We start from the raw sequence: 71,997 nt of genomic DNA on the forward strand, positions 1-71,997 counted from the left end.
AGCACAGAGTGTGATGATATGGGCCTGCATGAGTGCAAAAGAGATGCCATTTATACACAGCCTCATTAATGCCTCTTTATATATTAAAATACTGGCTGACAAGATGACTCACGGGCAGAATCTTGGTTGAAGAGTAATATTCCAGCAAGCTAGCAATTCAAACCAGATTGTCAAAATAGGAAGAGTTTGTCAAAGAGAAGAGTGAAAACTACAACCCGAGTATGTTGCCTGACTTGAATAAAACAGACCTTTAAAAGGGGAAGGCAGAACAACCCTTCCAGCAAAGAGCTACTGCAAAAAAGTCTCTTTAGAAGTTTGTGCAGCACTGGTACCCTAGATCCCACAGATGACTGAGTCAGTCATAAAACATTAAGATGGGCATATGAAATAGTGAAAAACTAGGATTTGAATCTTAGTAATGAAAGGTGTTCTGACTCCTGGTGCACTGAATTCATACTATGGTGCCAACATTTTTATTCTAACAGATCTGTTAGTTTTTAATTTTACATAACAAATGCCTGATGGTAAAAATAGGGATAATGCACTGCTGCATACTCTCACTTGTTTTTAAATTTGATCAATTCTTATTTTTTCTAGACACTTTGCATTCTGTATTTCTACTTTACTACAAACCTCTGTGCAATTGTGCATATTCCACTAACCTTTGTTTATTTTATTGTACTCTGGCAAAAACATTTCCTCCAGGATAAATAAAGTAGATCTTATCTTAAACTTGCATTAAAAACAGTTTGCGCCATGCTTTATGTACAAGCCAACAATCTGACAATAAGACATGTTGGTAACTTCGCAAAAAAATAAACAAATAACTTGTGACCATGATTCAAACAGCAGTCACACTTAAATTATAGGCTTTTATTAATAAATGAGAGGACGACATGAAGTGGCATGCGATAAACATGAAATGCATGATTACATAATACTCAGCACTGGAATGGATAGAAATGTTTTTGTCATATAATTTGACTAATTACTAATACCATAAAAGGCTTACGAAACAGTTAGTGTATTATGTTAGTGTTCTACTCCACTGTTAAGGCACCAGTGGGTGAGATAAACCACAAATACTGTGCATGGAGCATATCGGTACGACAAATGGGCGCTAAAATACTCTTGTTTTCAGCATTTACTTGTCTCTTTTCTTTTCAGATGACCAATAACCTGAAAGAAAATAAGAGAAACAGGTGGATTGAGATGGGTTACACTGTGATTCAGACAATCTTTGTAGTTTTCATGCTGTACATCAGAGAGGACACGTCGCAATCACATTCTCAGTCATGCAGTCTCTCCACATGGATCTTGAGCTGCACCTCCTCCTACACACCTGAGTCAGGAGGAGGTCAGGAGAGCCCCAGTTCAGAGTTTAGCAGATTTAGAGGAGGTTATACCCAGCAGCATGGAGACGTCATTGGCGGAAGTCAGCCACGAGCCGCCATCCGCCACCAGGATGGCTCCAGTCACGAAAGAAGACGCACGGCTGGCCAAGAAAAGAGTGCAGTGGGCCATCTCTGTCTTGTTGCCAGCTCGCTGCAAAGGGATGGACTGGAAGATGCCAGCAGCTTCGCTTCGAGGGCCACCTGAGAGGTTTAAAAGGAAAAGTTAGATAAAATTACTTTCAATTATGCTGTGCATGAGTGGTTCCGATGTTTTCTGTCTGACAAAACCCAACAGCTCTGTCAGAGGAACTCAAGAAAGCCCATCACTGGCACCACCTGTTATGCTGTAAACCTGCTGTATTAACCAGTGGACGTTATTCATCTATTAACGTGTTATCAGCATCAAATGGAGAGTAACATTTTTTGGGTACGATGTGCTAAAAGTAAGATGATATAATTATGGCAAACGCTATTAGACTAAAGACCAGAAGAAAAACATATGTACTCAAAACATAATGGTGTCACCTTAAGGTATTATAACTTTGAACATGTATAAGAATAACGTGCATGAAAAAGAAGACGTAACAATAACTTAATGTCTTCTGTAAATTGATCTAAGGGTGAAATATGATAACCTGATGTCATGATCTGACCAATAGATTTTTAAAAATTATAATGGTATAAAAACTGTCACTCCTATCGTATGCCCTATAGGCGTGGAAAAATGACTCACAGCATAAAAGACTGCACAGCTCAGTATCTTCAGTTCTTCTCAGGGTGTTTTCACAGCTAAGAATGACTCCTGGATTTTTGTGGACAATAAATCCTGCTGCCCTCTGAATGCTGACTTCTCCTGGTGATTTTCTGAAGATCTGAACACGGTCAAGTCACAGACTCTGGCCTTGATTTGTAGCTTAATTTACACTTCATCACAAACTGATGTTTCAAGGAGTTTGAAGGCAAACTGTGTGATAAAAATGTACTTAATTTGCTTTGGTGCACCTTAACATGCATTGCTTTTTTTTATTTTGGGGTAGCAGTCTCAGTGGCACAGTAAAGGCAAAAGACAAAGTGCACAAACCAATAATAATTCTGAGCTATAAAATGAATATGCAAATTAAATATCATTAGCCAATGACTGCTGCTCCCAAGAGCCAGTTTCTACATCATGGGTGGCATATTAAATTGATGCACACTGGATGAGATCAAATGCATCACTGTTAAAGGAGTAGTTTAGTCAACATAGCGTGAAATCTTTACCTAGTCTGCGGTAACCCTCTGTACCAGAGATCGGACCTGGAGCCACAGTATTGACTCTCACCCCACTGGGCCCCCACTCCACAGCCAGGTGCTTGGTCATGGCATCTGGGGACAAGACAGGCAACATGGAGCCATTAGATACTCGTGTTAATATCTTAACATAACACCACCTTGCAGTTGTATACCAATCAGTGATGGTGCCGCTTACATCCACTGCTCACATATAAGAATAAAGAGTTCCCATACATTTTGGGCCGTGTATCTGTAGTAACGACTTGGAAGGAATTCAATACCCAAGATAAGTGCCACTAAATCAGTATCTGACCAGCTCTGAAAAACGATCACAATTTTCCCCTTCTGCCTCACGTCATCATTCTGTCCTATTAGACGTTTATCATAATTTTATCCTAATTAGTGCATCCGTTATTAAGTTATAGCCTTGATCTTTGACCACAAAGACACAAAAATCTCACCATTTGCTGCCTTTGCAGAGCCAGCGTGCACCTGGAGGGCCTGCCCCTTGTATCCAACCGTTGCAGAAATATTCACAATGTTTCCACCATGATCCTTCAAACAGAAATAATTGGAGACTCATAACTGAGTTAATATATATATATATATATATATATATATATATATATATATATATATATATATATATATATATATATATAAAATCAGCTTTGAGACCCAGGGAAAAGTTTGAATTCCATTAAGACGAGGCAATTTGTGATCATTACTGCCCTCTTTTGGTGAACAGAGCAAACTGCAGGGAATGAATCTTATTGAAATATATGGATCAATAACCCAATTAGGTTCCTGCAGATACGGAATTTATCAGCAATTTACTTCCAGCTCCTTAATCAGGAATGGAGAATATTGTGTCATGCAAACAGAAGACGTACTGTACCTTGAACCACTTCTCATAAACCACCTTGCTGGTGTTAAATGTTCCCATGGTGTCTATCTCCAGAACGGTTTTGAAGGCGCTGAAGGACAGCGACGCGGCAGGGCAGAGGAAGTTTCCAGCAGCATCTGTCCACGAAAGAATTGTGATTATGACCAAGGACAAAACCATAACCCACGGCTGAACAACAACTCCAGTCAAATGCTTCATTAAAGCCATAAACTGCATTCATTACAAGGCTCATTAATGACGGAAAGATCACCTTGATCTGCAAAACTGCTAATCTTGTAGTGATGTAATAGTTTGTAAAGGGGACGAGGGTGTAAAGATAGAAGGTAAATGTAGATAAAGGTCAGTGAAGTTGACGATTAAACCAAAACCTTTCGCATCTGACCTCTGTACCTACTCGGCTCACAGACACCTTAAAATGTATTCCAACAAGTGATAGCTGGGTGGCACTAACTTAGCCAGCTCAACAGAACAATTACAAGACACACAAACAAGCGACACGTACACAAGACGTCACGTACTGTTAATAAGGATGTCTATACGGCCCATCTCCTTCAGCGTGTCGTCCACGGCAGCAGCGATGCTCTCAGGCTGCCTCACATCGATGCGCAAAGGAAGACAGCGGCGTCCTGTCACAGCAGACAGCTTGCTGGCCGCCTACGGAGAAATGTTCACATTATGTGAGACCAAAACATTGATCATTTAGCCGTCGTTTAGTGAGTCTTGTAGGATTGTGGAAACAATTAGAAGAAACGACCTCTTTGAGCTTATCTAAGTTCCTGCTGGCAATCGCTGTGTGACAGCCATGCCTGAAAGAAAGAGAAGAACAAGACGTGTTGTTTTAGAGAGACAAAGAAACAAGAAGAATGTCCACATGCTGTATTTTGTTGATTAGGACACGAAAATGTAATCCTTGTATATATAAAGCTGAGATGCAGGAGTAGCTTAATGTGAAGCAGGACAGAGAGTGAGGGAATGCAAGGTCATCCATGCTACAAATGGTGTGGTAACGAATGAAACAAAATGAGAGATTTGATCCTGAAATCCACAAATTAATTTATCTGTGCAAGACGCGCACTTAGCCTTTGCAGCTTTGATGCACAAGTTAAATACTGAAACTCTGACTGTCTAACTCTGCTAGAAGCTTTAAAGCACCAACTCAGTCACACATTACCGTTTTGGACTATAAGTAATGATGTAATGCTGACAGTGTATTGATTCTCAGGGGTTTTCCTGGCTAAGAATGGGCCTTTGGGGAGTGACTACGCTCAACAGTTACCATGATCAGTCTGCATGCAATAGAGGCAATAAGTTTGCTACATTGTTTGATGGAAAGCTATGTATTTTCCTGTCATTTCTTACCATTTCCTAAACAAAAATGTATATCATACCTTTATGCATGCATCATTAACATCTGTGAATGTATGAGGAGTGATTAAATATTGACATTTCTGCAATATCTTCGCATGTCCGAGGAAAACAAGCATGCATTACTGCTTTACCTCATGAAGATTTCAGCTATACGGAGTCCAATCCCAGATCCCCCACCAGTGATGAAAGCAACCTGATCCCTGAAAAATAAGAGCACAACTCATGCAATTACAAAAGCAACCAGCAGTGTGAAATGCACCGAAACAAATGGGAAGCACGTCTAAAAGTGCATATTTGCATGCTTACTTTAGCAGATCTGGACTGTAGATGTGTGTGTATGAAGTCAGGCAGTCATCTGAACCAACATCTTCAGGCTGCTGCTCTCCTTTTCCTTTTGGCTCAGCCATGCTGACAAACAATGACATGGATGCAAGCACATTAGTATTACCATAATCCAATGCAATAACTGAGATGACAAAGAATGGAGGAGTTGCACAAAATAAAATCAGAACAGAGCTGCTTTCCCCTGTGCTGCAGTTTAGTATAAGGTTTCTTTAGGTGATTTTTCTTAGCACATTGAAGATTACAGTTGTTTTTTTCTTGCGAGGTTTAATTACCTTTATAAAATACAGTCTAAGTTACAAATATCTTCAACAACAAAGTCCATATTTGACATTAAACTTCAAACATTTCAGCTCTGACTGTAGTTGTTAGCTTGTTGCTGTTGCTTTACCTGCTGCAGAAAAGCTCGTTCTTTGAAGCGCTGAAAAAAACAACAAAAGTTCAAGTTCCTTCTGATGAAACACGACGTGAACACGAGGAATTTATCTAAATGTGACCGAAAATATCTACAGTCACTGACAGTGGTCACCGTTTTCTCATTAGACGTTCTTTTGGGAGGAACGAATCGTACTTTGGACAGAAACTTTTTCGCCGTCCTTCAGCGGTGCATTGTGGGCAATGAAGTCTGTGAGGAGTGCGTTCAAGATCGCAAATAATTCACAACGGTTCACAACAGTATGCTTTGACGTGATATCGTTCAAAGAATATTGCCAACATTTAAAAAACTCCCACTCCAAAATAAATAACTGAAAAAATAAAATAAAACTAAATAAATTATAATAAAAAATATCTCGTTGTCAAAATATGTTCTCATTGGTAGAACATGTAATAATACCAATAATATTTAACTAAAGAGAGAGGAAATGCAAAAAAAAGGGGGGGGGGGGGGGGGAGCTGTGGAGCTGTAACATAATGCAATAATCTTCTGAAAATGTAGTAGAGTTTGTGCTTAACCTCATCAAAAAAATATATATAATAAAACTTGACAACGTAAGGTAAACCTGGGTAACAAGTCCTTCTTAAGAAATATTTTATTTTCTTTAAAAGAAAAAAATATATAAATAAATTCACAGATAAATTAATCAATTACATAATTAAAAATATACAATACTAATACATAATATTATAAATATATCATCACTTAAATATAAAGAGAGAAAATATGAATCTATTGTATACACAAGAAATATGCTTAAGTCAGCTCATTTAGATGGTGTTTCAATCCAAACACACTTCAAGAACTTTTTGTTTTTATAAAAACTAATTTCATTCTTGTAAAAGGCTTTCTTGACTTTAACTGAGAGAGGACGCCCCCCTCTGGGCATAAGATTGCATAAGATTTGTGTTTTCAAATTTTATATGTTTTATCACAAAGGTAAAATAATACATTAAAAAAACATTTAAAATTTTTTTAAACAGTTTGATTCTGCAACAATTAACTGATTAATCACCTTATAAATTTATCAACAAATATTTCAATGGTTGATTAGTCAGAACAGTCATTTTAAGGAAAAAAAGTAAAAGAAATGTCCGATTGCAGCATTTTTGATTTGAATCTTTTCCCATTTCTGTTTTTCTCTATGGGAGCACATTGAACATCTTTTGAGTTGTGGACAACACAAGACATCTTACATCATGTCAGGTTTTGGTAAGCACTGAATGACAAACTACTATCACTAGTTATCCTTGTTTTTATTCGTTACTTTTTGTTCAAACAAATGGATGTCTTGTCACATAACTCTCATGCTAACAGTATAGTAAAATTAATCATATACATACCAATATATGAAATTGCAGAGGTTTATTTTGTACTGCCATAATGTTACACCAGCATCCATCATAACTACACTCAACAAAAATACACATGCAGCACTTTTGTTTTTGCTCCCATTTTTTATGAGATGAACTCAACTTCTTATTGTGGGCAGTCTAAGGCACACCTGTGCACTAATCATGGTGTCTAATCAGCATCTTGATATGGCACACCTGTGAGGTGGGATGGATTATCTCAGCAAAGGAGAAGTGCTCACTATCACAGATTTAGACAGATTTGTGAACAATATTTGAGAGAAATGGTGATATTGTGTATGTGGAAAAAGTTTTAGATCTTTGAGTTCATCTCATAAAAAATGGGAGCGAAAACAAAAGTGTTGCGTTTATATTTTTATTGAGTGTATTTCCTTCCACTTCCAGTAAAATGCCTCAATACTATTTAAAGGTTAGCAAGGCCACTATCATCTAAGACCTTACATGATAATGATCATACTATATCTACTGTTCAGGAACGGAATTATGGGTTTAAGGGTAATGTACCAGTAATGTAATAAATGTCTGAAATTATGTCAGTCTGACATTTAAAAATGAATATTTTCTCAAAGGTCAGGTGTCATGTAGCACATCTGTAGGTGTTATGAAGTGCTCCACATCAGTCATTATTATTACATATTTGAGTTAAATGCAAATTTTATTCCAGTTTCAGTAAACTATTACGTCATTGGGTGCTCCATGCAGCAAACTTTAGAGGTCAGGATTGATCTGGAGAGCTTGTGAGCAAAGGAAAACCCAGAGATTCACTTCAGCAGTAACCATGAGCTTCTAAAATGGCACCAGCGAGGGTCTCCACCTGTAAACCGACACTGAATTAAACGATCCAGGGTCTAAAGTTTCTGTATTGATGTTGATCAGTGCCCATTAGAGCAGAGAGGTACGTATTGATCTGTACTTTGGGAATTACTGGTGGAAAAAGCTGTATGCAATGGATCCCTCAAATACTTCTGGGATGGATATTTTTCTTTGCACTTAAGCCGCTTGTCTGAGAGAATCAGAAATGTAAGATGAGTGCTTTTGTAATTCGATTTGTTTTTTTGGGAGGCATTAGAAAACAAGAGCAAAAACAGGAGTGCATGTAAAAGTGCGCAATAAAATAAATGATAATGGATGCTGGCGGCTCTCTAAACCTCAGATGGTTTTATCAGTGTTGATTTACCTCCAAAGCACCACAAACCACCTCTTTCACTTTGTCCTTTAAACTTTCTTTCTAATTGTGTCCATTCATTTTAATACTATATGGAAATTTCTCCAGCTTAGTATGGAACTCCATATTCAGTGTCTTTTTAATGCAATCAGAGCTAAAAGGTTGTAGCGTCCTTGCGTCGTGGAGCTGGTGTCAGAGTAGATTGATTTGCAGTGCAGTCTGCATCAGGTTACTGCAAAACAATAACACAGCTGACGAAGAAGAGGTAATGTTTCTTCAGAAATGGATTGTCGGACAACAAGCCCTCTAAATGGAAGTAAGACACCCAGACTGAGATTCAAGAACACAAAAGGACCAGAAAGAAAAACAAAACAACCTCAAAATGACCAAGGTGAGACGCAAAACTTCTCCTGCATGTTTTTGTGCTCATTTTGAGGTCATTTTGTCTGTCTTTCATTGTTACATGTCTCTTTGGAGTTATTTTGTGCTTCTTTGCAGCTGTTTTCTGTCTCTTGGTTATCTTATATTATTTTACTGTTTTGTGTTTTGCTCATTTTACCTCTTTGTTGTTCTTTTGTTTCTCCTTGTGGTGATTTTCTGCATATTTGTAGTCTTTTCCATCCCTTTGTTGGTATTTTGTGTCTCTGTGTTACGTTTCTCTTTGTGGTCATTTTGTGCATCTTTATAGCTGTTTTGTGATATTTGGTTGGCGTTTTGTGTGTTTTTGTTAATTTTTTGTCTGTGGTCACTTTGAGCTTTTTAATTTTGTGTTCCTTTATTGTCATTTTTGCTTCTCTGTAGTTGTTTTGTATATCTTTACGATTGTTCTTCCTCAGTTTGCAAATCATTTTGTATTTCTATGTATTTGTTTTGTTTCTTTGTGGTTGTTCTTCAATTTATCTGTCACTTTTTAGACATTCTGTCATTTTGTACCTTTTTATGGTCATTTTATATCCTTGTAAGTATTCAGTCTGAATTTCTCGGTAGCACCGTCTCTTTGTCCAAGATCAGAGGGACATATCCATGCGATTCTGTGATGGACAATAAAGGGCAAAAATCAATGAATTCTAGGATTAGTAACATATTCAAAAACCTAAATCACAACTCTACACCAGTGGAAACCATCAGCAATAATGTATACGTGGTCTGCAGAAAAAAAAAAGCGGAAACACATTAAATCTACTTCCGTTTAAAAAGTTTCATGATTTGCTTCCAAGCACCTGCTTTGCTAAGTTCAGCAGGCAGGTGGCGCTATATGCCAACATTCTCTTTATGAAGCCCCAAAGACAAAACAATTTGCATAACTATAAAGCCTGAAAACCTACAGTAAGACTGCATGAGAATGCCTCTATCTGTAAATACGTCTACTCTTCTCATGATTGAGGTTTGATTTACTCGCCTTCCTGCTGTTGAATGCTGTCTCCTTCTGTGTGATGTCATTTTACAGGTAAATACTTCCACATGCAGTCACACAAACGAGGTGACTAAACTGTAAACAGTCAGTTTCGATATGAAAACGTCAAAATATTCACGTTTATGGTTACAAATTTTAATTTCAGCAGTATTTTAGAATCCTCTTTTTGCTTCTGTTTTGTTCATGATGAGCTGGACGCCCACGTCCCTTCCTATACATCTCAAATTTGTTATCGATCGCACTGCACATTTGTCATTTTTCTTATGGTCTTCGCCACTCAATATGAAACACAAGCAGTCTTAAACTCAACAAAACAAGCAAACTGAATAAGAATTCTCCTGTATTATCATAAAGTTTGCTGACATTAGCGAGCAAGAGCCACCATTGGCTATTTTCAAGACCATGTGAGGCTTCATCAGTACAATCTCTGAGTGCACTGAGGTGATCGTGGTATGTTTTTATTGATTCATTTAGTTTTGAAACTGATTTGTGAATTAAATTACATTGTCTCTTGAAAATCCTGATGCAGGAATACAGAGTTGTACAAAAGAATGTCATTATGCAGGCAACCAGAAACCAAGTCTCAGGCAGTGAATTGTTCTTATGAGCCTGGTACAGCTCACGTCATAAAGGTCTATTATTCTCGGCTACCCAAGAGGCCAGAGTGAACCTACAGTCCCTCCGTACTGACAGCTGGTTCTGGGTTCTGTCCGACTGTCTTCACTGAGTCTCTCTGTGCAGCTTTGTTCTGTTCTTCTGCTGCTGGGTTTGATTTGCTGGACTGTCCTTCCTCCTCCAGACCCACCAGCTTACTGCTGACCTCCCACAGCCTGCAAGCTGTCTCCTCGTCCAGGGCCTGGGGTGCTGGTTCCTTTTCGGTCATCACATCGTAGTACTGCCCCGTCACCCCTTCCATCTCCTCGGACACGGCCAGGTAGACGCTAGGCTGGGCCCCCAGCTCTGGATTCTTCACCAGCAGGGAGAAAAAGGGACCTGTGGAGGAGGGTCTGCCTTAAACTCAACAGCAAACACTTTTCTCCCCAGAGTGGAGGATGTTTATTACCTCTGAGTTTTGTGGTATTAAAAAATAATCACTGCAGATTGCATAAACATGTACCCACCAATTCCCTGAATGAAGACTGGTGTGCTTTGAATTCAGAAGGTTTACATGAACCGTTACATAATGTTTCTGGGAGGTAGCTGAGCACTGTGGCTGTGGAGGGAAACCCTTGCACAACTAAGTTTGGTAATTTCAATTTAAAATTCAGGTAATGGATTACATGCTCCAATACTAGCTACAAATTTGCAGGCACTTTGTTTTTCATTTCAATCGGCCACAACATTAAGACAACTGACAGGTGAAGTGACTAAGACTAATTTACTCGCTACATTGGCAGCTGCCAGGCGGTGGGATACAATAGACGGCAAATAAACACTCAGTTATTGGAGTTGATGTGTTGGAAGCAGGAAAATGTCTAAGTGTAATAATCCTAGTGACCATGGCAAGCATCCAGCTGTGATAGCTTCATGATTGGGTCAAATGATCAAAAACATCAGGTCTTTTGAGGTGCTCTAGGTATGAAATGGTTAGTAGCTGTCGAAAGTGGTCAAAGTAGGGACAACTGGTGAACCAGCGACAGAGTCATGGGTGGCAAAGTCTCAGTTAGGCCTTTTCGACCGAGGTTGTTCCGGTTCGAAGTTGGAGTCAGTGCCCGATTTGGCCCCGGCTTTTTGTTTTTCGACATGCGGTGGTCTGCCTCTGGGCTCCAAAAACTGGGACTCTTCCCGGCCCCAGCTCATTGCTGGGCCAGAGGTGGGCCGAGGTGAGAGCCCAGTACATCAGGGGCTGGGGGCGGGGTTACGGTGACCGACCGTCAACAGCAGAAACAGAAGCGCCATTTTTTAAAAAAAGAACAGCAGCGCAGCAGCAGCTCGTTTTGGACTGATTTAAAATCACGAGTGAAGAAGGTTATGCTGTTCATGGATCGCAAGAAAGATTAGAAAAGCCAGAAACACCGCTCCTCCAAAGACGTCCTCCATTGTTCTTGTGTGGGCTTCTGTACAGCGCGAACGTTGTTGAACGGCTACGTATGCAGTGACGTACTGATGTCTTGCGGTGACACAAATGACGCCACCGCACCTTGGCTCCTAGCCGATGGAAAAGCAAACGTGTTTTTCGGAGGAACGAGATTTGAACCAAAATCACGTCGGCCCTTACCTTGAACCAAGGTTCTCACCTGGTTCTCTTGGTGGAAATGAAGCTAGTGATGTACATAGGCAGTGAAGATTGGTACATGTGGTCTGATAAAACTGCAAAAACCATAATGTTGACTATGAAAGAAGGGTGTCACAACACAGAGTGCCCTGAGCTTGCTGTGTATGTAGCTACACAGCGGCAGACTGGTCACTGTGTCCATGCTGAACGAAAATGAGCGTGTGAGCCTCAGAATTGGATCACGGAGCAATGGAAGTAAGTGGCCTGGTCTGATGAATCACATGGGATGCATGTGTGTCTTCTGAGGAAGAGATGGCAGCTATGGGAAAAAGGCAAGCTAGTAGGGACAACATGAGGCTCTGGTCGATGTTCTGCTGGAAATTTTGGGTTCTAGAATTCATGTGGATGTTACTTTGACCTAAATATTGTTGGAGATCATACAGACTCCATCACAGTGGCCTCTTTCAGCAGGACAACGCTTTCTTCCATACTGCACAAACTTTCCAGGAATGATTTGAAGAGCATGAAAGTTCAAGATTATGAACCTTTATTTTTGGACTTTGAATGTTCTCCTTGTGTTTGCATAGTTCCCCTCTGGGTGCTCTGGCTTCCTCCCACAGTCCAAAGACAAGCATGTCATGTTAACTGATGATGATGGTTGTCTGTCTCTGTGTAGTCATGGTACTGGTGTATGGTTCATTTTGACCAACATTTGTGACCCTACTCAGGATAAAGCGGGTACAGAAACTGGATGGATAGTTGAATAGCTAGAGAGCTAGAGAAGCAAGTCTGATCCATGGAGACACCACCTCAGAATTATTCAGTCTTACAGCAGTAAATGACTCAGCAGATCAGAGCTGTTTTTAGTGTCACACAGGGAACCTACGCAATAATAGACCAGGGGTTTTAATGTTGTGGCTGCTCAGCATAGAGTGCATTGTTATGAATAAATCATCTCAATGATGCAATCAAAATTAGTTCCACAACAACCAGCTGCAACAGCAAAATGCTTTTTACTCACTTTGCATTATTGATAACGCTAATTTTAGAATAAACAGTGGGGCAATCCACTTTTCTATCCAGGTTGTGAAATGGTGATCCCAAAATAGATTTTGCTAATACTTACAGACTTCTTATTAAGTATCATTTTCAGTCTTATTTCTACCAAAAGAGCTTCGAGTTCAACTCCTTTGTTCATCGAGATGACAGAAAAAGTTAAAATACCACAGTTGCAAAGCCAAAAATCAGTGTTTTTTTCTTTTCATAGTTGTCAAGTTGAAACTTTGTGAATCAGAACTTTTCATAACAGAAACGTGGCCAATTATTGTTGAATCTCTGACTATTAATGAAAACAGGAATAGAGCGTTCACTGAGAAACCTGCAGCCTATGCTAACTGTTGCATATGCATTAGGTAAGCATTTATGGATCTTTCTAAATTCAGAATCCAATCAGGACGCGGGATACTCACTGAGCACGGAGCTCGAGAACTGTGATTGGTGCATCCCGGTGTGTCTCCCGAGCTCCGTGGCAACAACTCCTGGGTGCACAGCATTCACAGTGACTCCTGAGCCTGTTAAGCACACACAAAAACACATGCACACAGCATTGTTTTAAAAATATATATCCAATGGCCAATTACAAACAAGCGCATAAGCTGTACTCCCTCCCACACATGCCCACATATGCAACAACCAGTAGACTTGCCTTGTAATCGCTTGGCGAGCTCTCTGGTGAACAGAACATTGGCAAGCTTGCTCTGACAGTACGCCTGCTTGGTATCAAACTTCTTCTTCTCCCAGTTCAAGTCCTCAAAGTCAATCTTTCCAACAATGTGGGCGAGTGAGGCCAGGTTGATCACTCTGCTGGGGGCGGACTCTTTCAACTTATCCAGCAGAAGATTCGTCAACAAGAAGTGGCCTGGAGGAAGACAGAAACTCGGAATCAGTTAATGATGGAGCAAGGGAGCTGCCACTGGGATGGAAAGAGAGTTTAGGCTCTGGTAGAGAGTTTACAAAAACAGGTATTTCTCTCTTTTCACTGGTTAAAGTGTCCCGTGTGTTTCCTCAGTCAGCTAAAGTAAGTACCTAAGTGATTCACTCCAAACTGCATGTCGAAGCCGTCTTCCGTCTTCCATGCCGGACACCTCATGACCCCTGCGTTGTTTATCAGTATGTCCACATGCTTCTCCTCTGCAGCAAATATCAGAGACACCGTTACTAAGTAAGTGTGGTTTATTTCTAGAACCGAACCCACAACAATCTATTTTTGCCACCTCGTTTGATCCTCTCCGCAAACTCTCGGACAGATTTCGTGGAGGCCAGGTCGAGGTGACACGCGTAAACGTGAGGATTCAGGGTTTTCCCACGTATTTCCTTTGCAGCTGCCTCACACTTCTCCATATCACGACATCCCATAATGACCCGACCCCCTAAAGGCGTAGGAGAAGAAGTGTGTCGGTGAGAGCAAAATAAGACTTTAGAAGTTGTGCCTTTTTCACACTAAAATCATTGTTTCATCACACCTCTCTTGGCCAGTTCTCTTGCAGTTTCTTTCCCGATGCCTGTGTTGGCTCCTGTGATCACCACAGTCTTTCCATTAATGGTAGCTTTACTAGGACACCGGCCTCCGGTCACATGGTTTCTATGAGGAGAATAAAAATAAACTTAATGTTATTCAAACACTTGAGACTGTAACACCTCCTATTTCAACATCAAAACCTCTTGTCATGGATTTTTCTTAATCTAATGCGACTAATGAATCAGATATGTCTCTCTTGCTTCTCTTTGTCCTATCTTCTCCACTTTGTACTGCAAACAGCTGGAGTTACCTGTGAGCATTATATAACAGCCCGCAGCCCACAAGCTTATCAGTCTGAAGCAGGAATTCTGAAAGATGTTAGCTGTGCCTTACGGAGCTCCTTTTATAAATCCGCATCGCTATCAGGAAGATATTTACGAGCACTGTAAGCATTACTACAGTCAAAGCTGAATTACTAACTTACAAGAGAGACAGAAACTGTAACAAGGCTCTAGTTTTCTAGGAGTCCCACAAGTTCAAGTGTTACTGTGGGCTTTTTGTTCCTTACTATGCTCCTTTTCAGCAAATTAATTAAAGTCTCACATGTCCCCAGAATGTGTCTTTCAAATACTGCAAAGATGGTTCATTTCACCATGACTGTTTAACTCCCGGTGTTAGTCCCGTTTTAAGCATTCAGCTGAGTGGCTGCTGTCCACACCCCCTTCAGGAAGAAGACTCTCTCTGCATCTGTGATTCAGAGTTGAGCCAATGGACGTGAAAGGTGTGCGAGATCAGAACTTCTGACTTTGTTACTGGGAGATCACCGAAACCATAGCACAGCTGTTTTGTGAGATAAAAATGTGGTTTTCAAATCAGTATTGTAATGGGGCAGAGCAGCAGTTTGGAAATGGCTCTGAAGTTCCAGCTGGTCAACATGTAGTCTTGTAATCTCTTGATGTAAACTGAAAAAAAGTTTTGTAGAGAATTTGACAGTAACTGACCCAATCCTTGTTTAAGCGTCTCAAATTGATTTTAAAGTTCTCAGCATCCCTGCAGTTGAAATCAGACTTGTACAGTCAAAGCTAAAGGTAACGGTAGCCGCTTTAGTTGCAATAACACTAGGAATTTTCCCTCTGATGTGGTGACATTGTGATCAAAAATAAAATTAATCCGCTGCGTTTTCAGTTCCTCAAATACTGGGAGTGCATGAATAAAACTGTGTTCACTCTTCTAGCCCAAATAAATAAACCAAATGGACCACTAGAGAGTTTCTAATTCTGAATGGCTCACCTTAGATTTATTGAGACGACAAGATGATGCATATTTTTAGCTGGACAGCCATTGTTCGACTGAACTAAATTCTGACTGGCCTGTAAAGCTGGGAGGCCATCTATATGAGGTGCAGCTAGTGGAATAGCTGTAGTAAGGATCTTCATATTCTCACAGCTTTTACTTTACACCTTCAAGCTGTGAAGACGTCCAAATATGTGCTGAGGTTAATTGATTATTCTAAATTTGCCCGTAGGTGTGAGTGCGAGTGTTTGTCCTGTTTTAAGTTACTGCATTGCTTTTAAGTTATTCTCTTGTTTTTTCCCTGTAAAGCACTTTGGTCACCCTTTGGACTGCTGTAAAGGGCAATGTAAATAAACTTAGACTGATTGAAGATATACAAAGCACAATGAAAAATGGAGTTCACCAAATAGGACCCTTTTAATCATATTTAGGCACACATCTCTGAAGAAGAATATCAACTGATAAAGGCCCTGCCCATGTTTTCAGTAACTCCAACTGATTAGACTTCTGGTCAGGCTGTATCTGGATGGAACATACTGTTTAAAAAAACATGATGTTAACAAACTCTTCACAGACCCACACAGTCCTGAGAAGAGCTCATCAGCAGCATAAATGGAAACACCTGCTGATGGACTGTGACTGTGTAAAAGCTTTAGAGTGGGTCATGCTTAATTAACATAATTGCTTTGAAGAGGGTACCTTTGTCAACATCTAGTTTTAAAATGCTCATTAGTCTAGTTTAGTATATGTGGAATCAAATAATCAACTCTTCCGGTACTCCTCTTTTAGCTGGTTCCCAAAACAAAGCAGAAACATCTGAGGCCCATTTCATTTCTCCACTCTGAGCCTCCTCTGTCCTTTCCTGACCCAGAAAGCGACCTCAGAGCACCAGCATGACGGATGTCTCAATTCCAATAATGTACCTCGAGGAGAGACCCACTCTTTTCTTTGCCTCTTTCGTGCTTCACAGTACATGAATGTGTTCAAAAATAAAAAGGCAAAAATGTATGTCATTAGTGTATCCGTATATATATGGGACACTTTGCCATGATGTGAATTGTAAGTGCATGCAGCGAGTTATCATGAACACGGCTCTGCTCATGTGACAGACATCATAAACCACAGCAGTAGGCTGGAACACAACAATGGACAGATCATGCAGCTGTGCCACACGTCATGCTTAACTGACATCGTTCTGAAACGGCAGCACCGAGGCAGGGATGTGGCAATTTGTTAACGGCCTGCTGCCTCGACTCCTCCGCTCACATCTCTGGAGGAAAGACATGAGGAGAGGAGGCAAGGATTTATAAACTGAGAAAATAGAAGAGTGTCAGCCTTCAGAAGGACACGAGAGGAGCTGAAAATAACTAAAAACCATCTATTTAGTCTGGCTTTTATTAGCGTTTTACGGTCTTATGGTTTTAGTATTGATACCTTGTTTACCACTGTGTATTTTAGCCTATTTTATATGAATAATATTTTACTGTTAAGCTATTATCAGTTTTTTTAGTAATAGGTTTATTTTATTGCTTGCAGTATCTTTTCTTTATCTTAACTGCCTGTCACTGAAGTTGTCTTATTTAATGTCGTCACTCTGAGTTGTCTTTAAACCTATTTCTAACAGCCAATGTTTTGTCTGTCACTTGTAAAGCACTTTGAATTGCAATAGATTGATTTGAAAAATACTAGAAATAAAGTTTGATTGATTGAAAGAAGTGGAGGGACTGAGTGTTAATGATGGAATGGCACAGAAAACTACATAAAACGGGGAATTTGCTTCTTTTCATGTGGTTGTATGAATTTCAACTTGGAAATGATCTTCACATTTTAGTTCTGGACTTCACTTGAAGACAACAGAAGTGGCTCATCATGTCACACTGTTCTGTCTAACAGAACATCTAAGAATGTCCTAACTTCACACTATCCTTAACAGTAAATGGGCAAACAGAATATCATTCACACCTCACACCTACAGTCTGTTTAATCAGTTAGAAAAGCTGCCTGTGAGACGCATAACGACACAGTTGATGAGCCGAGTCTCTACCTGGTCTGGATTGTTGAGTCACTGAGGATCCATGTCTAGAATTAAACAAACACTCTCACACACTGAAGTAGAAAAAGTTACTCAGTCTCAAAACTTCTCCAGGCTTGACTACTGTGATTTCATGCTCTCTGGCATAAATCAAACTCTTGTCTCCAACTACTTCAGACTGTAACAGCTCGGCTTTTTACTTGTTTTATCAGTCGACTTCACATCACTCCAGTCCTGGCTTCTCTCCACTGGCTTCCTGTTTGTTTTAGAGTTGATTTCATGATTTTACTGATCACTATTGAACCATATCTGCATCTGGCCTCAACTTACATCGCAGAAATGCAGATCCCATTTGAGCCTCTCATATAAAATCCCTAATTGGAGCCCTTGTGGCTGTTCCATGGTAGATGTTTAAATATAAAGGAGCTCCCAGAATCTGTGATTTCTTTTAAATCATTTCTGAAAATAAATTTTTCCTAAACTAGTTTGTATGTCATGGGCTCTGTCTTTATCGATAAAGTTTCTTCATGCTTATGTTGTTTTATTTGCATGTATTGATGCTTACATAATTATACTTTTTGTATCTTTTCCCCTCTTGTTTTAAATGTTTCTTAATTTCAGCTTAACTTTGCCTGGTTTTGCTTGGCCTTACCGTTAATATATTGTCTTCTGTGTGGCCTGCATTTTCTTTGTCTGTCAAACCACAATGTACACAGTTGTAAGCAACTCAAATGGAGTTAATATTAGTAGTGGTGTTAAGTGTTCTCTCGTTATGCAAATACATTATTTCTTCATAACGTGACATAACTGAGTAGCTTCTCATTTAGAGCTTCTAACTCGTCCTCAACTTAAACTATATTTTATGTGCCTCTTGTCTTCAGCAAATGTGACAGAAACAGTGTAAAATACAGCAGACAGTACATCACATTATGATATGATGAGTTACTCACTTCAGCAAAACAGCGCCTCCAAACACTGTCCCAAAAACAGAAATTGGCAAAATGTATTTACTCATTACTCCGCAAAGCTTATGACAACAAAATACACCTTAAAAAATGTTTAAACACATCTGGTTTAGCAGCACTGCTGAGCAGCAGCACAAGGTTACAGGCGCGGAGTTTAAACGTCATCAGCCGGTCCTGACCAACCGCAACGAGCCAAACAGTGGCATTCTGGGAAATATAGTTCTGCCATTGAAACATTTTACACATTGTTGCACGGAAATAATTAATTAAATAAACATTTTTATGTATGTGTGCGTGTCACTCTGTCAAAAAAAAAAAACAATTCGATAAATAGAACTGGGATAACTGCTTTTACTTTACGTGTGGGAAAGTGTTATTAGTTCAAGAAATCAACTCTATGAAGATTTCTTAACACATTTTGCCCATATGTTTACTTTATAACATTTTAAAGTGCATTATAAAATTGTAGTTCTATGCCAGCCTAATCTCATATTTCCCATTTTTATTATATTTGCAGTTTTAAGAATGCCTGCAGCATATAACACAGTATAACATGAAAGAAAAATATAGCAAATATTCATCTAATATTATTTTAAGAAATATTTAACATTTATTAAAATGGTACCTCATCATATATACAGGCTATTTTAAATGTTTTTCTAGCAAAAAAAATAGGAAAAATAAGAATAAAAGTGTTATCATAAATCATAATTTTAAATAAACTATATTTTAAAAAGTACAGGCAGATGTAGCAAATGTATATGACAAATTTAAGTCAGAATTTAAAATGTGACAAATAAAGGTACAGAAAAGTTGAAAATTTGAATTTTAAATAAAATAAAAAAAATACCACATACATATTTAATTAACAATGTCAGCAAGGTTGAATCAGGATTTAAAATTAAATGAACAGAAATGTAGAAAAGAAAGTAAACAGATTAATTTAAATCAGAATTTGAAGTAAAACAAATTTTGAAAAGTAAAGGCAGATGAAGAAAAAGTATCTAATTCAGAATTAAAAACATATAAAACAATAAAAAATACAGATGAATTTAATTTAGAATTAAAAACTAACTAAAGGAGAGGTAAAGATTTAATTAGAATTTATAGAATAATAAATGTGGCATAAAAATGGATTTAAAGCTGACAGCAGCAAATTAAGAAAAGTCTGTATTTTGTGTTAAAATCTTAGTTGCAGGGGGGGTTGATCCCAGCAGTGTGCAGCGTAACAGCTGAAAGTCATTTAACTATGTTTAGCTTCAACTCTGGCTACCAGTAGCTGACTAGTCCCTGTAGATCTGACACCCACCAGGTTTCTACTTTGCAAGCACATCTCTGATATATTTAAACTCTGAGCATTTAGAGACTTACTGACCATAAGTAGGGCCTTAAACTCTACATTGAACTGGCAGCCATTGCAGGGATCTCAGAAGTGGAATAATGTGTTCTCTCTTCTCGGTGCTTCTCTGTATTCTAGCTGCAGCATTTTGAACGAGATCCAAATGTCTAACGGTCTTAATGGGAGGCCCTGTCAGGAGTGCATTAAGAGTTCACCCTGTACGAATTAAAAGCATGAATGAGCTTTTCTAAATCTTGCCTGGGCACCAAGTTTCTCATTTTATCTGCCAGAAATGATGATTTTGTTACAGCTTTGATCTAACCAGTGAAATTTAGGTCCTCATCAGCGATTACACCAAGATTTTTAACGTGGGCGTTGGTTTTTTAGTGCCCTAGATTCTTAGCAGTGAGCGCCAGGCTTCCTTTTATATTGCCAAAAGGAATTATTTTTGGCTATGAAAGATGTGGCAGAGAATTACCTTTTTTTCTGTTTATGGATTGTTAAAAGAGCTGTGAAAAAAGCTGTTGTGACTGCAGTCAAAAAGGTCTTCTACCATAAGCGAATGAGGTGAAAGCACAGCAGAGGAGAGCTGAAGGATGAAGGTGAATGTTGCAGCTGTGGAGGGTCAGAGGAAGCCCAGAGGGGTGAGGGCTGGGCAGAGCTTTGTAGTGGCAGCAGCATAAGTTTGAATTCACTGCTTTTCCTTTCCTCTCTGGCAGAATATTACTCAACATGTTCTCGAAACGGACAACAAAATCTTCCTACTGTACCTGCTGTTCAAAGCAAATGTTGCAAAAGTTTCCAGAGATTTGGTTGGATTGTTGACAGGGAAAAGTTGTCCAAGTTATATAAGTCTGTGTGCTGACAGAATTATGTGCTGCATCTGCAAGATGACCTCATCTGGATCTCTTTCTACTTTCATCCCACATCCTTCACCTTTTCAGATGACAAAATGTATGATTAATTCAACCTAGATTTTGCTAGATTCATATCTTAATCAGAAAACAAACACATAATTTGGCATGAAGACTTTGCTGCGTACTCTCATAGTTGTCCAGGAGGAAAACGCTTTTTCTTGTTGTTCCTGTCATTGACAACAGAAAACAGCAGTTTCAAATTTTATTCTTTTTGTGTGTTTTGTAACCGTGCTTTAAATACGGAGCAAGATGAAATGAAAGTCTAATCTGAGAGGAATTTCTTAGTGCAGATTGATTTATTATTAATAAATGAACAGACACGTCATTTGGAAGACTTTGTTACACACTCTTACACTGGATCATGAGAAAAATATATGCACCTTTTCTCTTTTTCCTTCTTGTTGATCACAGAAATTACACAATTTTGGAGTCTTATTACCTCCGCCAAGGAGGTTATGTGACACCCGGCGTCTGTCTGTCCGTCTGTCCATCTGTCTGTCCGTCCATCTGTCTGTTAGCAAGATAACTCAAAAACACCTGGGCAGATTCAAATTTTGAGGGGATGTAGACTATGGTAAGAGGAAGAGCTGATTTAATTTTGGTGGCAATCCGGGAAGGATCCTGGATTCTGGATCACTTTGAATTTTTCACTATGTGGTTTAGTATGTGGTCCAAAATATGACAAAAACATCATAGGTTAGTATGTTGTCCAACAAATTGGAACAAGATAGCTCAACTGGTTAAGAAGGTGATTCATAAACAGAACTGTGTCAGAGATGCAGGTTTGATTCCAGCTCATGATCCTTTACTGCATGGGTTTCCTGTTTTCCTCTATCCTTGGCGGAGGTCTGCACTCTCTGAGTGCTTTTCTAGTTCATTTTCTGTAGCTTTTGTAACTCTGCTCTAAAACCAGAGCAGGTTAAAATGAAAGGTTAATCTGAGTGCAGTTTCTTATAGACTAATTTTTTCATCAATTAGCAGACACATCATTTGGCATTAAGATTTTATTGCATACTGTCATAGTTGTCCAAGAGAAAAATACATACCCGTTTTCTCTTTTACTTCTCATTGATAACAGAAAACACAGAGTTTCTGAGCCTGATTACTTCCTAATTTTATTTTTTTTCCTGTTTTGTAACACTGCTCTAAATACAGAGCAAGATGAAATGAAAATGTAATTTGAGAGCAGTTTGTTTGTGCATATTCAGCTATTAATCAATTAACAAACATAATTTGGCATTAACGATTTGTTGCACACTCACGTGAACGGCCACGAGAAGAATACATCAATTTTTTTTTCTCATTTTTCCTCTTATTGATCCTAGAAAACACACAGTTTCTGAGTCTCATGCCTTCATAATTGTATGTATTCTGTAGATTGTATAACCCTGCTCTAAAACAAGAGCAGGTTCAAAAAAAAAAGTCTAATCTAAATGCAGTTTCTTATTGCAGAAAATGACCCGCCTCAGCTCAAGGCCCCACTATGACACTGCAGCTTGTAATTCTGCCAGGAAACAAAAGCAAACTCTACACGATTTGAGAACACAGAGGGGAAAAAAAAAAACAAGGCCAATCCCTTGCAACAAGAGGTAGAAAACTTTAGGTGACACATTAAAAGTGAAAACTAGGACGTGAGTCTGCTGTCTGAGAAAGTAGTGAGAAAGGAGGAGGAGCAGAGTCCTGCTCTATTTGTTTTATCAGCTCTGAGGTGTGCCCCCCCGGTGTGTTTGACCCTTCCTGCTCTCCGCTGTCAGCCCACAGTGCCTGACCTTCACTGTGATTTATGACAGCTCTGTTCCCACGATGACCTGGAGGAAACTCTTACAGCCTGCTGGCCTGACTTTGCAGCGAGAGACACCTGAATATCTCAAAGAGGTGCTGAAGATGCAGCTGTTCAATATCCACTTACTCCAGAACACGGATTAAAAAACACCCTGGGTCAAATTATCTTGTTTCAGGAAACTGAAATATCATATTCCCTTGCACTACTTTCTTCTTCGAGCCTCCATTCTTCTTCTCCTCCTGACCTTGTACAGCTTATCTTTCACTGAGATACATTTTCAGCCCAAGTATGAGTCTGACCTGCATTTATTGGCTGCTCGGATAGCGAATAGAGAAAAAACTGTCAAATTCTATGTGTGCAAAAATCTAATATGTACTCCTATCCACACTTTTTAGCCTTGCACCTGAATTTGTAAGTACTGGGAAGATGCATTAAAACCTCTCTCAAAGGTATTTAAGATCCCTCACAATCAATCATTGCTGCGAACAACATTTGGAGTGGTTATATAAATTAAATGCAATTGCCTTTACATCTCTGATTTCAAGATGAATAATTCCTTAAAAGCAGAAAGATGAAACACCGCCCACACATTCTGACTGGATTAGAGATCTTATGCAGCTTTTTTTTCAACTAAGTTAGATTGACTCTGATGTGATATATAATGATAACTTCTATAAGGCCTGGAAAGACAGGAACTGCAAACTGGATATCACATCTTGAGGATGATTCAGTCTGGATCAGAGTGGTGCTAAAATGTTCAGCAAGTCTGATAGTGGCATATCTTTTGAAAGTGACTGGTACTGGAATCTTTTTCAATTTACTTTACTAATTAATTTTATTAACGCATTCATTTTTGTCCCAATTTTTAAACTTGATTGTATTCAACTTAATTACTCACTTGTTTTCTCTTGTGGGACACGATCAGTGTTACATCAGCTGTTCAAACTAGAGAGATAAATTGGATTTTGGTCCTATATTTTTTTTTGGAACAGTGTCCAAACAGAGCAGACAGAGAAAGTCCACTCAAATAGGTAACTCAAGGGACCTTTTCTCACGATTGAATTAAACGCATAGTTGCAAGACAAAAAGCAATCTAATTCACTGATTGACATGAACCTTGTAAGTTGCAAATATTATTTTTGATGTGCTAAGTTAACATAATAATGTTGGTAATTGCTAGCCTAGCCACGCTAGACAACGCACGGCAACGAATTTAATTCTCTGCCAGGGTGGGTCTAGTTACCCTCCATAAGGCTCGAGGTTGGATGCTCCTAAAACTGGCCAGACGAATCACCATGAAGTGTAGAGTCAGAAGGCGGGCGTAACTAAGTGAGGACAGAGGCGCGACGATTCTGACAGAAACAACCGGAAACAACTAGCCTAGCCGCGCTAGACAACCCACAGCAATGAATTTAATTCTCTGCCAGGGTCGACAACAAAAACGACAACAGTCGTTGAGCTCCATTAGCACTGACTCTGAATAATCTTTGTGTTAACATGTCTGTAATATACTTGAGCTTCACCCATTGACTGTATAAATAAGGCTTCACCGAACTACCGCATCCTCTGATTTCCGGCGCTCTAGGAGCCTATTCGTTGCGCTGATTGGTTGTGTACATATATACATACCCAATTGCTGCAGAGTGATTTGATAGACAACCTTTTAGCCCACCTCCCTCCCTGTCAAGCGTGCCTAGACCCTTGCGTCTTCAGAGCATGGGTCTAGCACGGCTAGGCTAGGTAATTGCATCATCTTAACTGTAATTTAAACTCAAAGCTCTGCATGAGTTAGTTTCAAACAAACTTAATGAAACTGAGTTCAGGATTTCAAGTTGCTCTCCTACTTCCTGAACATATCTGGATAATTTTAGTGTATTTATTGTCTGTCAGGGGATGACCAAATAAAATACATAGGGCATTTCAGAATGAGCAGCATTTAGTTTGCAAATAAAATCTACTAAAGCAATGAATTTGGGAATATTTTCAGTTGTGGCATGACTGATAGTGGAGTTTTGCGTGGGGATTAGGCTACACCAGTTAATGAAGTCATATTTACCATTAAAGTTGGGCCCTCCCAACCTTCAGTTTAGCAAAATCGTGGACAAGAACAGTAAAGTTTCCTTTTTACAAGTCTCTTCAGCCTAAGAGGACTTTTCATTTGTTGCGTAGGATGGAAAAGCTTGACTTAGTGTTTTTCTTATTCCAGTAGTTGTCCAAAAATCGTTGTGAAATTTGCTTGTAATAAATTTTACAGTCTACTTTAGCAGGGTCGCATCTTAATAACTGATCTTTTTGTTCCTAAACATGCTAATTAAGACTTAAAAATTCCAGCTGGAACAGTTAGCTATGTAAAAGTTGCATAAAAACTTGGGTTTATATGATAAGTCATTAACTAGGTGGTAATAAAAGCACCTCTGACCACAGATGAAAAACTAATTCTCCTCACTCACTGTAGTTTGTTGGTTGAACATAATTACAAGATCAGGTAAATAGCTCAAATAGACTAATGCAAAATGTTATTTTATTACTTCGCCAAAGGCTGCGGCGGAGTTATATGACAATAGCTGTACGTTTGTCTGTCTGTCTGTCTGTCTGTCTGTCTGTCTGTCTGCTAGCAACATTAGTCAAAAAGGGACTAACGTATTTGGACTAAATTTTCAGGGAAAGCCAGAAATGACACAAGGACCAAGTGATTAGATTTTGGCATTGATGCGGCGTATAGTCTGGATCTACAGAATATTAAAGATCTCTGTATCATTGTGAGATAGCGACACAGCATCACTGTAACTATGACAACAAGTGAACACTACATCGGCTGCCTGCTGACGATTACATGATTGCGATCCTGCTACAAATCCAATGCTGCGGACTCATTGGAGCTGTCGGAAATGATACAAGGACTGAGCAGCCTTGGCAGAGTACTGTGCTCTGAGTATGCTTTTCTTGTTTTTAAAGTGTGGAAAGGAAAAGCAGAAATAACACTAATTTAAGAAGCTGCTCTTTGATCTAATGTGACATCTGGAGTTGAGGTGAGACCCAAACTGGAGAAAGTGCAACATCAGTTTATATATTTATGTTTAGGAATCAATCAGTTTGAAAAAAAACCTCCCATCAGTCCATCTGATGATCTTTTCCACAAGTCCAATCTGTTGTTGCTGGCAAATATGTCTGGCAGGAGGCCCGTAGTTAAACATGTACAGTAAAGGGGATCTGCCAGGCCAGTGAATTAATTGAAAGTCTTGCCTCGCTGTTACCTAATAAGGACAGTTGGCAAAGTCATCGTGTGAAGTCAACGCACTGGAGGCCATAAGCTCCTGAATTATGCAAGAGTGGAGCAGCTTGTTCCTTCAAAGCATGAATCGAAAGTAAGAAAAAAAAAAGAAGCAGCTCCTGAACACATTTAGTCAGGGTGATGGTTTGGAATGGGAGGCACTAGGACCCGGGACACGTGAGCGTATTAGTTAGCCAGAGGGTGGAGACGGTGAACAATGAAGAAGCTGACTGGTAGGACCAGCAACATCTGAGACTCCCTCCTCCTGCACTAAGTCCCGCTGGACCGACGGACAAGACAGAAAGACGGCAGACAGCAGGACGCGCAGGAGGAGTTTGGGAACATGTCGATGCGTCCTTGCGCGCTGCACAGAGCGCCGCTTTGCATGAGTCCCCCTGCCTGGATGTGAATGAATGAGTCCGCCTCAGTGTGTGTGAGAGTGTGTGTGATGCTGAAGTGGGTCATGCGGACCACTGGAGGAGCGAAAGATAAACACGCAGACTCCTCCCGCGGCTTGGCAGGTTGAGATGGTGGGCGCTCAGAGGAGGGATCCCAGCCTCGGCATCCAGCGTCAGATGCTGCTTCCATTCAATCCGCCTCCAAAGAAAGTCTGAAGAGGAGCAGGACAGTGTTCATCAGCTGTAAAAGAAAGCAGCTTTTTTCCTCCCCTTCAGCGCCTTGTGAGTGATCGGAGGGAGAAGCTTCCATCAGGAGCGTCAGAGCTGAGCGGAGCGCAGCAGCGGCTCTGCTTGCCGAGCGGATGCAGGACCATGGAGGAGAGAGACAGGTCGCCAGCAGGTGAGTAACACCGAGATGCGCCCTGAGGAGTCTGAAACCGGGTCAGCAGACATTATACTGAAAGGACAGAAAGAAAGAAAGGAAAACTTCAAAGTTAAACCCCAAAATGTTGCTTCACTGCTTTAAATTATGTGACTGTCTCACACTTTGTTCCCCTGCAGTCATCCTGAGTGACTTCATGTTGTCTGAACTTTGACCCACTCACAATAATATCCATGCATGAATAATAGATCTGCCTTCCACGCAGCACTAAAGCCTCAGTGTCAGCAATTACTTATACAGCAGCACAGCTTTATTTATCATCAGCCTATGATTAATTCCAACTACTGAGCTGCTTCATTTGCACCCACATTATTCGTGATATCTATCTGTTTCCCACTCTGCTATTCAGCCTGTGATAGATGGATGCATCCAGCGTTCTGCTCCACTTTATTTATTTATTTTTATTCTAATGGCCCTTTTTATACTCTGTCCATGGGCAGACAGGTGATATCTCATCGTTAATGCAGTCTAATGCATTTAAATGAGCAGCTGACTTGACAGAGCAGCCCTGAAGTCTGGTAATGGACTCCAAACAGCAGCATGAGGATTCTTGTTTTTGTCACCAATCATTGTAACGGTGTGAAGGAAGCAGCAGAGAAGAAAGGCTGTTTTTTTGGGTTTTTTTGTGCTTTGGCAGAGCTGTTCCTTTAGAGTTTAGACAGAAATCAAGAGTCAACATTGCTCTGGGAAGCCGGGGATCTGCAATATTGATCTGTGAAAAACTTCATCCAAACAGTGCTGCCTTCGCTGACAGCTATGAAAACAACAGAGGTTCTGATATGCATTTAAATTTTCAGTGATATCAAGAAAGAATCACCCACGATCGCACTGGTGATGTGCTGTCTTCAATGAAAGCAGGCCACTGCACTTCGTAAACTGGGTTATTAACAGAGCCACATTGTCTGAAATTCTTCACAAGAACATTGTGGGTGTCCAGAAACTACTCCTGCTAAAAAACAAAGGAGACAGCTGCAGTATGAGGGTTTATATCAAATACCAGACACATGCAATGACCCACACCAGATGGCACAAAACAAACTAAAGCCCATCTTTGCCCCTCAAACTCAAAAAAAGGACAATTTTGTGGTGAATTCTGACAAACTGAGGTTTTTTTTTTTTTTAATTTGTCACAACCTGGTTGTTATATAGACACGGCTACTTGAAAAAGAATGCTGTCATTTAGGATGCATTATTTTACTCTCCGGCAGATTACATCTCAACTTACCATCATCTCAGTGAGAACAGCTGTCTAATGACGCCCCTGTCAATCAGTGCACATATTGTGTTTCCTGTGTCCTTGTGAAAGGTGCTCAAAATCAAATATCCTCCTTTCCTTATTGTTATACCAATATGAATATTCCGTTTTTGCTTGTGTTTCATGGTGACTATGAATGATTATTCGATTTGTAGCTTGATGCATGTTTGATTTTTGCACGTTTTGGGTTTTTACTCACTACTATATGATGGTTCTTCTATACAATTAAAACGTTGCTGAATTTAGAGAGAAGCAGAGGGGAGGAGGGGTTACAGTGAATGCAGCCTCAGCAATCAACATTAGTGCATTGATTGTGATTAGAGGCTATTCTGTATGAGAAGGATAACAAATCAGTTAGTTTACCTTCGAATGGAGAGCAAAATGAATTACGAAGGACATTTAAAAAAAAAAAAGAAGCATGAGCAGTGCTGTTACATCATTTAGCTACACCCCCATTTAGACCCCATTTTGCTGAGCTCCTATTAGAGTCACCATGTATTTGACATCAAAGGGGTGCAGCCTATGTGGTGCTGAGGAGGGGGATGCTTCAGTTCTATCTCACTGGATTTTCCCCCCTCAGCCAGTCCTTCCTCCCTACTCTCTCTCTCATCCCACGAAGCCTCCCTATTATAACTTGAGGTTACTGGATTGTGAGATTGTAATGAAGTGGTGGGGGTGTTTGGGCACAGTATGTTCCATGGGTAGCTTAGTGCGGTGGCTGATTTTTGCAGGACATCACAATGACAGTGATGGTGACATTCATAATCAGATGAGTGTGTGTTTGTCCTCCCAAAGCTTTAATCCTAAACTACAGTAATGATGCATTCCGCAGTGGGATCTATTCTTAGTGCTGTTTTTCTCCTTTTTTTTCACCGCTGTGGCCACTTTTTCTTTCACGATTGTCCTTGTAGTATCACCGCTCGCAGCTAATCTCCACTCTCAGTCACTGTTTGGGAACATTTAACCTTGGCTGGTCCCTTCCTGGGTCTTAGGTCCTCCCAGCAGGAGGCGACTGTCCGCCAGCATTTCCTCCAGGGTCTGTCAGCAGGAATCGCCCTGTGGGCGTTTGTGACATACAGCACGGAGAGGGGAACGATGGGAAGGGGAGTCAGAAGCACGTTATACAGCCCCAGCAGGGATCCTCCATGTGGACAGCTGGGTACAGCTGAGAAGAGGTGATTTGTCAAAATAAGAGTCTGTGGCTTGGGCTGCTGGTTCACCTATCAGAGCTCAGCAGGAGATTTCTTCATCCTGACGGAGGCGTGAAGCCCACCAACTTAAGACGGCCGTTCTGTTTTGATTTTTTTCTTTTGTCAGCCTGAGTAGGGAACAGAGTGTCCTAACTGCAAGTGGCTGTCACGAGGAAGCCCATTTTGCTTAGATGAAATGATACGTGTTTTTATTCCACCCGTCCATGCCAAGACAACAAGGAGTGAAATGCAGATAGACGGACTGGAACAGATACCATCTATATGTGCATGCAGCTACTTTATTTCCAGACAGACAGCGAGATAAGCCACATCAGTCACATCACATTTCACTCCCTGCTCTCACTTTGACCCAGAGGCATGGCGCGCTGGGCATTTTGACAGTAAATTGGACACGAGAGATCAGTCCTCACCCATAATGACTCTTCTGCCGAGAGCAAAGCAACTAGTCCATTAGTAACAGCGAGAGGTAGGGACGTGAGGCGGGCTCTGCAATCTATTTATTTCTTTCATTAGTCCCTTGTTTACATTTTCAGGAACAGATAAAAGGGAAAGGGAGGAAGTGGGAATGCACTAAAAAGGACAGCGTGTGTGTAAATCTGCTGACTCTGACCTCCTTCTCGGTAATATATGCTCCATGTGCATTAAAAAAACATTTGCTGGAGAGTAATAGCCAAATTTTCATCTTTTCACAAAGTCTCTGAGATGTGAATTTGTATTCATGCTTGAATCTTGCCCCTATAAGGTCTTTATGTAGTAATCAATGTCATGTCACAGTTCATTACGGTTGTAACATTTACACAGTTTGCACAGGGAGAAGCAGTAGCTCACTGAATACACAGTTATTGTCCCTGATGAGTCCCATGTCAATACGACGGATAAGATTTGCCTGCTTCCGAGCTCAGATTTCTTACAGTCGTGAATTGTTGACATTACTACAGTTAATCCTTTTAGAACAAATAGATCTGTTGAGAGTGTCTCTGGAAAACTGTACTTGCACTGATCAGCCACAACATTAAAACCACAAACAACCACTGAAGTGAATGGCATTGATTAAATCATTACAATGCAATGTTCTGCTTGGAGACCTCGCAACCTACCATTCATGTGGAGTTTACTTTGATGTGTAGCACCTACCTAAACATTTGTCTGTGTAGATTCTCCGTCATCCAGGCCGTCGTAATCCTGGGAGCCTCTGTAAAAAGCAACTGGAAGTCTCTTATAGGTTCTTGAAGATGTTTCACCTCTCACCCCTGAGGTTCTTCAGCTCTGACTGTTTATTGAAGCTCTCTGCATTACCTAAAGGCCAATGCAGCCTGCCATGCCATAAAAAGTGCTCAGGAGTAGCTCGAGAAGCACAACCAAGAGGCCGAGGTTTTGACCCAGTCTCTAAACTCCCTGGATTCCGATTGGATCAAGCATTTGGGAGGTGCTCTGACTCAAGCTTGATCAAAGTTGGCCGGCTGCTGAATACAAGAGAATACCTCCTGAGGACCAGTATTCATGACATTTCAGAGCCGTGGTTGATTGGTGTGAATGCAGTGCTGTTTTGAATCAAATGTTAACATAGTGTGTTAACAATAAGAATACTAATATGCTGATTTCATGTTTCTCATAATGACCAATCCAATTTATTGTGTCAGCATGTTAACGCAAAGTACAACTAAGGCTGGAATGTAATTTTGCAAGAAATAAGTCATAACCCCAAAGCCTTAGGTCGAGGGGTCGACACAATTAAAGCAATTCATTCTGAGGGGAACATGAATATATGTAGCGAATTTGATGGAGATCGATGTAAGAGTTGGTATATAGATGCTTCATTCATACCCATCAATGTCAACCTAATGGTGGTGCGATAAAGGAAATGTCAAAGAGGTCACCATGATCAGTAGGGTCAGTCCTCTGGGAGCCATCAGTGTTTGTACAAACTTCAAGGTAATCCATGATTTATTTCAATCTCAGCTGAAATGATGAACCATCTGATGCACCAACATGCCCACACCACGAGCAATTCTAAACGTGGACTTTCCTCTTTGAGAGTCAGGCTGAAACTTTTCCCATCGTCTTTGCGGAACAAGTGCCACCTTAATTCCAGAGTAGAAGTCGAGGGGCTAGGAACACATCGTTGCCAGTGGTATCCCAAGCTTCATCTCTGCTCTCATCTGAATCTAAGTGTTTTTAGAACAAAAGGTCAACTACTCCTGCAGGTTAATCTTATGTGAGGACACGTGGAATCAGCCACAGCAGGTTTCCACAACCATTGTGTTGGTTGTAATGAAGCAAAAACTGCATGTTTTGCTGTTTTTCCAGGAACAATGCGGTTTTAAGCGGGTTATGCTGCAGGTACAGTCATCTTTGTTTGGATAATTGCTAAATGGAGCGCGATTATCAATCTGTGTTTGTGGGGAAATTAGTAGCTGGAAGACTGATGGTTGCTTCAGAGCGAAAACCTCGTATCTCTACCCCTCTTTTAGGAATTAGGAAGACGGGCTTGTTTTCATACTCTGAAATGTCAGAGGATTTTTCCATCAAACAAACAAAAATGTAAACAACACAGGAACAAGCAGTCGGCTCAGGGATCTGTTTTTAAAAGGGCTTGCAGATGATTAACAGCGAATGAGCCTTGCTCAAAAAAAAAAGAAAAACATCCTCCAGACATTAAATTGTGCCTCAAGCCAAATCATTATCAGTATGTGGAGCATGTCCATGTTACCTCGTCTTTAGCTGCCTGAGAGGACAGCAGAGGGGCAGAGGGCAGATCAGTGGGGCATGTGGAGGTGGTCGAGCACGAATGCTGAGTCGTGCCGAGGATCACAGCTGCTCCCTCTCAGAGGTAGGAAACACAAAAGGGCCTTTGATTGAGTGTCACCGTGCGACTGATACACTGGACCACCCCTGCCTCGCTCAAACACAAACACTCATCCCCTAGAAGCCACATAACTTCATCCTGGCACCTCTCAGGAGCTGCACTGCACTTCCTGCCTCACATTTAACAGCGTCATTGCAGCTCCGGAGTCGACCGTCTTTCGAACCACTCATCACATTTTAGGACTCTTAATCCAGTTCTGCAAAGGAAATGGAGGAGGGGGAGTTGTCTTTGTGGGAGCTGAGTAATGTGATTAGGATCCGTGCTAGAGCGCTGCGCATTGTGCCCGTGGAGCCGACTGCAAAGAGTGCCAGTAAACAATCGCTCCCTTTGCTCGGCTCCCGCTCCCACTGATCCGGGCTGTGGGGCCACTCAGGGTGGGCGGTCAGAGGAAATGTGCTTCCAGTCTGTCTGTCAGTGTGTCTGTCCTCTTTTAAATGTTTAATCACCAAACCTGGAACAAAAAACAGTCTGGACAATGATCAATTTTTGGTGTTGACTCGCTGACGGCTATATGCAGTGTGCACGCTCAGCATGAGTTGGCTACAACATTCATAGTGTCTTATATAACCATCTCCACGGTTATGATAAAATCAAGAAGCAAGTGTTATCTGCAGAGATACATACGGCACACAGGGCACTCGTTCTATTTGCAGTCTTGGTTGAGGTTCTTTTTTCTCGTTTAAAGAAAGTGTTGAGCCAAGAACACAAGGCTGCAAATGGTCGCGTCTTATTTTGGTTTTCCACTGTCTAATATCTATATTTATCACATAGAAGAACCAAATGTCTCAACTAAACTTCCTGTGCCATGTTCTCACCAACTGTGCATTTGGTGCTGTGCATTTTTCAGCTTGCACCCAACAAAACAAATTAACGACGCTCTTGTTTTGGATCTTTGGTTCAAGCCAGTGATGCTATAAAAAACTGGCTTCAGGAAAAGAAGAACAAAGCAGTTGACTTCGACTGATGGATGAAAGAGGCCATCAGCGCAATTGTTTGTACTGATCAGGCGCCTATTAGTATTATGTGTGTGCATGCTGTGCATGATTGGATGATTAAATTTGATTTTGCAAGTACAGGGAAAAGTGGGGTTGAAGAAAGACAGAGGCAGTGGTGTAAGATCATTAGCGTGATCTGCTTCATTTCATCACAAGGTGTATTTTGTGTTGAATAGTTTTCTTTTGTTTTACCATTTGTTTAACACAGTAGCACGGCCACTCATCCCTGGTATTTAATTTGTTGTCAGTGGGGTGTGTGTGTGTGTGTGTGTGTGTGTGTGTGTGTGTTTGGTGTGTCTGCCTGGGTCTGAGCCTGCAATTAAAGCAGCTATATCTTTACCCTCACAGGATCAGTTTGACCTATTTCAAACTTGGCACTTCTGGAAATCAGCAATAACTTCTCTGTTGCAGGATTTTATTTTTCTGCTTCAGCAATTTGCCCCGAAATACTCAGAGCAACCACGGTGCAAACCAAATGTGTTTTCAAGGCAAAATGAAGCAGCAATCTTTTCCCATATCCCTACTAATTATCTCCGCTGTATGGAACTTATATATTTATAGTATCAAATCAGAGTATACACAGTTTGTGTGTGGCTTATCTCAGCTGCAGTGTGTGCACCTTGAGACTGTCAGCTCTGTCAGTTTGTTTCCATTTGTTAGTCCTTCTACCTGGTGTTATTGATTTTCCCATAGCTGTCTGCCAGTAAGTGCTGTCTGAGAACAGTCATAGCTGAAAGCTGGCCAGAGTGATCTAGACAAACAGCAGGAAGTCCAATACATTTACTGAAAGTTCCGCCCCGTCGCTGCCTTCCCTGAATTGATTGCATGGAAATCAGGGTCCGTTAAAGCCTTCCTGATGCAACTGCCCTTTAGAGCCCAGAAAACAAGGATGTGATGCTTGAAGAATCATAATACATACATGTGTGAACTTCATCCCTGACTCTAAACTGTATATCCTCCTGTCCTGTCAGTCTGCCCCACAGCGTCAAGGCGAGCCTGTCTCTTTCTCCATCTGGACCGGGACGGGTGGGAAGTGGCGGGGGCTCCCCTACATCCAAAATGGGCTACTGTGGAGGGGTGCCAGTGGAGGACATGCAGGCCCTGGCTATCACCTCTCTGTCAGCAGCAGATGTAGCCAAACAGTATGAGCACATTCGCGAGCTGGGGAAGGGCACGTATGGCAAGGTGGACCTGGTGGCGCACAGGACGCAGGGTGAGTTGGTTGAGGTTTTAAAACTGAAGTTCTTTATCCTCTACCCCTACCTCATTAGTATGTCTTCACTGTCAACCACCTAACAAAGCAGAAAAATTGAAACTTAAGATTGCAGATTGCTACAATCACAGCATCCGCACTGTGCCAGCATGTCTCACAGCTGAGCAGTTCAGGCTGTTCAGCGTGGCATAAAGTCTCAAGGCGCCGAGAAATTAGCACACTTAGAAGGGTGTGTTAAGGATTTTTTTAGGTTTATTCCTTAATCTTTGGTTGTAAGAAGGTTAGAGAGCTGGCTCACTCTGATTGCAGTATAACTCAGCTTTGTAAAGTGGTGCAGAGCAGAATGAGAAGCTGACAGTGCATCGGAAATCAAAAAGGGTGCGTGAGCGCTACAGAGCTTCTCCAGATGTGATTGTGAGCAGCTGGTATTGGAGATGAGATTCATTGTTTATGTAAATGAACATAGCAGCTGTCACAAAGACAGGGTTGGCTAGTCCGAAATCTCTGTAGTCCCTCAGAGGACGAGGCAGTGAGTAGTTTTTGGATAACGGAGAATTTTTGAGTAAAATGTTAGCGGTATTTATCAGATATACAGGATTGGTGTTCATCTGCGTGTTCTGCATGGTAATATCTGATTTCTTTTTTCTAGGCACCAAGATGGCGCTGAAGTTTGTTACCAAGAACAAGACGAAGCTCAAAAGTTTCCTGCGGGAATACAGTCTAACAGGCTCACTTAGCTGCAGCCCTTTCATCATCAAAGTCCTGGACGTCCTTTTTGAGACAGAGGACAGCTATGTGTTTGGACAAGAATATGCCCCCGCCGGGGACCTTTTCGACATCATACCCCCACAGGTAACGCCATCATTCTTCCTCCCTCCAATCGCCATCCTCACTCAGTCTGAGCTCCTCCAATCAGTCACAATGTTCAGACACGACGGTTTTAACAAGCTCTCCTGGGATAGGAGTCTTGTCTTCGTCCCGGTTTCTCTCCGTGCAAAGCTCTCACTTTGCTTTAGTGCTATTCCCGTTGATGTGCTGGGAGTGCTTGACTTCAAGGTTCTTCTAAAGACTCATTAAAAATGGTTGCAGTAGAACTCAGAACTGAGACTCTTTTGTTTCAGTTTTCCTTTTTTGGAGTGTATCACTTTTCATCCTGTACTTTCAAACCTCCACTCATTATAACATTGCCTATTCTCTTTAATGGTACTGTAACGTACTCACTATGTAGTCATTTTCCAGTGTCACCTCACATCACGTATTAATCACAACAAAATCATCATTTTTTTTTCTCTGTTGCTGTCTCCCAACACTTTCTATCACCAGGGTGGAAGGTTGAGGCTCTGGATTAGTAATCAGAAAGTCGAGGGTAAAAGCCCCAGACCTGCCAGTCTGAAACTGTTGTGCCCCTGAGCAAGGCCCTTAACCCTGTCTGCTCCAGGGGTGGCTTATTAAAGTTGACCTCTGACTCCAATTACAACATACAAAAAGGGAATTTCACAGTGCTGTAGTATAACTGTGACAATAAAGGCTTTTTCTTCTTCCTTCTCCTAGGTGGGTCTGCCAGAGGAAATGGTCAAACGCTGCATGCAGCAGCTGGGTTTGGCCCTGGACTTTATGCACAGTAAAAACCTGGTGCATCGGGATGTCAAACCTGAGAATGTGCTCTTGTTTGACCGTGAGTGCCGCCGTATCAAGCTGGCTGACTTTGGCATGACCCGGCGGGTCGGCTGCCGTGTGAAACGGGTGAGCGGTACTATCCCCTACACAGCTCCAGAGGTGTGCCGTGCCAGCCGCGCAGAGGGTTTCCTTGTGACCACCAGTCTGGATGTGTGGGCGTTCGGCGTGCTGGTGTTCTGCATGCTGACAGGCAACTTCCCCTGGGAGGCAGCTTTACCAGCCGACGCCTTCTACGAGGAGTTTCGGCGCTGGCAGAAGGCCGGGTGTCCTGTGGGAACGTATCCGTCCCAGTGGCGCCGCTTCACTGATGATGCTCTTCGCATGTTTCAGAGGCTGCTCGCTGCCGAGCCGGAAAAACGCTGTGGAGTCAAGGACGTCTTCTGCTTTGTCAAGTACGAGCTGGTCAGCGAGCTCAGGCGAAGAGCGTCTTGCCGAGCGAAGAGAGGCGAGAGGTCGAGCTCGGGGGTGTGCACTGGCAGTTGCACCTCCTCATCATCCACTACTTCACGTTCCTCCCACAGGCACCCTGAACCCTCCACCCCGCCGGGAACTTCCTGCCTGCGACCAGCGCCGCTCAAACGTAGTGTCCTCTCCGACCCGCTGTCTCCCAGAGAGGAGTCTGGACAGCACCAGTCTCCAGGCCGAGACAAGAACAAAAGCCAGATGGTGATGGCAACGGCCATCGAAATCTGCGTGTGACCATACTAATCTTAGTGCTGGATATTGGATGGCTCTTCACAGTGATAACAAGCTGTGAAGAGGTGTTAATGACTAGCGCAGAGAACCCAGTGAAAAAGAAGAGGTACTTTAACCATGAAAGAGAAGCTCAGGATCCCATCCCAAGCTGTGGAAATGGACATCATCAATCAGTGGTGTACACTTGGACAGCTTATCACTGACATTCAATGCCATTTAGGTTTTGATTTGTGACCAAAGACTGCTCCCCCAGCTGAGAAGTCATGCAGGCAGCGTCTCAGAGTTCGCTGTTGCTCCTCTAAGCAGCGCCTTCTGCCATCCTGACATTTGTGTTTCCTGCCCATACACTGTGGTGGTGCTAATGATTCTATATAGTTAGATTCACTCCATGTCTCGATATGTTAGTGCTTATTTATCTCAGAACAATAGCTCCAGGAAAACTTCATCTGATCAGGTGATGCTGCTTAGACTGAAGCTGGTGATTCGAGGGCAAACTACGCAACTGCCATTTCTCCGACTTCCTGCCAACTTCTGATGCATACAACTTTTTCAAGATTACAAAGAGAAAAAGAAAAAAAATATTAATGTAGCAGTTCAACAAGACATCATTTCATATAGGTGTCTGGACTGAGACTCTGATAGGCATCAACTCAGGACACTCCAGTGGGTCACTTTGTGTTTTATTATTAATGGAAATCCATTGAGTGGCTGTGAGACACATCTGCCACATTTGAACTGCTCTCAATGAGATTCCTCTCCAATTAAACACAACAGAATACAGGGATTGTACATTTACTGAATGAAAAAAGGTACTGAACAACGAGGAGGAGAGGAAATGTCTTTTTATTGTTTCTTTTCTACCTGCTGTGTGTGTTTTGGACGTGTATGTGTGTTTCAAATGCTAAAGCACAAGATTTTTGTAAAGGAGGACAACTCGCAGAGTTCAACTATGTAGCTGTACTAATTTTCTACAATGGGGAAAAGGGGTTTTAAAGCGACTGTCGGGGCAATGCACTGTATGTAGCAACAAAATATGACAGAATGTACAGTCTATCACAACAAATGAAATGTATAGAACTATGAACTAGAGCCTATCACATTGTATAACATTGTAGCAGCTGCTGCTCTCCTTTTTAATTTATTGTTTTTGATTTTATCTGAACTGGATCAACTTTTTTTTTACCCACATATGACACCCAAATGGGGTAAGAGGCATCAGTCATTCCTGCAATGTCCTGTCACTGTAAATCATGAGCAACATCCATTTTCTGTGCAACATAACCATCGTGTTAAAGCTAATGAGAGCTACTTTGCAGGTGGACATGTTGGAGTATGCTGCTGCAGCTCCTTTGCTCGCCTTTAATTTAATCTTCCTTGCTCTCTGTGGGAATATATCCAAATAGCAGAACCCAAGTGGTTATTATCTGTGTCAACCATTGACATCGCACTTGCTGTTAATCGATACCGAGCAGCTTCAGCTTCCATCAATATACCACTTCTGTATCTTCAGTGTGAAAGTTCATCACCATCATTTTTCCTATTCAAATTGCATTACTCTTTTGTCCTCAGGTGTGCATATGTCCACAGTTCGTTTGTGTCCCTAAACGTGTCCTCACTTCCCTCATTTCCCGTCTCCTCCCATTACAGCCCATCGCCACCGTTGCCATAGTGACAGCACTGGCGCTGCCCCGGTCTGGCTCATGTCCTCCTCTCAAACATCAAGTCGAACTGAGCCCAAATGGAACAACTGGTCACCACCACCCCCACCCCCCTCCTGGCTGCCGTCCACAGCCCCTCATGACAGTTGCTTAGCTTATTACACTGGATGATGCATTTCTGCAGATCAAATTTTCCTGCGTTTTATGAGCGAGTTCAAAGTGTTTACTCAGTGTCATCAGAGCGGATGACGGTCCCGATCATTTTCTGTGTCTCCCTCCATCCTCACTACTCTGCAGAGGTGACCTGATTGAAGCTGAAGCCTTGTCAAAGAAATGTATTGTCTGCTGAGATGCTGGCTGCCTCACAGGATTTGTCAAGAGGTAATCCTTCAGTAGACTTTAGTGAAATGTGAATTAGTCCTGCCTTACAACTTACTATTCGGTCTTTGTAATAATGTCAGATCTACGTAACAGAGAAAGACAGAGATTTGACAGATCTTCAGACAGTGTTTAAGGTAAAATAAAGCATTGCAACTCAGTGGAAGTTAATGCAACAGCATCATAACCTGGAATAAGACATACCTTCAGGCAAGTTTATCTAACTTAACATTACATGATGCAACATAATATTAACTTACAGTGTTCTTGTGTGAGCAGCTGTTACTTTGTTAAAAAATCAGAGCCATTTGCATCATTATACTACTCTGAATTGTTGAAATGTGAACTGTTGTTTCTCATGGACTGTTATGACAGGAACTGTCAAGTTTAATGATGAGGTGTCAGATTTTACCAAGTTTAATTTAAGCTCCAGAGAGAGGATCTTTCCTCTTACCCGCTTTATCCTGATCCAATGAGGAAACGGTTTTATTTTCTGCCAGCAAATCTTGTTGTAGAATCTTATGTAAATACTGTACATACTGTGTCTTTAACAAAAGGAGAAAAAAATAATATAAAAATGTTAACATATGTCGAAATAAATTTATGCACCACATCCCATGGCTCCAGGGTGTTTCTGAGGGTGGTTTAAAATATGGGGGTAATATTTTGTTTCTGCTACTGCAAGCGAAGTTTATTCAGCCCCGCTTTGTAAGGTCTCTAGACCATTAGATGAAGGTCAGCTTGAATCGCATGTGATTTCCCAAGGCTTTGGCTTTCGTCTGGTTCGCCAGTGAGCCCCCAACACTAATATGCTGACTTCTTTCTGAAAAGCCCAATTAACACATCTGTAGATAGGAGTTATCTGCTGCTGTCAAAGAGCAAATGAGTTCAAGGACGGTTCGAATATGGGCGCCGAAGATCAGAGCCGTTATCAGCCCACCACCCCTTCTTACTGCATCTCAGCTGTTGTGTAAGAGTGGAGGAGTTAGCTCAAGTTATCAGGCTGAGTTTAGACAGTAGCGGTAAGCTGTGTTGTATCTGCCACTGAGAAAAGCTAATCAGTTCTGACAGAGCAAGGGAAAGGAAAGGTCAGCCATGACACACCGGGCATGTGTAGTGAGTGGAAGCTTGTCCTTTGTGATAGCCTCTTTTCTGCCCTTAAAAAGCTACAGCGGCCCAGTGGCAGTGTAAAGGTCCTAATGGTGTTAGCCGCAACACACACTGAGGCAGAAAGTGGAGGGATTCAATGCAGGTTACATAATACAAGACATTTTACTCGACAGCCACCTGACAGTGCCAAAAAACGCAGTTCCTCAAATGTCCACTTGAGGCTGCCCCCAAAAGTGAGTCAATCCCAAAAGACTTCCTTGTTGAAATGCCGAACTTTACAGCAGTAATACACACATTTACAGCCTGGTGCGAACACAAGTCTGGTGTCTATAGCTAATTTCCCCTTTCATGACAACTGTGCAGGGGGTGAATTATTACAAAACTTTCCTGATTCATTAATATTAAGGCTAAACATTACACATAATTAGGGGCCTGGCAGCTTTGAGTGATTAGTGACACTGCCGAACCGTCCATCACACAAAAATATTTGCCTGGTCCGGCTTAGATCCACTCACATTCTGCCTCTAACCTAATTTTTGGATTATCCAGAAGGCAGGAGGAGTCACACACTGCCAAGATGGTGACACCCAGGTGTCTACATGAAGGATTTGTGTATCTTTTTGTCCAGTCAATGGTCAGGACATGTTGTTATTGTACTGTTCTCTACGTCCGCAACAGTTTGGAAACTGGATACCAGTAGGGTTAAAATTAAAGGAAGAAAAATGCTAAAATTTGAAACTATGCAATCCTTTACCTGCAGCTAATTTCTCCCACCTTTGTTTTCCAAGCTCCTGTCACCTAATGAGAGTGCGCTTCAAATGCACAAAGCTAGTCTAGCTATGCACTATTTGTTTGTCTTCTATCTTTCCCACTGCATGATCACATCCTGCTCTCTACATGGGTTTTGTTGCTGAGTGAAAAGATGTGATTGGCCAAAATCTCCCATCACACAGGAAGTGCAGAGATCCAGTTCAATCTGATACCATTTGAGTTACAATATGCTGAAAGATTTATGTAGAATATTTTCCCTGTGATGACCTAAAAATGTTGCCTACTCCAGCTTTAAGTAGGAAATATGGGATTTTTTCCGACTTGGATGAACTGACCCTGCAGCACTGCTTGCTTATTTCTTAGCTGCAGCTTTTAAAAGGCTGCCAGCTAAACCAAATTGAATCCCAGGACTGGAGAAGGATGGATGTTAAGCTTTCAGTAGGTGGTCCAGGAGCGTGGACAGCTAGGAAAGTGATCTCTCTGGATGCAGCTGTCTCCATGAGATCAAGTGTTAAATCCTCTTCCGTTATGCTCTCTCAGCGAGGGCTAATGTCGGTAACATGAGGTGACTGTGTGACTGACGGGGGAGACTGCTCGCTGTCTTGATTCATGTCAGCAAATCTCAGCTGGTAACTACCAGGTTACAGGTCTTCATCAATACAAACAAATACGACAAAAATTTGTCAGTAGACACCCCTCCTGACAAAAAAAAAAAATCCCACGTATAGTCACAACTTTATTTATATCACAGCATGAAATGTTTAACAGAAAGAAAAGAAGCTGCCAAATCCTTGTAGCTTTGCTGGGCTGTATGAATCAAAGGGAACTTGAAGAAAAATAAATAATTCAGGTGCTCTTGCTGCATGTACGGCAAGAGTAGCTGAATGGTTTAACATTTTAAAAAATGTACACGACTGAAGTTAAACCTAAAACTTGTATGTGGTTCAATTTCACGACCTTGGATGAGGAGCGTTCAGCTGAAACACGGAGCTGCGCAGATGGTGGCTTATATCTGCCATATTCTGCCTGCAACACTGTGTATGTTTTCCAAAACTGTGTCACAGCTGAAGATGAGGACTGCAAAAACAAAGGCCACAGGCATATAATTAGTGAGCATCTCTGTCGTGCTGGTGGCCAGTAAGAAGATGCAGCTGCTGTGTCTTTACATAAACCAACTATTGTGGGTTTCTTCTGTGAAAATTCAGCTAACAAGTAAAGGCGAGACATTGTTCTGGTGATTGCATGCATAGTAAACAATGAGAGGAGATATTTTAAGGTTTTCTAAGTTGCAGACTGCAGAGTAATATTATTTTTCCTGCTCATTTTAACACCACAGGGAACACACTGTACGGCATTAAACCTCCTGCGTCACCTCAGCTCCCTGCCTCTGCACCTACACATGAATCACTGTCGGTTGCGCCGTGAACTATTCCGTTTGTCCCTGGTGCATTTATTTTATTTTTTTCAAAACAGCCGCAGACATTATGCTGGAAAAGCAGCTGAAGATTTCAAGAGTCAGAAACTCGTATTGTGATAGTGATCTCAGCAGGGGTTGGCTGTGAAGGGATGTTCCCGTCTCCCTCAGATGTAGACTCAAGCGTCATGTGAAACAGTCACAGATCACAGCGGGGAAGACAAAGGACAAGAGAGGAGGAAAGAATGCCAGAGAAGTGGAGAAGAGACGGCGAGCGCCACAGACAGGAAGAGATGTGTCAAGTGGGACAAATGTGTTAGTGTGTGCCAAAGATGGAGTCACGCAAGGACAAAGTGAGCGCCAAATAATGCATAATGTAACCAAGCTCATCCGAAATTGGTGACATCTGCTTTCCAGTCGTTGCAAACCTACATTCATGCATGTGTGTTGCTTGAGGTATGCTACTAAATTTTGTCAGTGCCAGACTCTCAGACAGTGTGTGGTCGTCTGCCACCATTGCTATAGCAACCAAGACAGTCCCAGTTTAGAAAGGCTCTGAAATTGTCTTCTTGTTTTAGAAACAGGCACCACATTTCCTGCTGTGGAGTTACTGTATGTGCACTTACTTTTTCATTGTGTGCTTTTTAAAAATGTTTTCGTTCATAATACTGAGGCGTTTTCTGTTCTTTATGTTAGAGTGGGTGTATTGTCTCTGGCATGGGTGGCTCATTAAGCTGGAGGGTGCCTGCTTGTGTTGCATTTTTAACATGTATACAACTGGCTTCCTCTGCACAGGAAAGCATCCAGTACAGTCTGTACAGCAGGTTACAAAACACAGCGCGTGCACATGATGTACTGTGAATCAGGTATCTTACAAACTGCTGAAGAACTAGATAAGATTTACTCCCACCTCAGTGGAGGATACAAAATGAAACAGTTTTCTCTTTGACCTTGCCTGCAGCACCACATTGATTCGGTTCAAATTTCAACTTGTGATCTTCCTTCAGTGCCACAAAAGGACCATAATATTGTTAATAAAATCCAAATCTAAAAGAATCTCAGCGTGAAATTTATCCGTCATGCTCACACAAAGCTAAAATGATTTTGTATCTACTACCAAGTCATTGAGATGGTTAGATGACTGGGTCAGATCATCTCCAAAACTGCAGATCTTGTGGGCTGTTCTCAGTATGCAGTGGTTAAAAGCTATCAAAAATTATCTGTGGAAGGAGAACCAGTGAACTGGTGACAGAATCATAGACGACCAAGGCTCACTAATGCACATGAGGATCAAACTGATGAAAACCATAATACTGGACATGACAGAAAGGTGTCAGAACACACAGCTTGTTGGATATTCAGCTGCAGACCAGTTTGATTGTCCATGCTGGCCACTGTCCACGGCTGAAAACATCTCTGATGGGCATGTAAGTGCAAAATTGGACCATACAGCAACGAAGCCTTGGAAAATGGCCTTCATGTGAATGTCATTTTGGCACACACCACCCAAACATTGTTGCAGACCACATCCATCCCTTGATGGCAGTGGCAGCAGCCTTTTTCATAAGTGTCAAATTATTTCTTTACTCAACTTAAAATGTTGTTTGAAGTAAGCCACTGAGTGTGTAAAAATGTATTGAACAGCTCTATTTTCCGCTCTTATGTATGTCAGGCCCAAAATATCAAAACATCCGATGGAAATATGGTGCAACATACAGGGACACAACGAGAACCTGTTGTGCCATACTTTGAACATAAAATGATTGGAAGGAACACAGATCATTTATGTTCAGCATCTTTAGAACCCTGTCTGGATGCAGCTTAACCCTAAAAGCATAAAAATGGCTCGCATAAAACGCAGTGTTCATCAGTTCACCAAAGACATACCGAGGAACCCAAAAATCACCCAAAAACAATCAGATTGACTTCCAACTCAAATTGTGCTTCCTCTGCTCCCTAGCGACACACCTGCCGAGTTTAAGATGTATCGGATGTATTGATGTGGGAATACACAAAGTGGCAAAGAAGGCAAGGTAGGCAGGCACAGGGGAATCCAGGAGCTAGCATGAAATAAGACCGGCAGACAGAAGGCTGGAGACAGAGAGGGGACCGGTGGTTATCCAAGGAAGGGGGTGAATAGAGTTCAGGTGGGACTATGGTAGGCTGGACACAAGCTGGGATCAGTGGGAAAACAGAGTCCAAAAGTGTGGAAGCAGAGTCTATGATCTGGTAAGGAGTGACTGAATGAGCTGAGTTTAAATAGCTAGAGGTGAGGTAGCGAGCAGGTGAGTTGAGTGAGCTGATTACTGCAGCTGACACTCATTGCAGAAAGCAGAGTGAAGCCAGGTGAAGCAGGGAGAGCAAGAGGGTGAGTGAACAGGGAGAGAGAGAGACATGAGGGAGAGATGACAGACAGACAGAGGGAGCCAAAGAGACAGACAGCTCAAAACAGATAAACCGATGAGGAACGATGGGAGAAAGGAGGGAAAAGAAGGAAGAAGGGAAGGGGCTGGAGCAGGGATCGTAACAGGAACAGAATCTATTATGGTGGGAGAGACGGGAGTTAGTAGCTGCTAAGTGTACAACATGGAGGAGGAACATGTTGGAGAATGACAGCCACATGAGTAGTCGCACGAGAGTAGCTTCAACTTTTGTTTAAAGACGATGATGACGAGGTTATCAGAGTAGACAAGGATGTGTTTTAACTTGACCATTCGTGGTTTTATGAGAGAGTAGCAATAACGAAGGGTAGATTTGGAATACTGTCGAAGATGGTTGGGGAGGTTTTTGAAGAACCTGCAAGAACTTGAGATGCTGTGACATAGAGACTATTGTTGACCAAGAAACTCCCAAAACTGACAGAAGGAGTATGACTGAAGAGCTGACTGTTGCTTGGGATCTTGTTCATGGGTGATGAAAGAACGGACCATCAGATGGAGAGGGGCGGGTGCAGCATCAGCAGCTGTACTGAACCGTCGTGAAGACCAAAGAGCTGAGCTGGAAGAAGTTTTCGATTTACCCCACAATCTACATTTGATTTATCGATCAACCTGCATTCCAACCTTAACCTATAGTCATGAGGTTTAGATGGTGACAGAAGAATAAAATGGCGTGTACAAGAGGCCAAATGAGTTTCACCCACAGGTTGACTGGGCATTGCCTTTGAGACAGGGCGAGGAGCGCAGTATCTGGAGGGAGCTTGCTGTACAACTGTTGCTCTTTTGTGTCAAAAGGAGTCAGCTGAGGGGGTCCAGATGCCTGATTTGGGTGCCTTTTGGGTGACTTGTTGGTGTGGCTAATGGAGGTATGTGCTACTGACATCTTTGCTGGGAGTTTAAACACAAGGTTGATCGGGGTATGAAGCAGGGATAAATTGGTGAGCCAGTGTCAGAAGTGTAAGAAGTGAACTGTTGACAAAGTATAAAGAGGCTCATTAAACTGGCATCTGGCATGAGAGCCAAATTTGTTGAATGGGATGAGAGAGGTGAGTCAAATTGTCCTCTTGGTGCCAGAAGAAATTAAAATTGTTTAAGCCGGGAATAGAGATGAGACAAACTGGCATCTTGGTGCCAGAAGAAGCCAAAATTGTTGTCAAAGTCTTGTAAGCTGGTGCCAGCTTATAGTTGAAGACAGGAAATGGCAACCTGGAGATCTGGACCGGGGCTGAATGTTTTCTCATGGAGGGCTGATGGATGAACTGTTTGTGGTAAGTCAGAATTTTCTAAAAATTTCAGACTGACAGCACATGGTTGAGCTATGGTATGTGTTGCTCTGTGCACAAGAAGCACGAACAAACAAGTCGGAAGGGCAGACTGGTATGTATGGGCGTATGACAGGAAGGGAAGTGATTGTGGTGTGGTCCTGCTTCTGAACCTCAGCTAAAAAAATTTTTATCTCCATGTAGGGGATTGAACGATTGGAGGACAGAAGAATAAAAATAGGGGGATTGGGAATGGAAGGGGGGTGAAAGGGGTGAAAGATGGAGAAAAGAGGCATGAAACAGGAGGACGGAGGAGTGAAAGATGGAGGACAGATGGTGAAAGGGGGTGAAGAAAAGAGAGAAAGGAAGGTTACGGGAGGAGAAGACGGTGCATGGAACGTTGAGGGAGCCGAATGGTGACAGTGGGGGAACAAAAGGTGATGACAAGAGGAGGTGGAGTGTAAGATGGAGGAGGTAAAAGGAAGGTGGACGAAGAGGGGAGAAGAAACAAACTGAGTAAATCTCTTGTTTAGAACAACCAGTTCCAGCCCCTCTGCTGTCCTCTGCTGTCCTCTTGAAAAAGAACTCTCCTCTTTCTCCCTTACCAGTAGATTCTGAAGATCCTGGAGGTCTGTATTCTTTACCTCCAAGTTGTAGTTCTTCTTCATTCTTTTACTCCACTTTGTTTGTTCATGGAAGGCCAGCATGTCCTCTTGCTTTCCTTTTAACTTTCTCCTCGCTGGTCTGCAGACGAGTCTGGAGACAGCTGATTGAAGTTTTACCACTGTTGACTTTGTCAGCCAGCTGTTCCTTTCTTTATATTCTTATGTCCTTTTTATCAGGACTTCAGTTTTCAGCTGAAACACCAGATTAAAAGCTTGGACCTCCTTGACTTGCTGCTCCAAGCTTTCAATATGTATCTTCAACCTCTAAATGAACAAGGCCTTTTCTTCCTCAAAGGAGCCTGTATATGCCTTGATATCAGCAGCAGCAGCCTTTTCCAAATTGATAATGGAATCTGCACTACCTCAAAATAGTTCAGAGATGATGTGACAAAGAGTTAAAGGTGATACCTTGACCCTGCTGGGAAAACAAGGATCAACTGCTAACATTTGGTGCCTGACACAACAGGATACAATGTTAGACAGGTGGTTTAATCCTCAGTCAGGCTGGTTTGTACTATAATGCATCTAAGTTAGAATTTATCTCAATCTGATAGTCAGATTGAAAATTGTGTGTGCTGAATACCATTTTCGATGCTCTGTGGAAGTATTTTAAATGGATCCAGAAATAAACACAAGTGAAAATCAAAGCGCTGAAAACTTCCTGAACAGCTGGTGTTTATGTGAGCCAGGAGAGAAAACATAGAGAGATGTAAACATAATTATGAGAGGCTGGTCTGTTGAATTTAATCTTCATGTTATAGCCTATACTCTGATTAGAGTGCAGATTGCCACAAATCGTCTGACTCCTTTCATACTACTTGAATGCAAGATTTACCTTGGATGAAAAATCTCACTCTTCAGCCATGGTGATGAACCCCATAAGCTATTGAATTCATACGATCATCTCTCAGGGCAGGAACCTGGATGTGTTGCCTACTGTCAGCTGCCACAAGACTTGTATGAACCGCCCACCAACATCTGTCATCTTCCATCTCTTCACACCAAATCCGCCTTCTTGACACCTACCTGTGTCATGCACCTCTTCGATTTGTACATCCTCTGTACCCCTTTTCTTCTTGTGTTATATCCTCTATCATTACAGATGGGAGAGGAGGAGGCAAGGACGAAACACTAGGAGAGAGGAGTCGAGGTAAACAGGCATTTCATGAAATGAGACATCCTTTGCTTTAGGGTCGTCATTTCAAAGTCACCTCGAGCAAGTATGACGTGTGGCGCAGCTTCATCATCTGTCCATTGTTTTCTTCCAGTCTACCGCTGTATTTTATGAGCTCTGGCAGATGAGCATAGCAACGTTCGTGAGAAATTAGATGTCTGCTTTTAATTATGTTCACACTGTAGTATAATGTGACAAGAATGCACAGATGTCAAACATTTTTTTATTTGTCTAACACACACTTGGGCCGAAAAGTATACGAACAGTGACAAACATCAGAGCACTAAACTAAAAAATATATCTTTTTCTCTTGTTTCTGACCTTTCACCTTTTTTCTGACTTCATACTCTGTAATGTTATGCACTATTATAGATGAAACATTTGTTTGTCTCAGTGAAAAATAATTGAGAAACCCAAACAACACGGGAGCTTAGCTTTTATACCTGTACCTCCTTTGTTTTCTCTTTGAAAATATTCAGCAAGCAGTGATCCTAATTCTCCATGTGCACCCTCAGTCAGTTGAGGGTTTGGTTGATTAGGCAAAAAAAACAACTTCAAATAGATAAGATTGTGCTCTATCAATAACAATCCCATCAGACATCAAATAAATGTGAAGCTTTGTGATATCTTATTCATTAATCCTTTTGCTGTCAGCCTTATAAAACTGCATTTGGGAAAAGGATGCGGTAAAGTCAATACAACAAAGGAAGGGTATTTGCATCATGATAAGTCCTCAAGTAAAACAATTGAAAAATCTAAATCTTGAGGGAGAGAGTCAAAGAAATACAAATAAATGCTCCAACAACAGCCGTGACCCTCTATGAAAATGTAGCTACCGGTGGTTTCATTGCATTGTAGTCCTCTGAGACGGAAGACGTGCTGTCTGTCTTTTCCCACTGAAATATCATCGAATTGTTAATTCTGAGGGGCTGACACCAACACCACTTGCTGTTCTATTTATTGTGGATAAAAGTGAAGATTGTTGGAGCAAGATACAACACAAAAATGCACTTTAGGTGAACTGCAAGTAGGAAAACAGTCATAAGGTTTTCATGCGTCTGGACACATCATCAGTTGCTTCCTGGGGTTGTTTGGTGTTTGAGGTCTTTCAACATCATAAACCCTCACTCAGGCGCCCCAGATGGGATGGATCAATCCCCAGCTTGTGCCCAGGTAGACCAACGCTTCAGCTGGCTCTGCTCTCCTGATCCACTGCCTCACTGAAGAAACTTGTGCCTCAAAAGTCAACTGGATGACCCTTAACCAACCACTTCCTGTGATGCTCAGCATGTTGCAGAGGGAATGGTCTATGAACCGTCTGTATCTCACCTCAATGGGTCGTCATCTCTACTTCCACCCTATGATTCAGCATTCCTTCACAAGATCAGCACACTTTGGCTGCAGTGCAGTCCTCCCAGGGAGCAGTGTGTCCAAAAGAATGATTCTTGGAGGCCTCAGAGATCAGCACCAAGTCCGGCCTTAGTGTTGTTGTAGCAGTGGTTTTTGAAACTTCATTTGCTTCCCAAAACACTTAATGAAGCCGATGATCTTCTCCGGTTGGAGGCGTTTACAGTGACTGATCTCCCGGCTACTGGTTCGTGAGGAGATACAAAAGAAGGACATGACGTAAAAGCGTCAAATTTAGATTTTGGCCTTTGTCATATTATTTTTTTGGAACCAGACCTACTTTGACTTACTTTTTTAAGTTATTTAGTTTATTTTTTTAGGTTAACCTGAAGCCTTATACTTACCCTGAAGAGAGGGTGACATAAAAAATCTTCTCATGTTACTCACAAAAAAGGTTAGTGTATTTTCTAGAATGTCAAACTATTGCATTAACAATATTAAGTATAACAGGGAATGTTGACACATCAAAATTACCCCAGAAATCTTTAGTAAATCTGTCTTCTTAGCAGTGTTTTGATTTCTTGGGGATTATTTTTCCTCAATGCATTCTAAGTTTTCTATTTAGTCCCCTCACCTTTGAAATTATTCTTTATCCATGAGGGAGAAGACAAAATTTGTAGCTCATCCTGGAGGTCAGGACTGGTGATATGGAGACGAGCATTCTGAAACACGACGGAATAATTAATCATAGTCAAAAACTATTCTTTTTTCCTTGCCTGTAAACAGCACAGCTCCCTCTTGAATTGTGGCAGACAATAGCATCATCTACATGTCACTGCCAGCTTGCAAATTGTAGAGACCCCTGGGATGCTGCTCAAGCGCTTCTCATAATCAGCGTCGTTACTTTCAATTATCTACTAATGAGTTTCGGTAACAAGTGCGGGAACAAGAGGTGCAACTGTGACAGAAGAATTACAGCTAGAGGATCCGTAGAGATGATTCATGTCCACCACAAACCCTTCATAGCAAAGAAAGCAAACCTCCATCTCTGCTTGGACATGGAGATGATTTCCTGCACTAACTTGAATGAGACAATAGAAATGGTTTCTTATCTGTCTACAAGGAGATATTAATAATTTTTCAAGGATTACAAACAGATCTGAGCACGATTGTATTTCTTTTTAGATGCCAGAATGTACCTTAATAGCTGTGACATTTAACAACTAACTCTATGGTAGCAAACACTTCCCATCAATAATTTCATTTGCAGCCCCATTCAGTGACCACCCTCCAGTCAAGGCTCTCGATTAGTGCGAGGGCTGCTTAAGACTCCTGCTGGGAAATATACAATATTTTTTATTACTGAGAAAGCAGCCTGTTGGGGAGGATTGTTACCTTTGGTGAAGACTCTTACTGCATGCTGTGATTAAAAACCAGCCTCAGCCCTCTCCTCCCGTGCGGTTCTTTTCCTTCTTGTTTGCTCGCTTTTTAGTCAGAATACTACAAGCGCAAGAAAGTTTAAATGAAAATGTCTATAAATCAGTTTTACTTGGAAGCACATCAGTGTGTTTTGTAGCAATGATCGTTTACTCTAGCAATTTAAATTAACATTTCTGTACTATTGAAAAACTTGTAGAAGACAGATTGTGAAAAACAGGCTATAATTAATCCTGCAGAGGCTGAGATATGTAGATTTTTAGTCTCAAACTCCTTATACCAAGGACAACTGAAAAAACATATTTACTTAAATAATTACTTGATAGATAAAAGTTACTACTATGGACATCTATTACTAGCTTTGTTTTTATTTTTAAGCAAACACGACAAACATCTGCTGGTTTTTGAACCTGTACACTATCTCATAGAGCAAATCTTCTATTCACAACACACACATGACTGTTTGGACCCACTGAGAGAATGCAAACAAAAGAATTACATAAAGGAAAGTACACACAATCATCTCACATCTCAAACCTCCAGTGCAGAAGAATAATTTGACAGCAGCCAAAACTGTAGTTCCTCAAGTGGCCATTTGAGGCTAGTCAGTTCCTGAAGACCGCCAAGTTAAAATGTCCAACTTTACAGCAACAATAAACATATTTACGGATTTTTTTTTAACCTGTTTTGGTTTCTGGAGCTTATTGTTCTATTCATTGAAAGTGTACAGAGGAGGAATTTTTATTTAAGTCACCAGTTTAAATTGTATTAAAGGTAACATTTAAGCATAATTACGGAAGTAGCATACAGTCCTTGACCCTGGGACATGCACCACCCAAAATATCGTACTGTATATGGGAATCTATGGCTACCAAAGATAAAGCCATAGATTGTGTCATTCAGCAGACTCCGACAGAAATGTTTTGCTAGTGTGTCTGTGTTTCTGTATTATTTATGTGAGCAAAAGAGGTGAAAAGATACATGAAACATAGCGATACTGAACTATAACGAATGTGTGAGAGCAGTATCGCTAATGCTAAAATGGCAATCGAAGACTCAATTGTTTAGAGAACACCTAGGCACTTAATCTGACTCCACCTTAGGGGTAGAATAAGTCAGGTGGTCCAAAACCCAGCATTTATTTAGCACTGACAAAGTTTTAAAAAAAGGGGGGGGTTGGCAATTCTTCTGCAACTTGATGGCAACATCTTTGACCAATCGCACTTGAAGCACTTTTTGCACTTACTACAGGTTTTTCCTTATGTCTGAATTCTTGCTTGTGTTGTACGTCGCTTTGGACAAAAGCGTCTGCTAAATGAAATAGTAGAATTGTAGAATTGTAGAAATAAAAGACATATTGTGTGAACTGATGCATCACTCAGCACTTCTCAAATAAGGAAGTCAGTGGTTCAATTGCAGGTAGCCTACAATAAATGAAGTTGTGTGAATGCACAGAATGTTGTGCAGTGCAGGCAGGCACTTAATAATTCTGACGAGTTGAAGGATGAATGTGAATGTTTGTACCGCAAGTGATTCAGTTTACTCCCCTCGCTATGCTAATGTGCTTGTGTTTCTGCATTTCAGAACAACTAAAAGGCAAAGCAAAGGAGTTGCTTCTTTAAATTTATGCATGCTCGGCCGTCCCTTTGTGTTCAAGTGTGTTTGCATGGCTCCACCTCTTTGCTCATTTTTGGAATTAACATTGAGTCAAGAGGACTTTGGCACTGCCAAGATGGTATCATGATAGTCTCTGTTATTATTCTTCAGATATGACAGGACCACTTTATGGTTTTGCCTGGGTGCTCAGAATTATGCATGTATCTGAGATCTGACCACTGTATGATTGATGCCTTTGGGCATGAAAAAAAGCAGTTTTGTTTTTCCGGAATTCTCTGACAAACTGAAGTAGCATTTTCCACCTAAAGGAAGACTATGATTTGATTTTGAAAGCTCATATAACAAAACATGCAAAACATGCTTCCTTGTATACACATCTTCTGTGCTTTATTTTTTATCCTGCATGAAGCCGCAGTGACTCAGAAGAAGCCGCAGTGATCCAGAAGCACAGAGGATGTTCTCAGTGTGAACTCATTTGTCTTGCTGGCCTCTTTCTCTCGCCCTGCATCATGTAACTGACCGCTGCAATATACTCTGTCCCTGCAGTTCTATAACATAAGTGGCTGGTTGATAAAGCTCCGCGCCCTGCCGCACCGACAGCTAATGAAGAAGCTTCAGCTTTGACGTCACACGCTAGACTTACTCACCCCCAACACCCATGGCACCACCATCCGCCATGGACGAGAGTGCACCAGAGACGCTCTGGGAATATTCACCCTCCAGTCTGTAACAGATATTCAGTCAGCGGTGACCCAGCACAGCAAGCGGTCCCTGCCAGTGAAAGACTGAGTCTATTTCAGCTACTGTGTGACACACTTATGGAAGACGATTAGAGCCAGGAGAGGTGCTGCTGGAATTTCATGAATTCCAAATTGCCATGCTCATGTTGAGAGGTTAAACTCAAAACTGAGACTGTTGAGCTGAATATAAAAACTGAGGATATGAAGTACAGCTTGAAAATAAAATGCACCTTTTTAAAGTCATAGCTGCAATTTCAAATTCACTCAATACAAGATCTTTGCTCCCCTTGTGCTTTATTTCAGCTGTTGTCAATATTTCAAGGATTTGTCATTTCTTCTTTATTTCCTATTAACTGCTCAGTCATTTCAATGGAAATAAAAATAACTGATACCAATTAGTTGCTAGTGGGGTCAGTGCATAGCTGAACAGTTGCTGTACAGTTCATCAATAATAATTAATGAATTAATTGATGACGAACATTCACTCCGGTTCAAATGGAGCGGGAAATAACAGACTTTGATTGGTGTTTGATCTGCTGTTAGTTCCAGACACTAATACTAACGATTATACTGATGATGATACTGTTCATGACTGCATACACTTAACAAAAATATAAAGGCAACACTTTTGTTTTTGCTCCCATTTTTTATGAGATGAACTCAAAGACCTAAAACTTTTTCCACATGCACAATATCACCATTTCTCTCAAATATTGTTGGCAAATCTATCTAAGGCTGAATCCCAAACCGCCCCCTACACACTCCCCCTACACTACCGAGTGTCACTCCAAAAGAAGTCACACTCGCAGCTGTGGAGGGCACTTTAATTGAAGGGGGAGGGTATAAATACGATCGTCAGGAATGGGACACCCTGTCGCCTCACCAGAAAACGGAAGACGTCATCGCCATGGTAACACAAAGACGCCTACTGTGCATGGCTGTAGCGCTGTGGCACAGGTTGCAGGCAATGATGTAGGGGCTACATTCTGCTTCAAATAATTTGAAGTCATCCCACACGTTTTCCAATCCTATTATCTGGCATTTCAAATCCAACAAATGAATGAATAAATGAATTCTGTCAGCTGTGTTCAAATTTTAAGGTGTCAGGGGGTGCACAATTAAATCAAATGTCAGCAGAGAAGAAGATTTGTTTCTTTTATCTTTTTTCACCACTCTTTTTGCGATGTTCTGTCAGTGTGAAAAAGACGTGGGAAAAATAATGGACGCTTGTGGAACTTACATCGATATGTTGTTTCCTCCTCCATTTCGACGTTGCACTTCCTGAAAAAGTTGTCGAGAGTGAGCATCGATGCAGACTCGCTATTTAAGGGCTGAACAGTCCACTCCCCCTCCGCACTACGCGGTTTGGGACAGCCCTTAATATGGAGGACCCTCCGCGGGAACGCGCAAACGGAGGGGGAGTGTGTAGGGATAGTGTGTAGGGGGCGGTTTGGGATTCAGCCCAAATCTGTGACAGTGAGCACTTCTCCTTTGCTGAGATAATCCATCCCACCTCACAGGTGTGCCATATCAAGATGCTGATTAGACACCATGATTAGTGCACAGGTGTGCCTTAGACTGCCCACAATAATCATCATCATCCATTCTATACTTCCAGTCCTCTACAGTCATGGTCTACTCCACAATGAGTTAATTTTCAGATTAGGACTCAAGATAAAACAGCAAACTATCATCTTATTAAGGATGCTGCGCAGTTTCATAATCTTAAGTACGCAATGGTATATAACTCATTAAAATTATCTCCACTAACCTTTACAACCACACAATCATAAAATATCACATAAATAATGTAATTTGCTCCGCTGCCTACAGCACTGGTTGCTGCACTGACAGAGCAAAGATGCAGACGTTTTTGTGGCTGAAAATAAAAATCAACTGAGAGAAGTTGGAAATATAAGTTCATGTGCTACAGGTTAAGACCTGAGTGAGTCATACTGCACACCCCTGTGAATGAAATGAAGAGGTGAATCACAGCCGCTGATCTCAGCACCGAACGGCTTCACACCGCTCCGGATTTCATGTCACAGCCTGCCGAGCTGTGGTGTTGTTTCTGTGAAGCAGAGACGAAGTTTGATTGGGGCGACGGCATCCAACGGTGGTTTCAAAGAGGTGATTAAAGCGAGTCCCATGCAAGCTGAAGTGGTTGCTTTGCATCTGGTGTACACACACACACACACACACACACGCCCATGTTGCCAAGGTAATCTCGATTAATCAGCATGGTTGGTAACAGGATATGACTGGATGCATGTTGTTTGTCGTTAAAACGGCTGAGGAGAGAAACAGCTTTCATGAAGCAAACAGGAGGCCTACTGAGAGAGCCGTCCACTCCCCGTCAAATATAATAGATCATGAAAAAAAGATGAGACGCTTTGGAAAGCCAGCAGCTTGGAGGATTTTTTTATTTAAATCTTAAAAGTGCCAATCTGCGTACTTGTGTGTTTATAAAAGAAGAAAAGAACGACTTGGTGACTCATTCTTGTCAAAGCAGAATGGGAAAGAGACAATAGCTCATTCTCATTAATTGCGTTAACACCAGAAATACACGCCAGCAACGCTACCTCATTAATTATCTCATTGTAAATAATGTAATTAAGGCAGCTTCTGCTTGCTCTTCACTTTTTACACATCATTAAAGCGAGCCGAGGGTCTGCTGGCGTTCTGTGGAATATTGCTCTGCTGATGAGGTCAGCAAACCAGTGAAGGTCACAATCATTACAAACTAATTTCAGAGCAGAAACATTAAAAAAGCATTTGTCAAAACCTGAAGGCAAACAGAGAAACTCAGCACTGTACACAGACAGATTTATAATGTTAGTGAGAAAAAAATCTCTTCCTCCTGTCATGTCTGTGATATTCAGAGCGAAAAGAAAGGTAATTTCTGGGCCTTCTTTTTTAACGTGTTCATCTTCAAGTCAGGACTCAGTCTGTGCTTTTCATGCTGAGAGTCGTAAATAATTTCAGTCTAGGTGAAGTGAGGTCTCTTCAAAAGAATATCAGTGCTCAACACAAAGGACTAATATCTATCAAACTAAGATAATTACTTCACTTCCAGTGACAGGATCTGAATGAGTATACCTTCATCTGAGCAATAGCTTATTTTTAATTAAAAAAAGCCAAGAAGGGGTAGAAGGAATACGAATAAAGTTCTATTTACGTAAATAAATTGCACTTTCAGAAGCTTGGATGCCTAATTCAATATTATGATGCAATTTTACAATATTAACTTCTAAAATGGACTTTCCAGTTGTCTTTTGTAAGTTTAATAAATACATTAAAGACCTCCTCCAGTGAAATCACAGCTTCTACCTTGTTAACTTGTCCATATGGGGTTTTTAATATGCTTGAAGACACACAATGAGAAAAAATATGCAGTCAACGCCATAGCTGAGCATTTCTGCCTTGAAACAGAAGCTTACGGATGACACAGATTAAGACTTCAAAGGTTTCACACACAACAAACCTACAGAACCTAATTCTTTTGGCATGTATGGTGGGGATTTCTGTGTAATTTTTCCTCTTCTGGGTCAAAAGTGTGGCTGAATTAATCCGACGTTGCCATTTTCCACTGTTTAGTGAAGAGCAGTTTTACGGTGTTTGAGCAGAGTGAGCTGGTGTGCTCGAACACGGAGTAGAGGAGAGGTGTGTTAGAGGTAGGGACTTCTATTTTTAGGGAAAATGGGATTTTTATCACGGATAAAGCTTTTCAATATGCAACTTTTACATTTTATCAATGACAAGAGGGGGACTTTGATGACTTTGAGTCCATAGATCAAAGATAACAGTACATGATGAACAAAAAACTGAATTCTTGTCAAAGAAAAACTATGAGTCTCTGTGTTTCAGTGATGGAAAGTAACCAAGTGGACTATGCTTACCCAAATATTGCAAAATCGAGGTACTTGTATGTCAAATATTCTGGCCAAAAGGTCAATGGAAGGTAGTATAGGCTGGCAGACTCAGCGGACTTCTTGTGTGCGAAAGAGGTGAAGATTTTATTTTACAGTGCTTCTCCATTCATTTGAGACCAAAAGTGACAAAATAAGACACAAATATGAATTCAAATGTAAACCACAGGTACTCCAAAAAGAAAAAAAAAGACATTTCTTGGCAGCACAGTCTCACTTCTTTCTGGAGGGAGCAAACTACCTCTTCTATTCACGCCGACTCACTTCAGCTCCGCCATCAAACAGCATTGAAGTCTATTCTACACTATAGATGTAAATAAACCTGCAAGCAACATCGCTGTCCACACTACACACTTGTAGGCATTTCTAAATGCCTCCCTTAAAGTTAAACGTGTAAAGTCAGTGCTGATTAATGCATTTTACTAACAAAGACGCATTCATCAAATAGCAAAACACCCTCAGCTTGGTCTGACCCAATGATGACATCACCAACATCATAAATTCAGGAAATGCTTTACGGCCTCCTCCCAAACACAAGCCCTGAAGGGTGAGTATGAACGAAGAGCCAATGCAAGTAAGTTTAAAGAAAGGGAAACACTGTTAAAGCACATTTAACCTTTAACTTCATACAGGATAACTGAAACTCATTCATGTCTGTGTGTTTTCCTTTTAATCCTCCATATGATGGATGCAAACTGTAGCACAATATTAACACAGCCTGGGATAGTATGTGCTGCAATGTTGCACTAGTATGGTTACATTAAGGCAAAACACACATAAGGAAAACAATATTGTGTAACGTGCGGCATGGAAGTGTCAAGGGACAAGCGATGAGGAGAAATGAGTTCTCACCCACTTTGTCGCATTATTTGACATCTTCCATTTTATGCATCTTTGTATATTTCTACTTCTCTACATCCAAAGGCAAATATGCTTTTCACTGTACTATGTTTGTCTCAGCTTCAGTTACTCTTCGGATTACAATTGTCATAACCTTCCTGTTAAGTCAGCATTTGGTGATTTTGAATGTTTTGTCTCACAAATTAATGGATGTCCCTTTATGGGGTGAAAATCTATTCCTACATCTTAAGCTAAAGCGACTTTTTTAACAACCCTCTTAGATTATCTGGAAAATGCATTGTCACAAAGCTGAAAACACAGGGCTGCTTTTCATCTTCTGCTCATGAAAAATCAAACTTTTTCCAAGATACACGGTCCTCTTAACATAGAACAGTACAAACTTGAAAAATTTAGTATGTAAGACATCGCTGTAAACCAAATTACTCAGCACAAACATTTTCAGAGACAAAATGCAACACAGGACTTTTACTTGTAATAGACTATAATCATAGTGTTGTATTAGTACTTTTTCTTAAGTAAAGAATGTGAATACTTCTTCTACCGCTGCTTTATTTGTTGATTTTTTAAATAAATTGCAGGTGTTACTTTTTGCCTGAGACATTCTACCACTTTTTAGGCAAACCAGACAAGTTGAAAAACTCACTAAGATGTCAGAAAAATCCAGTGTCACAGGACTAGAAACAGGGCTGTTTTCTCATGTAACATTACGCCAAGATAATGAGATATTAGGTTTTCAGTATATTGGCAAAATATACATTAATGCCGAGTGAGCACAAAAACCTCATTAAAACCATTTTTGATTTTAGAACACAAATGGATTTCATTTAAAACTATAATCAGTCCCAACATGTTCTCATTTTTCATTAATTATGTAAATCCTAAAAAGACAAAAACTGTCCTAATAACGACGACCAAGCTGCCAGTCTTCTCTCTGAGACAGATCCACAGCCCGAGAAGAGGCGGAGATATTAATAGTCTTCTTTGAAGGGAGGGTGTCTTAACCATTTAAACGCTGCACTGATGATCTAAATCTGGATCATGAAATACTTCGCTTCTTGTTAACATCCACTGTGTGTGCATGATTCAGGCGTTTTGAACACAGGTTGGCCATGATGTGTGCAAAAACGATTCCTCGTAGATTTCCTACAGAAAGAAATCACAGATTTCTTCTTCTTGTCATTTTTATCAACATATTTTATTATGTTTACCAGGTTTATTTCCATCTGTGATGTTCTGTAGATTATATGTTGACAATTTAATAATACTAATGTATGAAATAACAAATGGAAACCGTCTGACAATGTGAACAGGGTTGCTCCTAGCGATTAGCATACTACCTGTATGTCCCATCACACAAACTGACTGTTCTGTTTCATTCTTGCCACTGTAATATCCACGTCTTCCACTGTGGGCAGCTGTTTTCAGGCTCCTAAAAACCACATTGTCCGTTAGCAAATAGCCGATGAACAGGAGTAGGTAGAGACCAAAAACAGAGATAAAAGAGAGTGAAAATTGAAGTTATTTTAATCAAGTGAGCAGAGACATGGCTTGAAATATATAATATAGAATTATATATAATAATACTGCTTGGATGTGTGCATTAGAAAGGGTTTGCCATATCAACTAAAAGGAGAATATATCAGTGTTGTGGTCACAGCTTCTTCTTCTGTGGAAAAGAAGCCAAAAAGTCAATTTAAAGAGTTTGTATATTAGTATATGGATGATTATGTGCAGTGTTTATGTCCTTCAACCACCTCCACAGATGGTCACAAGCCTCTAACATCATTATTTTGGGGGTCAAGGACTTAAAAGTTTGGCATCTCCTGCTCGAGACATTTATTGATTGATGAATGGCTTTCATTACTACTTTCAAACATGCTGAAGTAGTTTCAAAACATATTTAACCCTTTGATGTATAACATGGGTCAAAAGTGACCCAACTGAGTTTATATCTTTGTAATAAATTAATTTTAGCTTTCAGTATTCCAGGTATTCCTCAATTAACTTGTTTTTGATCACCATCTATCCTTATTTATTTATTCATTTTCTTGCCTTTCGGGTAAAAACCCATTTTGTATCACTGCCCTTCTAATGTACAACATAGATCATCTTCATTTTCTATGTTATTTCATGTATGACTGAGTGTTTCTATCATACAGCTTTGAAAAAAATTGATTCATGTTATTTACTTTTCCAAGTATTCAGTAAATATCTTGCTTTTATTCAGCACAAATCATCATTTTTGTTTGTCCTGTCATGCTTTACGAACAAGCACAGCTTTTGTATTTCCACATCAAGTTTACTTACATTCATCAGAAACAAGCCACATGCATTTACTGTGGCATTTGGCGGGAACCTGTGAAATTGATTTGTTTCCGAGTGGGAACATATTTACCTCGGACGACTAATCACCCACAGCTCAGCACAAAACCCTTTGCATATGTGATACATCTAAGTCTTGTTTTACAATCATTAACTAAGAAAATATTTGATGACATTTGTAAAGTATAACTGTACATAATATTTGATTAGTTTTGGGTTACTCTGAGAGTGAGTACATGTGTTTTACTTTTAGTAAAGATAGATGCATCTATCTCACTCACATGTGATTTGGCAAGCGGTACCTACAGAACCTCCTCCAGCAATCAGACTGGAGCTGTCTGTAATCAGAGCTCAACAAGCAGAACCTGAAAACACACTCGGTCAGTACAATAAAATTGCAAGCACTGACGGCACCTGGTTGATTGTCCATTCACCCGTTATGCCCTCTACATGAGGATCAGGTCCAGCAGATATTATTGCAATATGTTCTCAGGTTCTGCTTTAAGCTTGTTACGCAACACACTCAGTGTTTGATTAAATTTTGCCACATTGCGTAAGCATTTCTTGAAAGCCGGGCTGCAGACGTTGTACAATGGCAGGCAGCAGGAAAAGAGTTTAAATTTTAATCGTTCTTAAAGTACTTTGGCCTGTTTGACTGCTCTGGCTGAGGCTTGGCGAGTGTTGGCCCGCGTCAGAACAGATGGAGCAATGCAGGGGAGCAATTTGGAAGTTAAAAGCACGCTCAGCTGTAAACATTCATGGCATTCTCTTAATTTAAAATCCGCTCGGACAGGAGGTGCATTGTGGAGTCACAGGAGTGCCAAATAAAAATATAAATAAATAAATAAATAAATGTGGAAATATAAAGAGAAATAAATAAATAAATAAATAAATGTGGAAATATAAAGAGAAATAAATAAATAAATAAATAAATGTGGAAATATAAAGAGAAATAAATAAATAAATAAATAAATAAATGTGGAAATATAAAGAGAAATAAATAAATAAATGTGGAAATATAAAGAGAAATAAATAAATAAATGTGGAAATATAAAGAGAAATAAATAAATAAAAAGGAAAATTTTGTCTTTGCTTTTACCTTTTCTGTTTTTTCCTTTTATTTATTTATTTATTTATTTATTTCTCTTTATATTTCCACATCTATTTATTTATTTATTTATTTATTTATATTTTGATTTGGCACTGCTGTGACTCCATAGTGCATTTCAGGCAACCGTCGAGATCACGCTTGGCATTATAAAACCCCAAGATGGGGAGTGCAGATCTGGAGTGGGCAGTGATAAAACACGGCGCTGAACACTGGACTCCATCAGTGAACAAGGTTGAGGCTGGCTAGCGGCGAACAAAAGGGGCTCTGCTGCTTCCTCTGTGCTGCTGTGGGCATCGCTCTTTGGATAAATGAGTGCACTGAATGGACGCATTGTCTGCAGTGAGCATATTCCTTTGTGTCCTGTGCGAATTCATTCATTTCACTGTTGAGATAATAATCCAAAGAACACTTTCCACTGTGATAATTGCAGTGCAAGACTCGTAACTTTCATCATAATCACAGAAAAACACCTTCTGCACGATAGTTTCAGTGTGTCCTTTAATAATATTTTCTTACCCCGTTTGTAAGAAAACAGAAAGTCCAACAACTTCCTATCTCAGCCTGCTGTATGAGATTAATGTGTTTTACTTTTGCAATTACTCGCCAATGAGATCTCGCTCATGATTATAAATCAGCACAGTGCACGGTGAATGAATTAAATTAGCATGCCACATTAGTCTTTGAAATGGACCGCATTGTTTTACTTATACCTTAATTCACCTGCACATGATTAAATGCTGTTTTTTCCTTCTTTCACCGTCTGTTCATTCTCTTCTTCTCACAAATATGGACTCCCCAGGATTTATTGCTGCATAGAAAGAAAAGCTAGTGAGTATGTCAAAGCTGCTCGATCAAATTAGCATTCTCCACAACCCTTTCTTCATAAATTTTTCCTTATCTCCTTCCTTCCTTCGCATGCATGAAGGTTTTTATTCCCAGCTGTCAGTCCAAAATGCTGTAATATACAGCGCATGGTGATGTGAGTAATGTGTGGCATGCAGTGTGCAAAAGCCTCTGATTAGACCAGGACTGTTAGAACGCTGCAGAAAATGTGATGATTGTGTTTTCATGCTGTTTTCAGTCCTGATGAGCGTCTGCACACTCGTGTTGAGAAGGGAGCAAAGCAATCGCTGCATTTACTTTCAATCATCGTCCTCATCATCAGCTGCAGCTTTTACTTAAGGTAGCCACATGTTTCTATTGTCGAAGGGCAACAAGTTCACAATGAACAAACACTGGAATACATAAAGCGCTGCAGGTTTCACTGTATCTTTATTCCTGTTCAGACTGAACTTAAAGAGTGCAGCTGGATGTGCTCTTTAAGGCTCGTTTCCTGTGTGATATTAAACAAATGGAGGTCTATTTCTTCCAGCATGAGGTTTATTAATACAAGCGCTTGGAGGAGGACTTGCAAAGAGGATGTTATATAAAGTGTGTAATTATAGGGTAAAGATAGCAGGTAAGACAAGGAGGTGAGGAGAGATGGATCCAGGAAGGTAAGGTACGAGAATTCGTAATTTCTTTCACATATCCAGCTCAAAAGCATTTGTACACAGAGCTGGAGGTTCTGTGTGGAGGACATTGAGTTCTGCCATCACATAATTGAAAGATGAATGTGAACATTTATGTTTAAATAAATACCACCCTACTATTGCATCAAGTTGATATTTCTTTAGTGTAAAAGAAAAAAAAGTTTTGCGTTCATAAAAGATCAATAAAATGAAAAATTTAATATAATGCAGGATAAAATTATAAACCTGCAGCCGAATAACCAGAACAAGAAAAGCTCTCAGAAAGCAAAGTACTGCTCAGCCGTTGTATCATTTCCGACAGCTAAAAGCTTGAATAAATTTGTGGCAGAAAACACAGCACTGTATAATGTGACCATTTAAAATAGATATACCCACAAACAAAATGGACTTTCACTGAACACAGGCATGTGTTATGGATGTGTACATTATGTACAGATACCGAATCACGTGACTGGGAGCGGGAACTGATACACACTGTCATATATGCTGATCCAGAGCATGCAGATGAGCTTCCCTGAGACGGTTTCTGACAGTTTGTGCAGAAATTCTTTGGTTATGCAAACCCATTGTTTCAGCAGCTGTCCGAGTGGCTGGTCTCAGACCATCTTGGAGGTGAACATGCTGGATGTGGAGGTCCTGGGCTGGTGTGGTTACACGTGGTCTGTGGTTGTGAGGCTGGTTGGATGTACTGCCAAATTCTCTGTAACGCCTTTGGAGACGGCTTATGGTAGAGAAATGAACATTCAATACACCAGCAACAGCTCTGGTTGACATTCCTGCTGTCAGCATGCCAATTGCACGCTCCCTCAAATCTTGCCACATCTGTGGCATTGTGCTGTGTGATAAAACTGCACCTTTCAGAGTGGCCTTTTATTGTGGGCAGTCTAAGGCACACCTGTGCACTAATCACGGTGTCTAATCAGCATCTTGATATGGCACACCTGTGAGGTGGGATGGATTATCTCAGCAAAGGACAAGTGCTCACTGTCACAGATTTAGACAGATTTGTGAACAATATTTGAGAGAAATGGTGATATTGTGTATGTGGAAAAAGTTTTAGATCTTTGAGTTCATCTCATAAAAAATGGGAGCAAAAACATAAGTGTTGCGTTTATATTTTTGTTAAGTGTAAATATGTAGCGAGCAACGGAAATTCATGGACTCGGAAACACCCCCAAATTTACTCAATTGCTCTTTGTATCATTTCTGATGGATAAGTCCTGATTAATCCTAGGATCGCAATCATGTGATTGTCAACAGGCAGCTGACGTAGCATTTACTTGTTGTCATAGTTACAGTGATGCCCTGATGCCATCTCACAATGATACAGAAATCTTTAACAAATCCGTGGATCCAAACTATAAGCCGTATCACTGCCAAAATTTAATCAGTTGGTCCTTGTGACATTTCTGACCTTCCCAGAACATTTCATCCAAATCCATTTTTGAGTAATGTTGCTAACAGTCAAACAGACGGACAAACATACGCTGATCATCACATAGCTCTGCTGTTCCTTGGCAAAGTAAAAAAAAAAAAAACTGTTGGAATACGTTTGAAAATTCCTAATAATTTCACAAATATTTATTAGATGGAACTAATAAAGTCAAATTTAATACTGTAAATATGTTTTAAAATTCAAATAGAAATTGGAAAAATTTACAGAAAAAGTGTCGGTCGTGTAATTTTACACAGATTTATTTATTAAATGACAGATATCTTGTATAATTACGGATGTTTTCAAAATAATAAGTTGAATGGATATATTTTCACCAGTATATACCATCTACACATGTGAAAATACAAGTGTGTGTATATATAAATATCCTTTATGCAAATAATCTCATGTAAAAGCAAGGCTGGAAAATGCTGTCTTTCATTATCAAGAAGTGCTATATTATTGTTACTTTTCTGTGTTTTCCAGTATTTTTTTGGCACCCCAGCTGTCAGATTATTACAGCTCCTTTACATTTTTAAAAAAAAAATTGGTGTAATGGACAAAATTTCAACCTCTTTTTCTGTGAAAACGTCCATCCATCCACTATCTATACCACGCTTGCTGCTCTGTAGGGTCGGCGATTGTGAAAAATATAAATATAATAAATAAAAGTAGAAGAAGGCTGACATAAGACATATAACGTACACATGAATTTGCAGTATAAATGAAATTTCTGTTCACCTCCTCCACTCCAGTCGTTGTCAAGTGCTGATACAGAAGCTTATACGTGTGTATTTTAAAGCAGCACATAATCATTTTTCAGTTAATGCTTAAATAATTTGCTGAGTTTATTTTGTTGTTGTTTTTCTTTCAGTCTCCGCTCAGGCAGGATTTGAATCACTTTCGAAACATCACTTCAATTTGAAACACTTGCTTGGTGTAGTAAATTGGCATTTGCCTCGCTGTGGCATGCACAAGCATTCATTCATCAATCTGTCCCCTCTCACTTTCCCCCTCTTCATCTGTCTCCCTCCGCCGCCTCCCTCTCCACTCCCAATTTCTTGTCTCCTTTCATTTCTTGCTCTCCTCCCTGCCTGCCTTCTCAATCCCCTTTTTCCCTTTTGCCACCCCCCTGTCTGTTTTTCTCCTGAGGACTACACCACCTACTCTCATGAATGCATCTGCGTCATTCTTCCCATACAGCTACGTCAGACCTGCTTAAGGATCCTGGGGGGAGGGGGAGGTTTTTGTAGCGCACCCTCACCCACAAAGACGGGCATGTGAAGTGTGGAGGGAAGAAATGGGGGGTAAAAGGGGATAAAGAAGAACGTTGAGAGGGAAATAAAGGACGAGAAAAGTGGGTTGCAGAGAGTGCTGAGGGAGCTTCGCTGTTTGAAAATATTCCATGATACTCTGCTTGCACCGTGTGCATCTGGAATGTTCGTACATCTGTCCTGTTTTGGGTAACAGTACAGTATTAAAAAGCGAGGCTGCCTCAGTCCCAGTTTTGTTTTTGCATCCGGTCCTCCAGCAGTGAGTCTGTCAATAGCAATACTGAGTCCAATTTGTTATTTCTCACTCAAGGCTGTTTGTTTCTAATTTTTCCACTGCAAAATTCCTGTATTGGACAGCGTGCCCTTTTGACCTGCGCCGGTTTATCCTCGACACAGCTCCGAAAATAGAAGCCAAAAACTCGACAAAGACACAGGCAGGTAGAAGTGCACTTGCAGTTTATTTGATACAAAAATTCTTACAAGGCAGACAAACGAGGCCAAAGCGTCGAGGCAAAAATCAAGCTTCAGGGTAGCAGGCAGAGGCCAAAAACAGGTAAGAAAAACAGGACAATGAAAGAGTGAAAGCTGTGATAAATGCCCATAGACCAGTGGTATTTATAGTGAAGGCACTAATGAACGAAGTGGATGCTGGTGAACTGAAGGACGAGAAGATGAGGAGACAGATTCAGCAAGAGAGTACTAAAGCCTCGTCTGCGTTAATATGTCTTCCTTCCAAAAAATACCACCGCCATGTTTTAGAAATATTTCAGAAATAATCTCCTTCCACACTAACCATGATCATTTATCTGCATCTAGCATGGCCATGCTGCTGTAAACAGATATTCTTAGACGTTCTAAGTTTCAAAAAATAGTCAATCAAGCTGCAAATCTCTGGAATAATTTGCCTTTTTATGTATGAACTGCTCAGATCTTTAGAAACTTTTAATATATCGTTAAAGAAGTCTTCTCGTTGGCACTTCATTTTTAATATTTTACCCACATTTGTCTGTTCAGTCGTTTTGTTTAATTGTGTTTTACTGGTTTGCTATTTTAACCGCACAACACTTTAGTTTAATTCTTGTTCTTTTTTAAAATGTGCTATAAAAATAGATTTGACTTTAACTGTAATGGAGAAAATAACGGGAGCAAAATAGAAGGAGGAGGTCGGGGTGGATGGATGGGTTAGCAAAAAAAGTTTACTTTTAACATGGAAGCTGCTTTTCATTTGATATTTCAAATTAATAGTCTATTTTAATGGTGACAATTCCATAACCCCAACAACGGGTTTTTTTGTATTGTAATTGTGATGATTAAGATCTTATATTTTAACTCAAAACATCATATTTGCACTGTTTTTGTTTTAGTGCAGACAAAATAGATCTGTTTTATCACTCGGTGGAACTTAGATATTCAAAATTTGCAATTAAACTATACTCAGCCACAACATTGAAACCACCTGCACCTGGACCTCTATGGGTGTCCTGTGATGTCTGCTCCTGGGACATCATCAGTGGATCCCTTGGGTTCACTGGGTTGCTGGCTGGGTTCTTCATGGATGGGCTTGTACCAGTAGAAACTATGTTGGTACAAAAATGTGATCTACTCCAAATTTAACCCACTTAAGCTCATTGACTTTTCATCTGGACCTAATCTAAAGTGGACCAGATGCCAAAAAAAATGCACTAAAATCTCCATGTTTTTACATTCTAACACAAAAAAATAATGGTTTTCCATATCAAAAATGATGTTTTGTAGAGTCTTTAGCCTTTATATGATAATCTATTCAATATTTGACCCACCAAAGCTCAATGGTGTTGACCTGGTACAATGTGGTCCAGATGAAAAAAAGACAGTGAAGTCACGACCAATATATACATATATTTAGCGACAGTTTCCCAAATCAGAAACTGTAAGTTAAATCATCTTCTGACAGTCTAGTCCAGAATCTGCTTCATTCACTTTTACCTGTCAGTGGTTTTAATGTTGTGGCTAATCGGTGTATATTCTACAGAGCCCCTCTGATGACATGGTAAAAAATAAATAAAATGTGGCATATTCGTGACACAGAAAATTCCGGTTTTATGCTCCACATACCTAGCTTAGTAGTATGCCTTCACCCCTCAGCTGTTCTTGAAAAGTGTCCTGATATGTGTGCAGAGCTGCAGCTCCTACAGACACAAATAAGTTTACGGCTACATATTAGCACAACAAAACAACGCGTAGTAACAGGATGAGGATAAAAAAGTTTGTAAATCGGGTGACACGTTAGCAGATAGGCTACCTGTTGCAACAAAGTATCAAACACAGGCCTAAATAAATAACTTCCTAAATGCGAGATAACAAGACATGGACTAGAACTTATAGAAAAGACACTTGTTTTAGGAACATCACGTAGGTACAGCCCGTACACATAATATTACAGGTTGTAGAGAGGGTGCGCTCGATTTCCTTACCCAGCTGTCCAGGAATGATATTAATAATGTTAGTTAGTATTTCGTGGGCATGTTATACCTATTTTGTGGCCACAAATTAGTATTTCATGCGCATGTTGTACCTACTTTGTGGGAACAAAGTAGTATTTCGTGCGCACGTTATAGCTATGTCGTGGCCACAATTTAATTTATTTTTTTACTGTGTCATCAGAGGGGCTCCGTAATATCCAACTATGACTTGCAAAAAAAATACATTATTGCTTTTGTTAAACATTGCGCATGATTTGTTGTTTGTATTATTCATTTATTTCCTCTTCATTGCATGTTTTTTTCCTTTGCTTTTCTTCCTGTCTGCATCTGATGTGCATATATTTGTTTAAGTGTCTCATTTGCATGTTGTTTATGATGAAATCAAGCCAGACATTCAAAGCTAATGCAAAGGCCAAGTATAGTCTTGCACATTGCACTTGCATGACAGCCTGTATGCAGATCTCTATCATAATGTAATACTCCGCATTGCTCCCTCAGCTTAATCACATCCAAATCCCCTCCATAAGCCCATATGCTTTAATTGAATCGGCTGCCAAACATTACACAAATCCTGGAAGTTGATGACATTAGAAGGACATCAAATAGGCAGCATATTGGGCAGTGGCACAAGGGGGAGATCTGCCCTGACACTGAAAGCTGCTCTGTTATTATTGCTGTGGGACTTACCTCTCATTAACTGGCTGCCTCTTATCTTCAAAAGACAGTGAAGCTTTAACCTCTAAATGTTGAAACAGTTGAACTCTGTCATGATGCGATGTGTTTAAAGTTACTCTGACATATTTCTGTAATGGATATGCAAATGAAAGCGTGTAAATGGGGCTCTAAATGCATTTCATTGTGAATTTACATAAACCTACGTGAATGTTTGCCTGCCCGTCTCTGCAAAACTGCCAAGATGACGGGTCGCTCACAGTCAAAGCCCACTGAAGCTCTTACATCATCATCAGCGTCAGAGATGCCCCAGTCTGGACCGCTAAAGATGGATCACATCTAAACTGGCAGTTATTAAAAGAAGACCGAAAATACTCCACCCTGCGCGCTCGCCAGGAAATCTAAACAGGGAGTCGGAAATTCAGTTAACTGTGGTTAAAAAGGGGCCCAGAGAGGTGAATTTGTCAGCAAACGTGCGAAACAAAGCCTCTACAGAAACATTTTCCTTTCTGCTTTGTTTTATTCGGTTATATTTATTTCCTTCTTTCTTCTGCTTTATTTATTACCCTCAAGCCTTATTCTTTTCTCCCTCAGTCTCTCTATGTCATGCTCGCTATTAGTGGCTTACAGCGGAAGCGCCATCTGTCCTTGGCATGGCGTGGTGATTGTGATGAGCGTCTCTAAATATAATCAGGACATATGTGATGGAAACACATACGTCTGTGCAGATTAAACGGGATGACGTGACTGTGATATGTATCGTTTCCAATGTGGGAGTGTCAATATTGACGGCACGTTTGGGGATCCATATGCAAAGGCAGCTTGTGTCACTTTTGAGAAGTCAGACGAATGAGTGTAATTGATTTCTGATTGACTAAAAAGGAGGACGAGTAAGAAACGATCCGCAGGGCAAGGAGGAAGCAACAAACACCGCTTCTCTGCAAAATAGAGCCGTATACCTGCATCCCCTGATGTAGCGCTCCTCCCTCAGGATTGGGTCTTCATTTCCAGCTCAGTGTTACTCTTCTGGACAATTGATTTCCCCCGATGCACTGAGCAGCCTCGTCCCTCAGCGCAGGACTGTGTATGTGTGTGTTTTTGTGCCGGCCGAGTCCAGCTGCGTTTTTCAAGGTCTCTGTCCGTCTTCACCATCCTTTTCTGACCCAATTTTCTTGGCCGCTGGGAGAGGAAACAAACCACATTTGAACAGGAGAGAATAAGTGAAGAAGAGTGTTGAGGTTGTGACTCCATATGCTCTCCAAGCATAAACCCTGCTGCAGGAGTTAGCAATTATGCAGTAGTTCTACAAATGTGTAGCACAGGTCAAGGGTGGGACAGCCTCAGCACAGGAGGCTTCCCTTTGAAAAATTTAGAAAAGCAGCTGTGTGTAGCTTTGCTTTTTTTTTATCCCAGGTTGTAAAGTTAACCAGACAAACATTTGGCCTTGAAGATTTCACTCTTGTAAAGCCAAATTATACTGCTTGACAACATTTCTGAAATTGCACAGCTCTTTGGTGACCCCTTGTATCGGATGTACAAGACAAACTTGCACTACAGCTGCAGAACTCACTGACGGTGGTGGGAGTGTGTGTTTACTCTTCTCCAGCCTCAGGGGCCAGTAATGAGCCCATTATGGTTTGGTGCAGCAGGAAGAGGAGAAAAAAAACAAGATGCTGCAACGATGAGGTGGTTAACGATGAGGATAAGCTTTTCTATACCGAGGACATGCAAACTCTCACAGAGGGTGTTTCATACTGCACAGGAAAATAGTAATATTCCTGCAGCAGCTGGGGTGCCAAACAGATATAAACAGAAATAACAGAAAATAACTGTTAGTGCATAATTACAATACATTTTCTAGCATTAATGTTTAGATATGTTTAGTAATTATACAAGATAGTCATTTTACCATTACGTGATATTCAATAGTAATATATTCACAGTACTGTAGTTCTTTTTGGAATTAGTTTTAAGCTTGAATGTGAGTTTTATCAGTTAAATTAATAAAAAGGGAAAATATTTTTAATTGTCTACTTATGTTATTTTTTCTTTACAAAACAATAAAAATGTTAGAGTTATCTAATAAGATACAGGGCTTAAATATTATTTTTTACATGACACATTATGCACATTTACAGTGTTTTTTGTGATGTTAGTATTTTAGTGAATTTGAAAATTGACACACAAAAAATCTGCAACTTGAAAAAATTGAATTCGGTTTTTTCGTTATTTTTATTTTTATTTTTTTTAATATTTTTATTGTGCAGTGCAGATTTCTCTACTTGTCGTTTTGTTGCAGACTCATCCCCAGACAGGAGCTGGATCAAGCAAAAAGGAAATATGTGAGGTTTGCACATGTGCTCCTCATCATCATGTCTGTATGAGGTCCAGACCACAGTCAGAGATTTAGAAGTCTGTTTGATTAGAATTACAGCAGCAGAGCATTGGTATAAAGTTGTAGTGGAGAGCTAAACTCCTCTCTGTCTATCAGTAGAATAACAGCAGTAGATTCTGACAAATAGGTTATTGCCCTGATGTTTGTTTTCAGAAGAGAGGAGAAGTGCAGCCTTAATCTGGAGAGAGCCTTGTTTGGGGACAGAGTGGTATCACTATTGTTTGCAGATGCTGTCAGGCTTTTATTTGACCACGGTGATGAAGATTCTGGCATCCCTGTATGGGTACAGCTTGGAGAGAACACTTGGTAAGGATGGACTTCCTTTGAAAGCACTGGCACAAATACCTCAGAGTATGCTTTGGATTTACAGAGGGGCTACATGTGTCAGACGTCTTCATCTGAGACCCCCCAGGAGGAGAAACATCGGGGAAAAGGGTGACTGGGATCCTAGGAGTTTTATCCAGGAATTTTCCATTATGGTAATAAACTTTGGGATGAAATGAAAAACAAGTGGTGAAATGTGAGAAGGGAACGCCACAAAATACCGACTTTAAAACAACTAAAAATCAGAATCACTGTTGGCATTCAAAGGTACATATTTGTCCAACCATATTATGCGTGTCCTTTCTCAGGACACCGGGACTCATGCGCATAAGCACTTGCACAAAACAAGCAAGCATTCACGCTGCAAGCTGCCTGTGTTCACTTGGGAACTTTGCCTTTTTAGCAAATCTTTAAATAAATAAAAAGCTCTGCCATGCAGCAAGATGTGCGAAAAGGTTTGGAGATGATGGGTTTGTTTAACAAAACATGAACAGCATGAAAACTGTAGGCAGTGAAATAAACACATGGAGTCATGATGTTGGAGCCTGTTTTGAGGTGAACATCTGCATGAAGACAGCACAAAAAATGTTACAACAGGAGAAAAAGTAGTGCATGGAAGAAAGCGAACAGCACAGGTCAAGAGATCTGTATGACTAATGCTTGTGTGTGTCCATGCGGTCAACAAAACAACAACACACTGCTGAGATCATGAGAAATTAACATGATAATCAATTTCTTTTACCCGTGTTACACTTTTACATCTTCATAGAGAAGACTGTGTCCTTCTTACATCCTAATGAGGACCTGGTGGCATACTAAACAACCTTCTACATGATTAAATTTGTACAACTCATTAGGCAGCAGTGATTGAATATGCAGACATGTAAACAGAGGGGCTTATGAGCCAGTGAC

The 71,997-nt window shown here is 40.8% G+C and overlaps 3 protein-coding genes across 5 annotated transcripts; 1 reads left to right on the forward strand and 2 right to left on the reverse strand.

The window, feature by feature from the left end:
• Positions 1-852: 852 nt before the first annotated feature.
• On the reverse strand, positions 853-5,898 carry decr2 (2,4-dienoyl CoA reductase 2, peroxisomal). Of its 3 annotated transcripts, none has more exons than XM_051939953.1 (11): positions 5,804-5,891; positions 5,675-5,704; positions 5,248-5,349; positions 5,073-5,141; positions 4,328-4,379; positions 4,092-4,227; positions 3,565-3,689; positions 3,128-3,221; positions 2,655-2,759; positions 1,407-1,595; positions 853-1,179 (listed from the first exon to the last, which is right to left on the reverse strand). In XM_051939953.1, exons 3-11 carry the CDS (start codon positions 5,346-5,348, stop codon positions 1,145-1,147), a joined length of 906 nt encoding a protein of 301 aa, XP_051795913.1. In that variant the 5' UTR covers position 5,349; positions 5,675-5,704; positions 5,804-5,891; the 3' UTR covers positions 853-1,144. The 3 variants fall into 3 exon arrangements, with proteins under 3 accessions (XP_051795913.1, XP_051795914.1, XP_022046543.2); XM_051939954.1 differs by having other exon boundaries at positions 5,855-5,872; XM_022190851.2 differs by having other exon boundaries at positions 1,343-1,595; positions 5,675-5,898.
• A 4,215-nt stretch (positions 5,899-10,113) lies between these two features.
• LOC110949032 (retinol dehydrogenase 13) lies at positions 10,114-18,848 on the reverse strand. Its single transcript, XM_022190852.2, has 7 exons — positions 18,680-18,848; positions 14,409-14,527; positions 14,160-14,315; positions 13,972-14,076; positions 13,592-13,804; positions 13,356-13,457; positions 10,114-10,664 (listed from the first exon to the last, which is right to left on the reverse strand). Exons 1-7 carry the CDS (start codon positions 18,742-18,744, stop codon positions 10,342-10,344), a joined length of 1,083 nt encoding a protein of 360 aa, XP_022046544.1. The 5' UTR covers positions 18,745-18,848; the 3' UTR covers positions 10,114-10,341.
• A 7,296-nt stretch (positions 18,849-26,144) lies between these two features.
• sbk1 (SH3 domain binding kinase 1) lies at positions 26,145-39,406 on the forward strand. Its single transcript, XM_022190853.2, has 4 exons — positions 26,145-26,802; positions 34,143-34,384; positions 35,034-35,236; positions 35,936-39,406. The coding sequence occupies exons 1-4, from the start codon at positions 26,765-26,767 to the stop codon at positions 36,758-36,760; spliced, it is 1,308 nt and encodes a 435-aa protein (XP_022046545.1). The 5' UTR covers positions 26,145-26,764; the 3' UTR covers positions 36,761-39,406.
• Positions 39,407-71,997: the final 32,591 nt, after the last annotated feature.

This window comes from Acanthochromis polyacanthus, chromosome 19, assembly GCF_021347895.1.
Source record: "Acanthochromis polyacanthus isolate Apoly-LR-REF ecotype Palm Island chromosome 19, KAUST_Apoly_ChrSc, whole genome shotgun sequence".
Taxonomy (NCBI): Eukaryota; Metazoa; Chordata; class Actinopteri; family Pomacentridae; genus Acanthochromis; species Acanthochromis polyacanthus.

Excerpts from the sequence above, each read along its gene's own strand:
- decr2 (XM_051939953.1), bottom strand. The coding sequence starts at position 5,348 with ATGGCTGAGCCAAAAGGAAAAGGAGAGCAGCAGCCTGAAGATGTTGGT. Across the intron at positions 3,690-4,091 it reads TATAGACATCCTTATTAACA|ATGCTGCTGGAAACTTCCTC; the intron begins GTACGTGACGTC and ends TTTCGTGGACAG. Across the intron at positions 1,180-1,406 it reads TGACGTCTCCATGCTGCTGG|GTTATTGGTCATCTGAAAAG; the intron begins GTATAACCTCCT and ends ATTTTCTTTCAG.
- LOC110949032 (XM_022190852.2), bottom strand. The coding sequence starts at position 18,744 with ATGAGTAAATACATTTTGCCAATTTCTGTTTTTGGGACAGTGTTTGGA. Across the intron at positions 14,528-18,679 it reads GGAGGCGCTGTTTTGCTGAA|AAACCATGTGACCGGAGGCC; the intron begins GTGAGTAACTCA and ends TTCTCCTCATAG. Across the intron at positions 14,316-14,408 it reads AAGAGAACTGGCCAAGAGAG|GGGGTCGGGTCATTATGGGA; the intron begins GTGTGATGAAAC and ends CTACGCCTTTAG.
- sbk1 (XM_022190853.2), top strand. The coding sequence starts at position 26,765 with ATGCAGGACCATGGAGGAGAGAGACAGGTCGCCAGCAG. Across the intron at positions 26,803-34,142 it reads GAGAGACAGGTCGCCAGCAG|TCTGCCCCACAGCGTCAAGG; the intron begins GTGAGTAACACC and ends CTGTCCTGTCAG. Across the intron at positions 35,237-35,935 it reads TCGACATCATACCCCCACAG|GTGGGTCTGCCAGAGGAAAT; the intron begins GTAACGCCATCA and ends TCCTTCTCCTAG.